Source organism: Arachis hypogaea, chromosome 17 (assembly GCF_003086295.3).
Source record: "Arachis hypogaea cultivar Tifrunner chromosome 17, arahy.Tifrunner.gnm2.J5K5, whole genome shotgun sequence".
NCBI lineage: Eukaryota > Viridiplantae > Streptophyta > Magnoliopsida > Fabales > Fabaceae > Arachis > Arachis hypogaea.
The window spans coordinates 35,785,438-35,857,526 of NC_092052.1; the positions used below are offsets into that span (position 1 = coordinate 35,785,438).

Genomic DNA, 72,089 nt, shown 5'->3' on the forward strand with positions numbered 1-72,089 from the left:
TATTATTATGTTATTAAAAAAAAAATAATAAGCGCTCTTAGTTCAGTTCGATAGAACGTGGTGACCACTTTACAAGAAAGGAGAGCAATGGAATACACATAACTTCCCTCTAGACCTAGCTGCAGTCGAGGCTTCATCTCTAAATGGATAATATTTTTGTCTTAAGGGATATGAGTTTTTGAAAGTAAAGGAGCAATTAAGCCATTTTTGGGGAATATGAGTCGAAGCAATAACAAGAATATTTCTAGTGGAACATCTTTCACAATCTCTGGAGAGATAGTTCACTAATAGACCGATGGATAAGTAATTCGACTCATTTTATGGATTGAATGCGAAAATTGTTATGGATTAAATTATAGGAAATTTTTTAAATCAAAAATGAATATTTGTGAACACTATGGATATCATTTGAACCCTATGGATGAAGACATGGTCTCTATGGATCCCATTGAATTTCATACCCAGACGAAAACTAAGTTCCCACTCACGACCCATGTAACAAGCTACACCAAGTAAGAAGTGTAGAACAATTAGTTCATAAGGACCGCCATTGTATAACCATTCATTTATGAAGAGAATGAATCTTTTTATCGAAGGCTCATAAAAAAATGGGTCCGGACCTCTTGCGGGAATGATTTAGAAGATCCAAAACCAAAAATAGTGGTATTTGCTAGCAACAACAATTCCTTTGTTTGTGGGATTCTTTTTTCTCACGCGATAAAGAATTCAATTTTCGAATGGACCCAACGGTTCATAATGAACTTCGATAGGAGCTTCTCTTGAGGAAATAACGCGCTGATCTAGCTGCTAGCGGAACCACAAAGGACTATCAAAATTTATTTTTTTTTATATATATATAGTTATACTTAGTGATACTTAAAAAATGTTTTTAAAATTAAAATAATAATTTTTTTATATTTAATATACTTTTTAATTTAAAAATTAAAAAAATACTAAAAATACTTTTTAGTATTAAAATAGTATAACTATTGTAACCAACACACATTATTCTTTTATCTAAGAATATTAAAGACCTCCTAAATTAAAGATATATTTGGTTAAAGATTTTTTTTTTTTCACGGTATCTTTTAATCCGACAGGTTAAAGATTAATCCATCGTGAATCTAAGTTTTATTTAAAAGTTTGTCACTAGCTAATGAGTTGCTGCAAGTACAAAGCATGATTCGAACTCCCAACACTTCTTTAAGCATATATACGAGTAAACTGACCATCATTCGACCAACCCAAATTGATTAAAGATGTTTATTTTTAATTGAATATACTGTGTTTTTGGGACATGTTTTTGGCCAGGCTGTTTTTTGGTAAATATCTGGGCTTTGAAACTAATTAACAAGTTTTGATGAAAAATGATAACAAAAAGTGTAGTTTCCTATCCAACACAACAAGTATGGGACTAAGATCTGAAGACCAAGAAAAAAAATGGATGAGATTTGTAATTAAGCTGCTAGTTTTCCTAAAACACAAAAGGGCGAGTTATTACTTTCAAAAAAAAAAAGGAGAGTCATTGAGTTAAACTATTTAATATTTCCCAAGACAAAAAAAAAACTATTTAATATTTATGGGTTTTATGTATATATATATATATATGTTTTAGTCTCTAAAATTTGAGATATGTATAAGTTTTGTTAGTAATATTTGAAATGCTTTGTTTTTGTCTTAAAAAGTTTTAAAAAAATTCAATTTAAAAGAAATATTGAATGTAAGACCCAGAATTTTTAGAAAATCTCATTACGAGTCAATTTTAAATTATTTATTCATTAAGGATTTTAACTTTAGAAATTATTTTATTAAAGCTAATTAAATCAAGTTTTGATAATCAAATTTGGATTTTTATTTAATTTCATAATCATTGGATAATTTTCATATTTAAATTATAAAGTTTAGTAATGATAAAATAATAAAGATTTTATGATTTACTTTAAATAATTGAGATTTTAGAATTTATAACTTTAATTCTTATGAATAAAGAAAATTAATTATATTATCTCTAATTATTGAATTAGAACATTTTCTTAAAATTAATTAGTAATTATGATTAAATAATAATTTTTTTAAAAGTATTTTTTGTTGAATTAAAATTTGTTTTCAATTACTCTATTACTCCCTAATTTTATTAAAAATTACCTAAACTAACCCTAACCCAACACCTACACACACTCACCAAACCCTAGCCACTCCCCAAATCCACGCAGCAGCAGCTGCCATAGGAAAAGAAAGAAAAGAAGAAATGAAGGGGGGAGTAGAGGGAAGCAGGGAGAACGGGAAATGGGGAAGGGAGATCCGGAGGGAGGAAGGGCGTCGCCACCACGCCCTGCCGTCGAACCCATCCCGCTGCTGCCACCAACACCGACGAAGAGAGATGGCTCGCGAGTGAGAGGGTCGTGGGCTTGAAGCCGCCGTCTTTGTCACCGAGAAAGAAGGACGCCATCGACACCGTTCAGGGAAGAAGGAAGAGCCGCATGGAAGTCAGTGGAGGAGGGAGCCTCTGCTGCGTCACCACAGCGCCGTTGCCGTGCCTGGGTGCTGCTGTTGAAGCCACTCCTGCCACTGCTGGAGGAGTTTCGTGCGTCACCGCCGAGGGTTTGCCGCTGGTGAAGAGGAGACGCCGTCACATCTCCCAATCATCCCTGCCGCCGCCGTGCCGTCAAGAAGGAGGCCATCGGGTTGCACAGAGTAAGAGAGAGAGAAAGCACGGGAGCAGAGGAGAGAGAGGGGAGACCTACGCCAGCCACCGCCGCTTCTGCCGCCCGAAACCCCGCTGTTGTCACCGAAAAAATCTGCCACTAAGGGTTTTTGAGTTTGGTTTTTATTCGTTTAAGATTTCAGAAACTTTATCGTCTCTGTATGTGGGTTTCAGTCACCATTGCCGGAGTCCGGTCGCCGCTGCCGCTTGAGGTGGCTGCCGGGGCCGCTGCTAAACTGGTTCAGAGCCCGCCGCTATTTTGTTTCGCTAGTTCAGTAAGTATTTCTGTTTTGAAAGTCCTGCGTTAGTGTTCTGTTCCGTGTAATAAAGTATTTGCGATGTTCATGGTTTTAGGAGTTAGAATCCGAGTTTGCTTGTGGCGTTTGAAGCTGTTTCTGCTTTTGAGAGAGCGAGCGGAGCCAAGGTTTTGGTTGCCGTCAATTTGGGTTGAGGCGAAAGGAACTCTGTGAGGCGTTTGGGCTACGGTTTTGCGTATTAAGGTATGGGCCTTTTTAGAAAACTACACTTTACGAATTAGAATTATTATATATGGATATTGATGTGAGAAAATGTATCTTTGAGTGATTGTATAAGTCTTATGTATTATTGGTTGTCTTGGATGAGTATGAATGCTTGTTTGGCTGGATTATCGTTCGGTTTTGTGAAACGAACTGTTCTTGAAATTTTTCTTTAAAGTTATTTTGTAAAAGTTTTGAAATCGAGTTTATCCTGTTGAAAATTGATTTGAGTTGAATTGGTGTTCTTGAAATCTGAAAATGATGTACCTTTGGAACCAACTTGATTTTTTTGAACTAATTTGGCTTTGAACCCGTGGAAGAGGGTTGCGGATTGGTTTGGTTGGGACTTGGAAAGGGTGGCAGAGTCCATGTTTTAGGGGAGGTGCTGCCAAAATTCCTAGAAAATCCGAGTCTTTATTTGAAATGTTATTTGAAAAATTATGAATTTAAGGCCTTTACTATCTTACTTGGAGAATTGTGCATTTGAGACTTTTATTATCTTTACCTGAATTAATTATGGAAGTGATGAAATTATGTTTTAAAAAGAATTATTGAAAAGAGAATTATGACTTAGCCTTGTTTTCTAAAGAAAAATATTATGTTTATTGGTGCAAGTCATTAGGAAGAGATTTATGCTTGAGGGCTGTTTTAAAGGTGAAAAGGGTTTATGTTCTTCTTTAATTTGATTAAAAGATTTTACTCAGAGGAGTTTCAATGACTTTGAAAGAACTTGAAAGTTTATTGATAAGTCTAATTTTACAATGTTATAGGAAAAGTTTAAAGCACTCTTTGAATTCTGAGTTTTTCAAGACTAAAACAATCTTGGAGCAGTTTGAAATGCTTTAGATTTAATCACGGAATTGAAGCTAGTTTTGTTTAAGTAAAAGAAATGGTTTTGAACGGAGTAATTAGTTACACGACTCGGTTTGGCTTAGATTCTATTTTTATTACTCAAATTAGGAAGTCAAGGTTTTAAAGATTTTAAGCGAATTTGAGAAAATGAGTTATGTTATTCTCCCCTAAAGACTTGAGGCTCTGCTGAGGAACTTTTGTTATTGAATCCTATTTTAGAATGAATGATTTTGAATCTCTCGGAAAGGGCTTTTAATTTGGCGTGGTTTCTGAAATGTTTGAAAAAATATTGTGGAGAGTGGCCTTAGTTATAGAAAGAGAAATTTTACGTTTGAGGAGAAGGGCAAGCCACCACGTGCTCAGTAACCATGTTTTAAAAAAAAAAAGGGAATTTACATTTGTGGAAAAGTGGCTTATAAGCCTGAAATGATTCGAGGAATGGGGATTTTAAAGCCAAGGCTGGAAAGAATTGATTTTTGACTTCAAAGTAAAGTGATTTAAGAAAAAGTGATTTATGACTTAAAATGATGATTTTATGAGTTTTATGATGTTGGATAGTGGAAGTGCTATTATGTTATGAGTCAGAATGGATGTATATGATAATGAATTATAGCTGATTGTGGAATATATTATGAGCCGGAATTGTTGTATATGATAATGAATTATGGCTGATTGTGGAATAGGTTATGAGCCGGATGGTTGGGTATGAATATGGATGATTATTGAGTTGATAAAGTGATTGTTGCACTTCTAATTATCTGAGATACGAGTTTTCCTGGGTAAAAGCAGTGGCTAGCCACCATGTGCTCCAGGTTGAGACTCGATACTCTGCTGACCCTATATCGTAAGTGTGGCCAGACACTATGAAAGTTCCAGATGAGCTCGCCCCGTGGATAAACACTAGTGTGAGTGTTGTGTGATTATGATTATGATTATAAATAACTCGAGTTGGAGATGCACGATAGAGGGACAGTCCAATGGTTAGCTACCAGGACTTGTCGGGTTGGCTTTATAACCGACAGATGAGACTCATCAGCCACTAGGACAGGCATTCATCATATGCATCTATATGACATTGTTTAGGTCTGCATATTGTACTTGGTTTGCCTTTGTGATTACTTGTGATTAACTGCTAATTGTTCTACTTGAAGTAACCATTTGTTTGTGTTTGAACTTTTCTACTTGTGTTTGCTACTGAAACTCTGTTGGATTGTGGTGATTAGTTGTTGTTTGGATTGTTTGGGCCTCGGGCCGTGGTTGATCATGAGGTAGGCCGAAGGCCATGCTCGGTTTGTGTTTCTGGTTTAGAAAAGTATGAAAAGCTAAACTGGTTCAACATAGACTTAATGGACCTATACTTGGAGCAGGTTGGCCATTCATGAGGTTAGGGAAAACTTTTTGAAAGGCTTTTGAATTTTTAAGAAACAAACAGTTTCCTCTTTCAAAAAAGATTTCAGATTTTAATAGTAAATCTTTGGTTTTTAAAAAAGATGCATAAGGTGGTTGTTAATCACTGTAACAGTTTTATTTTCACATATCCTATTATAGTAATTCTGCAACCCTATACTGAGAACCATTTCGAGGACGATGTTCTCACTCCCCTACAGGTGTTTTCTTTTCAGGATATGGACGAGGAAGTCACGAAGAGTTTATTCTGTTTTATGTTTACATGATGTATTGTATTGTTTTAAATATTATATTTTCCCTCGCCTTTATCTTTATACATTCTGTAAGAGGGATAGGAATTGTATTAGTTAATGCTTGTAAAATTATTAATATGTATATATATACGTATCCTTTGTAAGTATTGATATTAGTATGGATGTATGTTTTGAAAAATTCGCTTTAACTTTTAAACAGGCTCATATTTTAGTATTAAATATTTTTAAGAGTTGTCGTAATATCCAAGCTATCAGAATGGCGCAGCCAGAAGTGTGACATTTTGATAGTTAGAGTGTTACATTGAACATTCTTACTAATATGTACAATGACAATGCAATTAGTTAAATAATGTCAAACTATCTATTTTCAATTCACCTATATATTATTGTCACTTTATTGTTCTCATTATCAACATACTTATCCATCAAGTAAATTTTAATATTTTCTAATATAAATTAGAGATAAATACCAAATCGGTATCCGAAAGATTTTGACGCTGACAAAATAGTACCTGACTTTTGTTATTGACAAAATAGCCCTTAAAAGATTTTAAAATTTAACAAAATTGCCCAATTGTGAAAGGATGATGTCATAGTAAATGGAAAACGTTGATGTGGCCGTCGAAAGAGAACTCCAATGATGGCAAAGAGCTCCGACAACGTTTCTGATGGAAGGGAACGCAACGGCAAGGTACTGCCATGGCAGAGGGGATGCGGAAGGAACACAACAGCGTGTTGAAGAAGAAGATGAAGCAGCGAACACAAGAATGCGGCGAAGTATTACCATGGCTGAAGGGGTCACAACAGCGTGCCATGGCAGTCTAGCGGAAGGGGACGCAAAAGGGGACACAGTTACGTATTGAAGAAGAAGAAGCGGCGAACACAAAAAATGCGGCGAGGTGTGGCGGTGTGCCATGGCGGTCTTCTTCTTCAGTTACCATGGCAGAAGGGGACGCAGCGACATGTTAAAGAAGAAGAAGAAGCAACGAACACAAAGAAGAAGAAAAAGAAGAAGGTCGTTGAAAATATCGTCAGAGCTCTTTGTCATTATCAGAGCTTTCTTCCGACGGCCACATCAACATTTTTCATTCACTATGATATCATTTTTTACGATTGGGTGACTTTGTCAAATTTTAAAATCTTTCAAAAACTATTTTATCAACAAAAATGAAATATGTACCATTTTATCATCGCCAGAATCTTTCGGATACTAATTTAGTATTTACCTCTAAATATTATTAGCTTTTTCTTTACCTCTAAAATCACAACATTATTGAAATACTCGTACAATAAGAGAGAAAATTATTTGATTAATAACATTTTCACAGTACATGCACCAACAATGTTAAGTATTTTTCCATATTTAATGATAGACCAACATTATATCTATTTAAAATCTTTTCGGACAAAAGTAATAAATTTCAAATGTTGATTTAACCAAAATATGGACTAAAACAATGCTTTTTCGATATATTTTTATCTCTAATAGTAAATTGGTTTTGTTTAAAGTGTGCACAGAAAGAGTAAACTTCTATAATATTTTGTTCTTCAAAAAATTCAAATTTTGATAAAATATATTCCAAAAGAAAAAAAAAAAAAAAAACATCTTGATCCCTTAAAGATTATCTTCGTTGACAACAATGTACAAAATATATAGTGACACTCTAAACAGGAATATAGAGATTATATTTTGAGGTAATTTAATGTATGTCTATTTAAAAAAATAAGATTCTTTAGTACGCCAAATTTTATAACTTCACGCTAAGTGGATTTATATTGATGGTTTCTTTTATTCCAAAATGCATACGTAATTTTTCACTTGTGGAAAAAAAAAAGTGTAATTTTCAAATTGGAACAATTTTTAAAGGATCAAAAAAATATTTTTTTTGAGCTAAGGCCATTAAAGTTGGATCATTTAAGCGTTAATGATAGTTTACTCGAATTGAGAATTTTGGTTGGGATCAAAGGCATGGGTTGTGGTTGGAGGCTTGGTTTAAGTGGTATCTTATATGCTTCCCAAATAATTATATCCAGATTTAAATCTCACTAGCGGAAAAAAAAAAAAAAAGGCATGGGTTTGAGTTTGGGGATTCTTTTGATTTGAGATTTGGTGGTGGTGGTACAATGATCAATGATTATTGTGGCGGTTGTAAGAAAGGATAGGGCTGGAGGAGTGTGCCGAAGCGGAACTGCGGATAGCGGTGAAAGAAGGTATAAGCCTATAAGGAATAAATTGATAATTTAAATTAAAGGATAACTTAACATTATCTTGAAATATTTGTAAGCAACTGAAATCGAAAAAAGAGAAGTATAAATTTAAAACAAATTTCATACAATAGTGAGAAACAATAAATTTTATCCTGTATAAAATGGTTTTACACTATTATCCAAACTTAGTTATCCTGATATTATTAATAAGTTTGTGAATCTTATAACTATAAATAATATCTAATCATATATTTTATTCAAATAGATGAAATATTTTTTTTCTTTAAAATTTGTTAAAAATTTAAAAATATTTTTATATTTTATTTTATTTTAATTTTATTTTTAAAATTTTCGATTTGTATTAAATATATCCGTGATAATTGAATTTTCAGAAATGTTAAGACTACTCCAATAATAATGTATGACAACTATGTTTACTTTGTTCGTGTTAAAAGTTGTTTTTGTAAAATTGTTGCTGAATTGATCCTATTTTTTTTTTTAAATTAGTCGCCAAAAGTATATTTAATGTAAATAGAAAATTTTTAGAACAAAATAAAACCTAAAAATTTTTTAACAATTTTTAACAAATTTCAAAAATAAAAAAATATACTTTGCGCTATCCAAATATATTAATTTTTCAATGTATGAGTAAATACCCAATCTGTTTCTATTTATTTTTTCGAAAGATAATGTAAACCTTTAGTAAAAAGGACATTTTGGCCAAAATATATCATCTTATTTTCAAGAGAGTTAAAATTGGAGTAAATGATCAAATTCGTCCTTGAAAGATCATATGATATTTAAAATAGTCATCAAAAGTATTTTTTTAATTAAATTCATCCTTAAAAGATTTTAAATTAGTCACCTTATTAGTCTTTCTGTTATTTTTTCAACTGATGGTGTTAACGAAAGCTGACATGACATATTAAGTTATATTTCAACACATAAAAGGATATTGTTTTTTCCATGGGCTACGCAACAAATTAAAGACCTAAACCTAATCCACCCAGTCCCACCCGCCCCAAAAACCCCACCCATTAGCCATCTTCTCCCTTGCTGATTCTGTTCCTTAGCATTGAAATTCCACAGCTATCAACTCTTGCCTGAATAGTTATCGATGTTGTTCTTTCCTGAAACTCCATAGCCACTGTAGTGCCAACCCGAGGGCCTTCATCACTGCAGTGTAACACCCTTACTATCAGAATATCATGCTTCCGATTGCGCCACTCTGATAGCGAGAAATATTACGACGACTCTCATATATTTAATAATAAGATAGGAGCCTTTAACTCGAAAAACGTATTGCTGCTTTCTTTGAAAAACTGAAAGTTCTTTTTCATTTTCAAACATGCATATATAACCAAATTCAATCACAATCTTCATATACATATATAAATACATATAAACATACGAGACTTCTCATTCTAATAACTTACAAATAATAAAAACATACATATCATTATAATTCCTATCCCTCTTTATAGAAACATAATAATAACAAAAGCGAGTGAAAAACTATAACTAATATATCCAAACAAAAATAACACAGCTAAGAACTCAGCATAAACTTCATAAGCTTCCTCGTCCGTGCTAAAAAGAGAAGTCTGCAGGAGAGTGAGAACATCGTCCTCGTAGGTTCTCAGTAGAGGCTTTAAGAATTGTTATAAGAAGATACGTATAAAAAGAAGAATGAATTTCAAATAGCAATAATTATCATTTGTCTTATGAATCTTTTCGAAAATCGACGGTTAATTATCCAAAAATCCAAAATCATATTTTAAATTTATAAAAGCCAACCAAACATAATATTAAAAGGGTTTTACCACATACCAAAAGACCATACTAACCAAATCATCATCGATTCATCTAATCACGCCCTCCGGTCCAAACATAACCAAATCACGGCTTCCGACCCAACACAAAATCAAATCATGGCCTCCGGTCCAACACAAATTAACTCACGGCCTTCGGCCCAACATAAGATCAAAATCATGGCCTCCAACCCAAAGCATAATCAAATCACCACTCAAACCACCACGCTCCGAACTAACCAGTCACAATCACAAGTAATAGAGTTTAAACACAATCAAGAGCAATTATAGCAAGTATGGAAATTAGCAGTTAAATAGAAATATTCACATAGGCAAACCAAATACAAGATGCACACCCAAACAATGTCACATAGATGCAAATGATGCATACCTGCCCTATGACCAATGAACTCATCTGTCAATTATACAGCCAAACCCGATATGTCCGATAGAGAACTCTGGATAGTCTCTCAGTGCGCGCATCTCTCAAGAGAACCCAAACAATGTCGATTATAACGCTTAAATAATTTTTCTTGTAATAACTGCTTTGGTTAAAAAAAATTATGTTATAAATATTGTGACAAATAAATATTTTAATTGAGGAGAGATAATCAATAGTTAATTTTAATGAGTAACATGATAGATACTTGTTGTAAAATAAATAAATAAGGAAGATATAATAAATATAAAATAAAGAAGTATAATTAGATAACTCTAGTAGTAATATTCACCAAAATTACTATATCAATATAATAGAGATGATTAATATATTTATTAATATATTATGTATATTGTAACTCAAACCACGGAGAGATAGAGAAAGAGAAAGAGTTTGTGTAGTGTATAAATAGAGAAAGAGATGCTTGTTCTTGTTGTTTATTGCCTCGTATCATACTCCTATTTAGACATGTATAGGGTCTACATTTTCAACCTTTATTAAATGTAAATTCTCTTGGTAATATGAGTATTCTACTATGGAAATATTGAGCCACCCATGTTATTAATGAGCATCCAAATCATTCATACTTATCACAACACTCCTCCTTGGATGACCATTTAGGATTATGCCTCGTTAAAACATTACTAAAGAAAAATCTAATGGAAAAAAAACTTTAGTGAAGAAAAAAGAGTACAATATCCTTTGTTATGGGGACTGCCTCATTAAAAACCTTGTCAAGAAAATCCAATGGGAAAAAATCTGACCAAGGAAAAAAGAGTACAGTCTCCCTCTGTTGTCAAAATCATTTAATGTCTCAAAATCGGCGCATCCCAATCTGATGTATCAATCTTTCAAAAGAGAATATTGGGAGTGACTTTGTAAATAAATCTGCCAGATTATCGCTTGAGCAGATCTGTTAGACATCAATTATTCCTTGATTTTGAAGGTCATGAGCGAAGAAGAATTTGGGAGAAATATGCTTTGTTCTATCACCTTTGATGTATCTGCCCTTAAGTTGAGCAATGCATGCTGTATTATCTTTAAACAGGACAGTTGGAGCTATCTTATGATCAATCAGTCCACATGATGACAGAATATATTGGACCAAACTCTTGAGCCAAAAACACTCACGACTTGCTTCATGTATTGCCAGTATTTTAGAGGAGGTTGCTGCTATCGTCTATTTTGTGGACTTCCATGATATAGCTCTACCACCATATGTGAACAGATATCCTGTTTGAGATCTCCCTTTGTATGGATCAGACAAGTATCCTGCATCTGCATAGCCAACTAGTTGTGACTTTGATCCATAGGGATAAAACAATCCCATATCAACCGTTCCATGAAGATATCAAAAGATTTGCTTGATTCCATTCCAATGTATTCTGGTTGGAGAGGAACTATACCTTGCTAGTAAATTTACCGCAAATGATATGTCAGGTCATATGTTATTATCAAGATACATTAGGTAGTGTTTGGTTGATGTCCATGTCTCAATGAGACATGGACACGGTGACACATGTCTGCTGTTTGGTTTGGTGAGACATAGATTTTTTATGGATCCGGGAGGACATGAATGGACACGGAGACACTAAATTTGTGTACCTCCAATTTGATGAGACATTGAGACACAACTTATGAGACACTAATTTTTTACTCTTTTACTCTTATTCAATTTTTAAATTTTCAAAATTTATCCTCTTATCTCCTCAAATATTTCTTTTTTTTTTTACTTCCTCTTTTAAATTTTACAACTAAATTTGTTTTCCTGTTTTCTTCAAAAAAAAACTATACATTTAATTTTTTATTTATTTGAATTTTAATTAATCTTTTATTTATTTGAATTTTAATTAATCTTTTATTTATTTGAATTTTAATTAATCTTTGATAAATTTTGGGCTTTGATTTTCTATTTTTTTCTAAAAAAATTATATATCTAATATTTGAATGATAATTTGAGATGTTTGAGGTGATGGGTGTGCAGTGGTATTGGTAAAATTTATGGTTGAATGAAAGGTAATTCAGTCTTTTTCAAATATTTGTGTCTTGTTTATTATTTTTACCAAACATAATACATAGATACAAATATTTTATGTCTATGTCTTTAGTGTCTGTGTCTTTGTGTCTATATCCCATCCTATACATCAATCAAACGAAGCCTTAGCGCTCTAATGGCACTAAGATATGGTATTTCAGAACCAAGGATATCTTCATTTTCTTCTTTAGAACGGAATTGATCATTTTCCACATCCAAAAACCTTACGATCATTGGATTACTTAATGGATGTGACTTATTCATATAAAATCTCTTCAAAATATTTTCTGTATACGTTGTTTGATGAATAAAGATCAAATTTTTTGTATGCTCAATCTGCAGGCCGAGATAAAATTTAGTCTTTCCAAGATCTTTCATCTCAAACTCTTCTTTTAGAGTTTTTATAATTGTTGGAATCTTTTCAGGAGTTCTAATGATATTTAACTCATCAACATACATAGCAATTATAATAAGTCCAGATGCAGATTTCTTTATGAAAACACATAGACAGATATCATCATTCTTGAATTCGTTTTTGGTCAGATACTCAGTAAGACGATTATACCACATTCGTCCATATTGCTTTAGACCATATAAAGATCTTTGCAATAGGACTGAGTATAACCCATGTGAATATTCATTAGATGGTTTAGATATCTTTAGTCTTTTTTTTAGGGACTTTCATATAGGTATCACGATCGAACGATCGGTATAAGTATGTTGTTACCACATCTATTAAATGCATATGTAGTTTATGATATGCGGATAAACTAACCAAATAACGCAATGTTATTGCATCCACTACAGGGAATATGTTTCTTCACAATCTATATCGGGCCTTTGTGAAAAACTTTATTTGTACCACAAGTCGAGCTTTGTAGTGTACAACTTCATTTTTCTCATTTCGTTTTCTCACAAATACCCATCTGTATCCAGTAGGTTTTACATCTTCTGGTGTACAGACTACAGGTCTAAAAACTTCACGTTTTGCAAGTGAGTCTAACTCAGCTTTCATAGCTTCTTCCCATTTTGGCCAATCATTCCTTTGTCGATATTCTTCGACTGTTCTTAGCTCAAGATCCTTACTTTCATGCATGATATTTAATGCCACATTATATGCAAATATTTCATTGACAATTATCTTATTTCGGTCTCATTTTTCTCCTGTAAAGACATAATTTATCGAGATCTCGTCATTTTCACAATTTTTAGGTACCTGAACGTCTTCTGGCATTAAAACTATATCAGAATTTTGGACAACTGCAGGTGTCTTTACTATGTCTTTTTCAACAGAAATAGTATTTACCTCTTTTCTTTTTCAAGGATTTTTGTCTTTAGAACCGATAGGCCTACCATGCTTCTGACATGAATTTGCTTCGGTGGCAATTTATCTGACTGGGACATCAATTCGAATTAGAGCATTTTCAGCCGGTATATATGATTTAGTTATCCTTTTCGTATCAGAATATGTATCGGATAATTCATTTACTATTCTTTGCAAATGTATAATCTTTTGAACTTCTAGTTCACATTGCCCTGATCGAAGATCTAAATGCATTAAGGATGATGCATTGCAATTAAATTCCTTCTCAAGAAGCTTATTCTCTCTCCCTAATATTAAAAATTTTTATTCATCAAAATGACAATCCACAAATCGGGCTTTAAATACATCTCTAATTTGCATTTCAATATATCTCACTATAGAAAAAAAATCATATCCCACATATATCCTCAATTTTTTTAGGTCCCATTTTGGTGCGAGAAGGTGGTGCAATGGGAACATATATTGCACACCTGAATATTCTTAAATGGAAAATATTTGGCTGCTGGCCAAAAGCTAATTTTATAGGAGAGAACTGATGGTAACTTATTGGCCTCAAACGAATAAGTGCTGCGACATGCAAAATAGCATACCCCAAACCGAGGTTGGGATATTTGTTCTTATAAGTAAGGGTCTAGCAATTAATTGGAGGCGTTTAATAAGTGATTCTGCTAACCCATTTTGTGTGTGAACATGAGCTACTAGATGTTCAACGCTTATTCGATTAGCCATACAATAAGTATCAAAAGTTTGGGAAGTAAATTCACCAGCATTATCAAGACAAATTGCTTTGATTGGATTTTCTGGAAACTGTGCTTTTAATCGAATAATTTGAGCTAGTAATCTTGCAAACGTCAGGTTGCGAAAAGACAATAAACACACATGTAACCATCTCGAAGATGCATCTATGAGGACCATAAAATATCTAAAAGATCCACAAGGTGAATGAATAGGTTCACATATATTGTCTTGAATCATTTCTAAGAATTTAGGGGACTCAAATCCAATCTTTACTGGCAATGGCCTTAAAATTAATTTTTTCTAAGAATATGCAGCACAACAAAATTCATTAGATCTAAGAATCTTTTGGTTCTTTAGTGAATGTCCATGCGAGTTTTCAATAATTCTCCGCATCATGGTTGTTCCCGGATGACCCAATCGATCATGCCAAGTTATGAATTCATTTGGACTAGTAAACTTCTGGCTTACAATGACATGTGATTTAATTGCACTAATTTTAGTATAATATAACCCAGATGAAAATAAGGGTAACTTTTCTAATATAACCTTTTTATTTGAATCATGAGTTGTGATACATAAGTACTCATAATTTCCCTTATTCATTATTTCAATATGATATCCATTTCGGCAAATATCTTTGAAACTCAACAAGTTTCTTAGAGACTTGGTAGACAATAGTGCATTATTTATTATGAATTTTGTTCCTCCGGGAAACAAAATTATAACTCTTCTGAAGCCTTCTATCACATTACCTGAGCCAATAATAGTATTAACATATTCTTCTTTTGGCACAAGATGGGTAAAGTATATATTACTTTTGAGAATGTTATGCGAACTTACACTATCCGCAAGGCATACATCTTCGTTATATATCCTTGCTATTTTTTTCAAAGACAAATAATAATAATAAAATGAGTAGAAATATTTGCACAGTAAAATTATTTCTTTGATTAAAATTTTTTTTTCTAAGAAGTAAATTTATTATTATTTTAGAACTCGGCACATTTAGTAATTTTGAAATTCATAGATATTTTATTATACATCATACTTAAAATTCAGATACATAGAAAATAAAACTTAACAATAAGTTTCTTACATTATAATTTACATAAATACTTAACAATTCACATATTAAACTATTCCATCATTGATCAAAATGACCAATATTTCCTTCGAGATCCTCAAAGAAATCAGAAACATCATAATGAGTGGTGTAATTTTTAACATCATTTGAAACAAAATTTGTTTCCTTTCCTTTGTCGTCCCTTTTTAAAGATGCTTGATAAAGATCGACTAGGTGTCTTTGGATACGACAGATACGCGACCAATGACCATTTCCACCACAACAGAAACACTTATCCTCTATTGATTTATTTTGCCCATTATTTCCTCCTTTATCTCACTTCTAGGTGAGATCCTTTCTTATGAACATAATTTTTTTTCCTTCCATAATTTTTTTGTTGCCAAAAGTTTGTCATTTACCTCTTCTGGGGTTATAATTTGCCGCATTTGCTTCAGGAAATGGGACGGCGCCAGCGGGGCGTCCTTCATGATTTTTTAAAAATAATTTATTGTTGTGTTCAGCAACAAGAAGCCAAGAAATTAGCTCAGAATATTTTTTAAATCCTTTTTCTTGATACTGCTGCTGCAGGAGCACATTCGAGGCATAGAAAGTCGAGAAAGTTTTCTCTAACATGTCATTATCAGTTATCTTTTCTCCACATAACTTCATTCTTGAGGTGATTCGAAACATTGCTGAATTATATTCATTTATGGATTTAAAATCCTGTAGACATAAGTGCGCCCACTCATATCGAGTTTGAGGAAGTATCACCTTTTTTTATGATTGTACCTTTCTTCAAAGTCTTTCTACAGATCTGCAGGATCTTTTAATGTGAGATATTTATTTTTCAATCATTCGTCAAGATGACGACAAAGAAAGATCATGACTTTGTCTTTATCCTTCTGGAATGCATTATTTTTAGCTTTAATGGTATTTTCAAAATCCATTGAATCAAGATGACTTTTAGCATCTAGTATCCATGATAAATAGTTGTTTTCAGATATATCAAGAGCATTAAATTCAAGATGAGAGAGTTTCGACATAACAAAATTTATTACCTGAATCTTTCTAAAATTTGATCAGAGTCTCGTGCTGATAACATGTTGTAAAATAAATAAATAAGAAAGATATAATAAATATAAAATAAAGAAATATAATTAAATAACTCTAGTAGTAATATTCACCATAATTACTATATCAATATAATAGAGATGATTAATATATTTACTAATATATCATATATATATATTGTAACTCAAACCACGGAGAGATAGAAAAAGAGTTTATGTAGTGTATAAATAGAGAAAGAGATGCTTGTTTTTGTTATTGTTTATTGCCTCGTATCATATACCTATTTATATATGTATAAGGTCCACATTTTCTTTTATTAAATGTAAATTCTCTTAATAATATGAGTATTTTACTATAGAAATATTGAACCACCCATATTATTAATGAGCATTCACATCATTCATTCTTATCACAACAATACTTAATTTAATTTCAAAACATCAGTTAACACTTTTTCCATTTTTTCTATATTTTTTCTTACCCCAATCATTAAATCCAATTGAAAATGTTGTCTTTTTAACAAAATTTTCACAATTTCACTTGCAAATACATTGGTCTTTTTTATGATAAGTGTACACTATTTTACCACAATATAAATTTATTTTGATTTAAGTCATTTAACTAATATAGCTTCTGGATCACTTTAGACAAGTATGTACGTTCTACTCCTCCTTCTTCCAGACCAAATAACCAAAGCTAAATCCGTCAAACATTGTCCTTAACTGTCAAATTAGCCAGCTTCAGTATGATTACACAAATTGTCTAATGTCAAATAATTTTTTGAATAATGCTATATATCCAAATCTTTTTGTTAATTAAGTTTAATTAAGTTGGTCTAACATAATAAAATCAGTTATGACTAATATTATTTTAAATTAAGTTATTCTTCACATACAAGAATTTTCTCATACAAGTCATACAAGTTATTTATATTCACACGTTTTTATGTTTTTCTCCGTATTTCTTCCGTGCCTCTTCTTCTTTTTCTTTTTCTTCTTTTTCGTAATTTTTCTCTCTCGTTCTCGTCGTCATCAACATCACCTCTTCCTCCTCCTCTTCCTCCTTCTTTTTTCATTGAAATTTCTTATTCTCTTTTCTTTTTCTCTTTCTCCTTCATCATCAATTATCTCGTTGTTAAAAATAATAAATAATTCAGGTTTAGATTGTCAATTGAACCAGAATAAAATTGATTATTGTTTTGAATCCAATCAAGCGACTAAGGTGTGATTCAATTTAGAAGAAAAAATATAGCATTAGAGGAAACATTTTTCTGCAGCAAATTTGGGTGTAGCACGAAGATATTTGGGTGTAATACAAAGATATTTGAGTGTATTTTAAGAATTTTTTGGTGTATTTTTATTCTGATAAGTTCTGCATAATTCAAAACTCTTCCTCTTCCTCCTTCTCATCTTCTACTGTTTCTTCTTTTTTTAATCACCATGACCATCTTCTTCATCTTTTTTTCTTATTCATCTTTTTCTTTCTTCTTTGTTTTATTCTCTTAATAAGAATAAAAACAAAAAAATCAAACAAAGAAAAAGAAGAAACACATAATGCTGTAAAGAGGATGAACTTACATTCATTTAACTAAAAGAAAGAAAGAAATAAGAAAAAAAGACGAAAAAAAATACAACATTAGAAAAAATATTTTTCTGTATTTGCAGCAAATTTGGGTGTAATACGAAAATATTTGGATGTATTTTAAAAATTTTTGAGTATATTTTTATTTTGATAAGTTCTGCATAATTCAAAACTCTTTCTCTTCTTCCTTTTTGTCTTCTACTACTCCTTTTTCCTTATTTTCTTATTTCATTTTTTTATAATTTTTTTTAAGAAAAAAAATGTAAACTCCGAGATTTTTAGAAAATAAATAATAAATTATTTATAATTATATATATAATTTTCTTTTTAAAAAGGTTATGAAACTTCATGTTTTATATTAATTTAATTTTATATAAATTTTAATTATAATTAAATATTTTTAATTTACTAAAATTAATGATTTTTACTTAATTAAAATTCAAAGTTTTAATAATTAGAGATAAAAAAAATTTTATATATAATTTAAATTAAAATAATTTAAAATTTTAATTAATATTATGAATTAAAAAAAATTAATTTATTTATCTATAATTTTAAATTAAAATATTTAATTACAAATAATTTATAATTTAAAAAATAAAATAATATTCTTAAAATTAATTATATTTATTAAATTAAGTTTTAAATAAAAACTCTAGTCAAATCCTAAATTCCTAATTCTAAATCCTAATTCCTAATTCACTAACCCTAACTTCTTTCTACCCAATCCCCACACACACACATATACCCTCCCACCACCTGTTCACTCTGCAATAGGCCACGCTTAGCTTTCTTCACCTCCACACCACTTCCCCTTTCTTCCAAAATGCTAACACACAGCAACAAAAATCAAAATAAAGAAAGAAATCAGAAAGGAAAAGAAATGAAACAGAGGGGCCTTGAGGGGGAAACGGAGAACAGAGGGAGAGAGTGACGGAATAGAGGAAGAAGAGAGGAAGGAGAATCGCTGCGCTGTGCCGCTCCCTACGCCGGTTGCCGCCACTGCCGCCAGAGCCAGAGGAGAGAAACAAAGATCGAGAAAGAAGGCCGCGATCGAGGAGAAGAGGAATGGGCGTGGTCTCGCGCCGTCGCCGCCGCGCCTTGCCTCCGTCGTCGTTGGAGCTTCAACCACCGCTGTTCGCCATTCCAAACTGCTGTTGCTGCCGCTATCATGATCGTTACCATCACAGAGAAGATGAGAAGAGAGAGAGAGGGATAGAACACATGCAGAGAGAGAGAAGGCGTCGCGGGGTGGTTTCCGTCGCCGTTCTGCCGCCGCTGCTCTCGCCGCCATCGCCGTCGGTTGAGATCGCCGCCGCTGGCGGTGTACCGGCGTCGTACCCTTGCTGCCGAGTGTTACTGCTGCTGTCACTTGGGCACATGGCTACTGCTGTTGGGTTCACTGCAGAAAGGAGTCCGAGCAGAGAGAGGAAGAAGGTGGCCATGGAGTCCTCCGCTGCTGCCGCTACTATCAACGTTACTGGAGTTTACAATTGCTGCCGTCATTGGTGATGAACCGGATTGTGTCCTCCCTGTTGGATGACTGAATTGGAGACGTTGTTGCTATTACCTTTCGTTTTGGTAAGCTTATGAAGAATTGCTCTGGTTCTGCCCTGTATCACCTAACTCCGCAACTGTTTCTGATTCATTTAGTTTTTCAGAGTCATTGTTGTCATTGTTCGGCGTTGCTGCCCTTGTCTAGAGCTATTGAATGTTTCTGCTGCGAGAATATTACTAAAATCGCTGCTGCTGCCACGAATTGGGGATAAAGGGAATTCCTGCATTAAATCCTGCTATTGCGACATCGAGGTAGAGGGTTTTATTTTGAAATTAACTGTTATAAAATTATGAATGCCACGGAAGTCTAGTGAACATTTGCAAATAATTTATGATTGCTTGCAATGACTGAATGAAGAGTTTGAATTGAGGCTGTGCTTGATATTGGTTTTCTGGTTTTGATGGAGTTGTTGAAATTCTGATTTTGTGTGATTATGATGAATTGGTTGAGTTGTGGCTGTGAAAGGTGATTAAATTAGTATTACTTGTTAAATTGAAAGATGATGAGTTAGATATTGAAGAAATTGTTGCATTGATAATTGTTGAATGGAGTTGGATTTGAGTTTGGTTTGGGAAGTGAGGAATCTGAGGGAGCCCGCATGGGTGGTAAAGTCCAATGTTAAAAGGAGATGTTGTCCAAGTTTTTGTAAAAAGCATACGAAAAAGTGTTTTTGTTTTGAAAACCTGATTTAGTTATATATTTACATTAAGAAGGAACTTTATATTAAAAATCTGATTTACAGGCTTATTTTTAGACACGATTTTATATTGGAAAACATTTGGTTTACATATTTACTCATTAAGAAGAGGGCTTTGTATTGAAAATTTGTTTTATTGGTAATGGATTGAGAACTGGAAAAGATTTTTACATCGGAACTGGTTAGATTTAAGATTTATAAGTGTTTTGGATATTGGACTTGATTTGTTGATTTGTTGGAAGTGATTTTCTGAGAATTGAAAATGATTTGGTTGGGACCCTTGAAGAGTGGCAAAACCCGAATTTTAGAGGAAATGCTGCAGAAATTTTTATAAAACTTTGAGGCTTTGCTTAAAGCGTTAATCAAAAGAGGATTTGATTTAAAACTCATTTTATTTGGCTTTCAATTTATCAGGAAAAGAGTTATGCTTTAAGTTTATTCTATTGAGAAAAGTTTCTTGTTTAAGTAATAACTTGAGTCCAATTTATTAAGGAAAGGAATTTTTATTAAACGTTAAAGAAGTTTGGCTGCCTAGAAACTAATGCTTTGAGGTATGATAAGTGAAGGAATATGTGGTGATGCGGAGGTGTGAATAATAATAAGGTGATGCGGAGGTATGTATAATTAAGCGGTGATGTAGAGGTATGAGTATGTAATTGGTGATGTGGAGGAATAATGAAAAGTGGAATAAATAACTGAAGTAGATTATGATTTATGAAAATGAAATGTGAATGGGCCTTTGTGCCAAAGTGCTAATGCGGAAGCGCCCGCCTAACTAATAGCCTGAGATTGCTAATGCGGGAATGTCCGTCTAACTGATAGCATATTATATGTTGAATGGGCCTTTGTGCTAAATTGCTAATGCGAAAGGGTCCGCCTATCTGATAGCCTGAGATTGCTAATGCGTGAATGTTCGCCTAACTGATAGCACTGTTTTTTACTGTGATGCACATTATTATGATGAGGCCTAATTGACACGGGTAACCGTGATGTCAAGGTGTCTAATTGACACAGTAAAGAAATCATATTCGGAGTTCGCTTCGAGTAACGTCGGGTTGCAGGTAGACAACCGACGCATGAGCCCATGGCCTGCTTAGGACAGACATGCATCATATTGATTGCACATTTGCATTTGGTCTTGTTTTGCTTGTTATATTTTCTCTGTGATTGTGCTGCTTGACTTGTTTGTCTTATTGCAATTTGTTTGTGTGTTGATCTGTTTCTTGTGCTATTAGTTGGTGTATTGAAGTTACTGAGAATTGGAATTTGTTTTTAGTTCAAAAAGTTAAAGAAGGTAATTCAGTATATGAAGTAAGAACAAAAAGTATTTCCAAAGGTTTAAAAAGAAATAGTTTTATTAAGTAAAGTCAATTATTTACATGTTAATCATTACTTTTACAACATTCTCATTCCCTACTGAGAACTAGTGGTTTGTTGTCACCCCAAAATCTTTCACTCTTTCAGTGACACAGGTTCGGAGATTCAGTTTGAAGTTACGGGCGATTATGAGTTTTACTTAAGTTAAGTCTATGTGTTGAGTTGCTTTCATAGAATTCCTTCGCCCTTATTACTTTAAGTTTTTATTTTATACAGAGGGATAGGAGTTGTAACTGAGTCTTATTTGAAATCTTTTGTATAATATTTATCATTATTAATAATTATGTGATTATTATTACTTGTGTTCGTTGATGAATGATTTTGATTAATGAGAAACTATATTTTCCGGCATTTTCTTAAAAAATTGAAACACGGTATCGAACTAAAGGCTCAATATTAAATAGTAAATAAGGAAAACAAGTCAGTAACGCTTGCTTTTGGTACGATCATGACGTGCTGAAAGTTAGGGTGTTACAAAAAATCAAACAAAGAAAGAAAAAAAATATATAATGTTGCAAAATCAATAGAAAGAAGAGGAGAAAAAAAATGCAGCAACAACAATAGTAGTAGAAAAACAACGATAAAAATGAAACATGCGAAGAAAAAAGGAAGAGAAACGCAAAAAAAAAAGGCGAAGAAGAAAAAGGAAGAGGAGGAGAAAGGAGAACGTGAAGAAGGAGTGTCTTCCATAATGGTGAGTGAGAGCACGTTTTGAAAACGGTTGAGTGATGCGCGTGTTAGCACGCTACAGTGGATTTTATTGTCTTCCAAAAAGACTTGTATGGTAGTATAATTTTTTCAAGTTTTATTGAACTTGGTTAATAAAAAGATGGTAGTATAATTTTTTCAAGTTTTATTGAACTTGGTTAATAAAAAGATTTAAACGTGTAGCATTTGAGCAACTGTCTTACACCTTCTTGCTCTCGTACGTGGACCACACAATGACATGCTTCATCTAAATATCTCTCATCTTCATCGCCACCATTCAATTTCTTATACTGTTTCATATCAACGCTCAAAACACTTAGAACTTCACTCTTCCAGTAAAAATAGTCAAGTTTTATTGTTTAATTTGGTTGAATTTGGTTAATAAAAAGATTTAAACTTGTAGCATTTGAGCAACTGTCTTACACCTTTTTGCTATCGTACGTGAACCACATAATGACATGCTTCAGCTAAATATCTCTCATCTTCATTGCCACCATTTAATTTCTCATACTGTTTCATCTCAACGCTCAAAACACTTAGAATTTCACTCTTCCAGTAAAATAGTCTGGTATACGTGAGATTTTTCCTAACTTATATATGGATAGATTTTTTATATTACCATACATTACTATAAAGAAATTAAAAGGGTTTTTGTCAAATTCTAGAAAGTTGAATAACATTATTTAGTGTCGTCATTTTTGAATTATTAATTTTGCATAATTTTTAAAATAATAATTTTACTATTATAAAAAAATTTAGCTAACATATTTTTAAGATGCATGATAAAATTATTAATAATAAAATATTTTATTTTTTTAATAAATATAAAAAAATATATAAAAATTTAAATTTTGTATATTTTTAATAAAAGTTTTTAAATTTATAACTTTACCATGTGTTCTTAACACATAAGAATAAGATAATAAAATTTTTATAAAAATATTTGATTAGATATAAGGACAAAATTATTTTACAACCAACAACACATAGAAATTAACCCTATACAAAAAAGGGACAAGAAAGTTGTCCTTAAACTATGTAGAGAGAAGGGATTTAAAAGAAAAGAAATAAGAGAGAAAAAAAAGGCAGGAAGATTGATATTTCAAACCATTTTCTTCCCAATTTGAGAACAAAATTTTTTAAGATGGGGCTTCCAACTTACTTATTTTTGTCGCATGTTGAGTGAGCTTCGAGGATTAAATAATCTCACTCACATTCGGCAACAAATCTATCAAAAGAGCTTCTCTGCTATTCTATATTGACAAGAAAAGATCCTAAATCTCTCACTCTCTCTCTCCCTATATATATATATAAACTGGTAACTACCCTGAATTCTTAAAAGGGTTTACTTTGAATTTTGGGTCCCCCTCGTCAAGTACAGTGACTAATCCATTGCTGGTTTGTAGACATCTGGACGAGCATCTTATCCGGGAGTTTTAAAACTTGCTATGCTACGAGCAAGACTCGAATTCTCGACACTTAGTTGCTGCCGCAAAAGTCACTTTGTGCTTCATCATTTTGCACATGAATTGTGATCTTTTCTTCTCTTGGAGGCTGACATGGGCATGCCATGGCTATGAATTTTGGGATCTCATCCCCTGGCATTAGCACTGGCAAACTCTCTGCATACTTCTGCTTCACCATCTACTTACAATAATAAGGGGAAAAAAACCATTAATCAATATTGAATTTTACCACTATAATTAACCAAACAAAAATGCCAAAATCACTTTAATTTAGCGAAATTTGGAATCTGTTTAGGACAAATTTATTCATGCCATCCCATGATGTCACATTATTTTCAATTTTTTCATGGTTTATTTTTTTGAACAAATATCTTTAGAACACAATTTATGTCAAAAAAATCAACAAATTTTTCAAATTTTAACCAAGTCCTTTTAGCAAAACTATTTGATAAATGAAAAGTTTGCATTGTGTAAAAAAAAAAAAAAAACTCAACCTCATCACCTTAAAGAAATTCTCACAATAATTCTGGGTAATTATTCAACATTACAATTACTTCAGAAATTAATATTAATATATAATTAAGTAAATAAGATAACTTACCGGAACAGGAAAATCAAGTTTGTATTGATAGTAAGCTGAATCTGCTTGTTGTTGTGTGTGTGCCTGATGATGAGAATTGATACCCCCAGAAGAAGATTGAAACAAAGATTGAAACTTCTTCCAATGTAAGCAGCAACAAAAGAATCCACAAACAAAAATTAAACAAGCAAATAGAAATCCCAAACCAAGAGGAAAACCAATTGATACCCTATTCAATGCACTGTCCTGAAGCTCCATTCAATTCAATTATTGTTTGTGAGTGAGGGAATGAATGAATGAAGGAATTGGTGGTTGTGAATTGTGATCATAGGAACTGAACAACATTTATTTATAAATACAAATATGAGGTACCTTTTTTATGGCATGATTATTAGGTAGCCATGATATGATGGTGGGGTTTTGTACTTTGTTAAGTGTGACTGGACTTTGATTGTGACATGTTTATTTATTGAGCTTCAAGTTATTGTTGGAGTGGGTGAATGCTTCTTTCTTTATTTCTCTTCATCACTATCATTATGACACTTAAAAGTAAAAACAGTTCTATATATACTTTGGAGCAAAGTGCAATGGACTCCACAAAGGACCTTAATTGAATTTGTCTCTTCACTCACTTCAAAAAAAAATTTAGATATCATAATCTTACAATAAAATTTTTTGGACAGTTGTTAATTACAGTTTTTTTAAGAAAAATAAATTTAAATTTCGGTTTCTTGGGACAACAATAATTTTGTTGTCTTTTGTTTTGGCAGATGTAGAATTTTCTTTTGAACCATATATAACATATATTATTGTTCTTGAAGTCATTTTCTTAAAGGAAATATTAAATGATTAATAAACAAAGGCAAATGTTAACAACAATGCTACATGGCCAATAAATATTATTATTTTTTGTTAGTATTTCACTAATAATAATTTATATTTATATTTATAGAAATTTTGCAAAAAAACATATAATTTACACTTTATATTTACTAGGATTTTTACACATGAATTAATACAATTTGTATACATATTTTTCAGAATTTGTACATATAAATTAATAAAATTTATTTGTAAAGAATAATTTAATGTTTGTGCTAGTTAAATAATAACAAAAAATATTAAAAATTATTGATCTCCAAAAATTTCTCAAATCTTAAAACATTTACCGTATAAATTGATAACGCTAAGTTCAAATTTAAGTTTTTTTTTTTTTAACGGTATCTTTTCACCAAACTAAGAGTTAATAGGCTGCAAATTTAAGTTCTATAAAGAAAATGCTTTAACTTCCACGTTAAACAAATAAGTAAATTCAATGTAGTACTTAAGCCATATAGCTAACATAAACTGTGTTTTGCATGTACACAGCTTTTGAAGCTTGAAAAAGATAATGCTGGTTTATAAAGAGAGATCTAGTATCTTAACAAATTTCCAACCTAGAAACCATTCTTTGTTGATTTATTATTATGAGAAATTTTTTGGTACTTATAATTTTTTGTCTAAATTATCTAAACATATAGATAAAAAATAGTAGAATCTATCTTTTTATTTTTGAATTTTATGCCTAAAATTTAGGCACAACAGAAAATATTTTATTATTACCGTGCGAGTTCAATTAAAAGATCAACTATTTTCAGTTAATAATATCAGTCAATACTTTCTAATTCTAAATTCTAAATTTTAATCTTAAATCTTAAATTCTCTAAAAATAAACATAAAAAATATTTTATGATAAAAGAAAAACTAGTTAATATTTATTATTAAAAGTTGTTCCTTATATTTTTTATTATATATATTGCCATAAGCACAGTTATCAATTCAAGAGATAATTGCAACTGTAAGTCTTAAAATACTCTTTTCTATCAAAATAACTCATTAGACAAGAAAATCACGTACAACGTAACATCAATTAAGGGAAAAAAAATCGAAAATAAAGTATATATAAAATTAAAGCACTAAAAATGAAAATAAAGAAGCATACTAGAGAAGAAAATGACCAACCAGCATATATAGTAAGCTTTATTATATTTTCCACCCTTTTTTCCCCTTCACTTTTATGTGAGGCCAACAGTTTCATAATGTGAGTATAGTTGATTTAGTGTTGGTCAAGTATCTTAATGTAATGGACAAACATACCTTAATGTTGAAGGCACTACATACAATACATGCTGGGACCTACGAGAGAGTATCAAATTAAAGATGGATAAATCGTTTTCAGGAGACTTAGGTTTGTCTCTTAAATGGGCTACTCATAGTCAAAGATAAATGGAAATCCCACTCACTAAAGAAATTAAAAACCAAAAAAGTTTAAACGAATTGTAGTAGTAATGTATCTGTTATTTTATTTGTTTAATATCAAACATATTGCATTGTCCTTATGACTTTTTTTATTTATTTTTGTTTTATATTTAAATCGATACTTGCCATGTCGTAAAAGAGTTTATTGAAACTTAATGGTAAGAATAAGGTGACATAGTAATATGATATTTTACTCTTATTAGGTACATTAGTTAATAATTAATCATGCCATTTTATTATTATTTCATCCAACTATATATAATTATCGTCAAAATTTAGATAAGAAAACGATCTTTTAGATATATAAGCACCAAATTTCATCATAATATATAAAATGATCACTTGAATTTTGGTTTATAACTTACCATATATTGTTTCGTTATTGAAAGTTCTTTGAGCTAGTTTCTTTTATCAAAAGATTTTGAAGATGATGAGTTGTCGGAGTGTAGTTATTTGTTGAAATTGCAGCCCATAACTAACTTTTATGACACTTGAATGAGCCACCAATCAAAATTTAAAGGGTTTTGTTAAGTAGACAATGACTTTTGTAAACAATATGAATAATGAATTCTAAAATTGATCTAATAAAATAAAAAAATACTCTACCTCTAAATTACTTCCTAAACCCTAACATTAGGATAAACATCCGCACACCTAGTAAATTGAACATCTAGTCATTATTAACTGTGCATGAGTAAATCGAATCCAAAGAAATAATCATCCAATTAAAAATAATCAACACAATCATCTATATATCTATTGAATTGAACATCTGACATATCCATTGTTTATATTATTTAGTATTCTCATTGTGTACTAATACTTTTTCAAATTTAAATTAATAAGACTAGTTTGTCAATAAAAATATACAGAAATGCTCAATAATGTTTAAGAAGAATAGCTATGCTGTACGAATTACTCCAATTTTTGAAATAGGAAAGCTTTTGATTTTTTATTCAGCAGAAATTGTGAACTAAAATAATAACAATAATAATAAGAAAACCAACAAAGAAAAGTTGTGGACTGAATAATATATGGTAATCAGAAAAGCATACATTGGTGGTTTGTCATTTATGTTACTTTTCCTTTTTTCCATTAAATTAAAAGAGCGAATGAACTCGAGGTGCTGCTGTATAAGATGCATTATTTGGCCTCTTTAAATTAAATATTTGTCAAATGAAAAGACCATTGTGTTTTGAACGGTATAGGTATGTTCTCAGCTATAGGTTCATATTACTTTGAACTAATTAATTGGTCGCAAGGAAAGAAACAAATTCAATTTTTTTTTTTTTTCTGTTTGGCTTAATTTGGTAGGGTATTCTTACACGGTTTATATTATAAGAGTAGATAAATTTATAATTTTAATTATTTTGCTCTAAAATATCATTCTTATTTATCTATTATTCAATTATATAGAATTATTACATATCATATATATTATTTGTATAAAATTGTGACCACAATAGACAACATCAAAAGTTTGACTGTTAGTTCATTTCTACATATATTTAAGAATTATATATATGTTATGTTTTCTAAATATTTTATTAAAAAAACCAAATGATGTTGGATTTAAAAGTTCAGAATCTATCCATAAATAATGAAATTACATATAGTATAAAAATATAGATATAGAAGTATAAATTTTGTCATGTGTTACAGCATTTATGGGTGAATCTAATTTCCCATATTGGAAGGAGCAAATTTTCATATAGCACAATTAATAATGTTTGAAAAGAAGAATTTGTTTGCCTATAAAAGCATGAACGAGGCAATAGAATTTGACATATACAATTACAAATATTTTCTTTTTCTCTCTCTTTACAGTAATAAAAACAAATGCAATTCTCTCTCTCTTTACTTTTAATATTTCTTTCTATCTTTATATATATATATATATACACATTACAACATATAATATTCTTTCTCTTTCGTACTATTCTCTTATATACTTTAATATTATTAAATATATTAATTATATCTATTGTATTGATATAGTAATTCCAGTGAATATTACTACTTGAGTTATCTAATTATATTTTCATATTTTATATTTGTTACTTTTTCCTTATTTATTTAGTTATTTTACAACACGTTATCAGCACGAGACTCTGATCAAAATTTTAGGAAGACTCAGGTAACAAATTTTCATTATGTCGAAGCTTTTTCATCTTGAATTCAATGCTCTTGATATATCTGGAAACAATTATTTATCATGGATATTAGATGCTGAAATCCATCTTGATTCAATGGATCTTGGAGATACCATTAAGGCTGAAAATAATGCATCCCAGAAGGATAAAGCCAAGGCCATGATTTTCCTTCATCGTCATCTTGACGTATGATTGAAAAATGAATATTCCACATTAAAAGATCCTGCAGATCTGTTGAAAGATTTTGAAAAAAGGTACAATCATGTGATACTTCCTCAAGCCCGATATGTTAGAGAAAACTTTCTCAACCTTTCATGCCTCGAATGTGCTCCTGCAGCAGCAGTATCAAGAAAAAGGATTTAAAAAATATTCTGAGTTAATTTCTTGTCTTCTTGTTGCTGAACGCAACAATAAGTTGCTCTTGAAAAATCATGAAGCGCGCCCAGCTGGCACCGCCCCATTTCCTGAAGTAAATGCGACAAATCATTACCCCAGAAGAAGTAAATGGCAAGGTTTCAATAACAAGAAAAATTATGGAAGAAAAAAGAATTATATTCAAAAGAGAGGATCTCACCAGAAGTGGGATAAAGAAAGAAATATCGGGCAGAATAAATCAACAGAGGATAAGTGTTTCCGTTGTGGTGGAAAGGGCCATTGGTCACGTACCTGTCGTACCCCAAGGCACCTTGTCGATCTTTACCAGACATCTTTGAAAAAGGACGACAAGGGAAAAGAATCGAATTTCGTTTCAAATGATGCTGAAAATCCCACCACTCATTATGATGTATCTAATTTCTTTGAGGATTTTGAAGGAAATATTGGCCATTTGATCAATGACGGAATAGTTTAATATGTGTGTTTGTTAAGTATTCATGTGAATAATTTTTACTGTGCATGTACTTTTACTCATTTTATTATTATCATTATTTGTTTTTTTGAAGAAAAATGGCAAGGACATATTCTGAAGATATTTGCCTTGCGGATAGTGCAAGTTCGCACACTATTCTTAAAAGTACTATATATTTTACCCATCTTGTGCCAAAAGAAGAATATGTTAATACTATTATTGGCTCGGTCAATGTGATAGAAGGCTCCGGAAGAGCTATAATTTTGTTTCCTGGAGGAACAAAATTTATAATAAATAATGCACTATTGTCTACCAAGTCTCGAAGAAACTTGTTGAGCTTTAAAGATATTCGCCGAAATGGATATCATATTGAAACAATGAATGAGGGAAATCATGATTATTTATGTATCACAGCTCATGATTTAAATAAAAGGTTATATTAGAAAAGTTACCCTCACTTTCATCTGGGTTGTATTATACCAAGATTAGTGCAATTGAATCACATGCCATTGTAAACCAGAAGTTTACTAGCCCAAATGAATTCATAACTTGGCATGATAGATTGGGTCATCCGGGAACAACCATGATGAGGAGAATTATTGAAAACTCCCATGGACATTCACTAAAGAACCAGAAGATTCTTAAAACTAGTGAATTTTGTTGTGCTGCATGTTCTCAGGGAAAGTTGATTTTAAGGCCATCACCAGTAAAGATTAGATTTGAGTCTCCTGAATTCCTAGAAAGGATTCAAGGTGATATATGTGGACCTATTCATCCACCATGTAGATCTTTTAAATATTTTATGGTCCTGATAGACGCATCTTTGAGATGGTCACATGTGTGCTTATTATCTTCTCGCAACCTGGCGTTTGCGAGATTACTGGCTCAAATTATTCGATTAAAAGCACAATTTCCAGAAAATCCAATCAAAGCAATTCGTCTTGATAATGCTGGTGAATTTACTTTCCAAGCTTTTGATGCTTATTGTATGGCTAATGGAATAAGTGTTGAACATCCAGTAGCTTATGTTCACACACAAAATGGGTTAGCAGAATCACTTATTAAGCACCTCCAATTAATTGCTAGACCCTTAATTATGAGAACAAATCTCCCAACATCGGTTTGGGGGCATGCTATTTTACATGCCGCAGCACTTATTCGTTTGAGGCCAACAAGTTACCATCAGTTCTCTCCTATGCAATTAGCTTTTGGCCAGCAGGCAAATGTCTCTCATTTAAGAATATTTGGGTGTGCGATATATGTTCCCATTGCACCACCTAATCGCACCAAAATGGGACCCAAAGAAAATTGAGGATATATGTTGGATATGATTCTCCCTCTATAGTGAGGTATCTTGAGATACAAACTGGTGATGTATTTAAAGCCCGATTTGCGGATTGTCATTTTGATGAATCAAAATTTCCAACATTAGGGGGAGAGAATAAGCTTCCTGAAAAGGAACTTAATTGGAATGCATCATCGTTGATGCATTTAGATCCTCGATCAGGGCAATGTGAACTAGAAGTTCAAAAGATTATACATTTGCAAAGAATAGCAAATGAATTGCCTGATGCATTTTCCGATACAAAGAGGATAACCAAGTCGTATATACCAGTGGAAAATGTCCCAATTCGAATTGATGTCCCAGTTGGACAAATTGCCACCGAAGCAAATACACGCCAGAAGCGTGGCAGGCCTGTCGATTCCAAAGACAAAAATCCTCGAAAGAGAAAAGAGATAAATACGATTCCTGTTGAAAAAGACATAGTAAAGACACCTGCAGTTGTCCAAAATTCTGATATAGTGTTAACGCCAGAAGATGTTCAGGTACCTGAAAATTGTGAAAATGATGAGATCTCAATAAATTATATCTTTACAGGAGAGAAATGGGACCGAAATAAAAAAATTGTCAATGAAATATTTGCATATAATATGGCATTAAATATCATGCATGAAAGTAAGGATCTTGAGCCAAGATCAGTCGAAGAATGTCGACAAAGGAATGATTGGCCAAAATGGAAAGAAGCCATGAAGGCTGAATTAGAGTCACTTGCAAAACGTGAAGTCTTTGAACCTGTAGTCTGATGAGCGGATATTTTATACGCTTTTTGGGGATAATTTCATATAGTTTTGAGTATGTTTTAGTTAGTTTTTAGTCTATTTCTAGTAGTTTTTAGGAAAAATTCATATTTCTGGACTTTACTATGAGTTGTGTGTTTTTCTGTAATTTCAGGTATTTTTCTGGCTGAAATTGAAGGAGCTGAGCAAAAATCTGATTCAGGCTGAAAAAGGACTGCTGATGCTGTTGGATTCTGACCTCCCTGCACTCAAAGTGAATTTTCTGGAGCTACAGAACTCAGAATGGCGTGCTTCTAATTGCGTTGGAAAGTAGACATCCAGGGCTTTCCAGCAATATATAATAGTCCATACTTTGCACAATAATAGACGACGTAAACTGGCGTTCAACGCCAGTCCTTTGCCCAATTCTGGCGTCCAGCGCCAGAAAAGGATCAAAAACTGGAGTTGAACGCCCAAACTGGCACAAAAACTGGCGTTCAACTCCACAAATGGCCTCTGCACGTGGATTGCTCAAAGTCTCAGCCCAGCACACACCAAGTGGGCCCCTGCACACCAAGTGGGCCCCAGAAGTAGATCTCTGCATCATCCATCATAGTCCACTCATATTTTGTAACCCTAGGCTACTAGTTTAGTATTTAAACAACTTTTAGAGACCTATTTTGGATCTCATGACATTCTCAAATCTAAACTTTGTATTCTCTGACGGCATGAGTCTCTAAACCCCATTGTTGGGGGTAAGGAGCTCTGCTGTGTCTCAATGAATTAATGCAAGTATTTCTGTTTTCCATTCAAACACGCTTGTTCCTATCTAAGATGTTCATTCGCGCTTAACTGTGATGAAGGTGATGATCCGTGACATTCATCACCTTCCTCAAACCATGAACGTGTGCCTGACAACCACCTCCGTTCTATATCCGATTGAATGAGTATCTCTTAGATTCCTTAATCAGAATCTCCGTGGTATAAGCTAGAACTGATGGCGGCATTCATGAGAATCCGGAAAGTCTAAACCTTGTCTGTGGTATTCCGAGTAGGATTCAGTGATTGAATGACTGTGACGAGCTTCAAACTCCTGAAGGCTGGGCGTTAGTGACAGACGCAAAAGGATAGTAAATCCTATTCCAACCGGATCGAGAACCAACCGGTGATTAGCCGTGCTGTGACAGAGCGCGTGAGCGTAGTTTTCACTGGAAGGATGGAAGGTAGCCATTGACAACGGTGATCCACCAACACACAGCTTGCCATAGGAGGACGTGCGTGCGTGAATCAGAAGACAGAGGAAAGCAGAGATTCAGAGGACAAAGCATCTCCAAAACTCCAACATATTCTCCATTACTGCACAACAAGTAACTTTTAATTTATGCTCTTCTGGTTATTCACAATTCAACTGATAAATATAATTGAATTCCTGACTAAGATTTACAAGATAACCATAGATTGCTTCAAACCAACAATCTCTGTGGGATTCGACCCTTACTCACGTAAGGTATTACTTGGACGACCCAGTGCACTTGCTGGTTAGTGGTACGCGTTGTGAAAAGTGTGATTCACAATTCGTGCACCATAGTCCGTACACCAGAAGATGTAAAACCTGTTGGATACCGATGTGTATTTGTGAGAAAACGAAATGAGAAAAATGAAGTTGTGCGCTACAAAGCCCAACTTGTGGCACAAGGTTTTTCACAAAGGCCCGGTATAGATTATGAAGAAACGTATTCTCCTGTAGTGGATGCGATAACATTGCGTTATTTGGTCAGTTTATCTGCATATCATAAACTGCATATGCATTTAATGGATGTGGTAACAGCCTATTTATACGGCTCATTAGATCGAGATATCTATATGAAAGTCCCTGAAGGACTAAAAATATCTAAACCATCCAATGAATATTCGCAAGGTTATACTCAGTCAAATTACAAAGATCTTTATATGGTCTAAAGCAATCTGGACGAATGTGGTATAATCGTCTTACTGAGTATCTGGCCAAAAATGGTTTCATGAATGATGATATATGCCCGTGTGTTTTCATAAAAAAAAAACTGCATCTGGATTCATTGTAATTGCTGTGTACGTTGATGATTTAAATATCATTGGGACTCCTGAAGAGATTTCAACAATTATAAAAACTCTAAAAGAAGAGTTTGAGATGAAAGATCTTGGAAAGACTAAATTTTGTCTCGGCCTGCAGATCGAGCATATAAAAGACGGGATCTTCATTCATCAAACAACATACACAGAAAAGATCTTGAAAAGATTTTATATGGATAAGTCACATCCATTAAGTACCCCAATAATCGTAAGATCTTTGGATGTGAAAAAGGATCAATTCCGCCCTAAAGAAGAAAATGAAGATATCCTTGGTCCTGAAGTATCATATCTCAGTGCCATTGGAGCGCTAATGTATCTTGCTAATAATACACGACCTGACATATCATTCGCAGTGAATTTACTAGCAAGGCATAGTTCCTCTCCAACCAGAAGACATTGGAGTGGAATCAAGCAAATTTTTCGATATCTTCATGGAACAGTTGATATGGGATTATTTTATCCCTATAGATCCAAGTCACAACTAGTTGGCTATGCGGATGCTGGATACTTGTCTGATCCACACAAAGGGAGATCTCAAACAGGATATCTGTTCACATATGGTGGTACATCTATATCATGGAGGTCCACGAAATAGACGATAGCAGCAACCTCCTCGAATCATGCTGAAATACTGGCGATTCATGAAACTAGTCGCAAGTGTTTTTGGTTGAGGAGTCTGATTTAATATATTCTGTCATCATGTGGACTGATTGATCATAAGATAGCTCCAACTGTCCTGTTTGAAGATAATGCAGCATGCATTGCTCAACTTAAAGGCGGATACATCAAAGGCGATAGAACAAAGCATGTTTCTCCCAAATTCTTTTTCACTCATGATCTTCAAAATCAGGGGACAATTGATGTCCAACAGATTCGATCAAGTGACAATCTGGCAGATTTATTCACAAAGTCACTCCCAAAATTCTCCTTTGAAAGATTGGTACATGAGATTGGGATGTGCCGATTTCGAGACATTAAATAATGTTGGCAAGAGGGGGAGACTGTACTCTTTTTCCCTTGGTCAGGTTTTTTTTCCTATTGGATTTTTCTTGACAAGATTTTTAATGAGGCAGTCCCTATCACAAAGGATATTGTACTCTTTTTCCTTCACTAAAGTTTTTTTCCATTGGGTTTTTCTTTAGTAAGGTTTTAATGAGGCATATTCCTAAATGAGCATCCAAGGGGGAGTGTTATAGCATGGAAGGATAAGGATGAATGCTCATTTATGGGTGAATCTAATTTCCCATGCTGGAAGGAGCAAATTCTCATATAGCACAATTAATAATGTTTGAAAAGAAGAATTTGTTTGCCTATAAAAGCATGAACGAGGCAATAGAATTTGACACACACAATTACAAATATTTCTCTTTTCTCTCTCGTTACAGTAATAAAAACAAATGCAATTCTCTCTCTCTTTACTTTTAATACTTCTTTCTATCTTTATATATATACACACATTACAACATATAATATTCTTTCTCTTTCATACTATTCTCTAATATACTTTAATATTATTAAATATATTAATTATATCTACTATATTGATATAATAATTCCAATAAATATTACTACTTGAGTTATCTAATTATATTTTCATATTTTATATTTGTTATTTCTTCCTTATTTATTTAGTTATTTTACAACATCATGTGCATTTACTTATAATTGTAATTGGCTTTTAGTTAGGTTCATAATAGATATGTTTTTGAACACATTTGATAAATAAAAGAGTAATACTGATAAAGATAAAGTTTAAACTTAATCGTATCATTAAACAATTAAGTCAAATCTAAAGTTTAAATTTAAATAATAACAAAATTTTATTGATTTTTTATTATTATCTTTAAACTGGATGTTATCTTCTGAATAGAGAATATAGGTACTAAAGCTGTGATTTAGGCTATAATTATACATGTATTTAGTGTAAGGCAATGTAATTGATTATAATTAAATCAATTTTCATTTACACACTCAATTACTTTTCATTCTCTCTGTTTCGTAATCAATTTTAGAGGTTTTAAATACAATAATAAAGAAATAAAAGTGTTTATTACTAACAAATTTATTTTTTATGACAATTATTTTTATACATCTATGTTCTCTAAGAAATGTTCTACTAATATGTCTCAATTTGATTCCAATTTGATAACTCTATTGTCTATTTCTAAACTAATTTTTCATAATACTTTAAATACTGATCTTATTGATAATTCGTTTTTGCATTCATCAAATAATTCTGATTTATCTACTACTATCTCAGATTTATCATAATCTACTTTTGTCATATCTAATTTTGATTTACCTATTACAAATTATGATACATATGTCTCCATTAATACTATTCGAATTTCAGGCATTAAAATTCAATTTTATGTCATTCCATCTTTTTCAACTTCATCCTCTTTTGTCTCTATTAATATTCACTCTATACAAACCAGATCAAAATTTGGCATTGCTAAACCAAAAGCCTACTCTAGATTTGGTTATAACATATCTTGAAATGTGCCTTAAGCAGTGCAAAGTGTTTATTGGTTTAAGCAATGTAGAAAGAGTATAATATCCTTATTAATAACAAAACATGGCACTTAATCACCCATACCCCTAGTGCAATAATTATTGGATGCAAATAGGTTTTCTCTATTTAGAGATGGTTTGGAAACTCTATATATATATATATATATATATATATATATTAAGAAATATAAGACAAAGCTTATGACCAAGGACTGTCATCAAGTTGGAGCGATTGACTACTCCTAAATATAAAACTCTATTATAAGGCCAACTATAATTAGGATTGTTCTATCTGTAACATTGTCAAAAGGATGATCTTTGTGCTAATTTGATTTTAACAATGCATTTTTGAATGAAAACTCAAATGAAAATGTCTATATGATGTAGCTAGCCTCAATAAATTAAAGCTTCTCTACTTCTGGTTCTAATAACACTTGTGTAAATTAACTAAACATGGCTGTTTGTGGCTTGAAGCAGGCCCCAAGGGCCTATTCACTACTCTTCATCATAATCTCTTTAATTTTGGTCTTGTTAACACTACTTCTTATCCTTCTCATTTTTTTTAGATTTACACCTACTTCAACGTGCTATTTTCATAGGTGATAACATTGGAAAACTTAAGCACTTAATTTCATAACTTAATACAAAATTTTTATTAAAAGACCTTGGTCAGCTTCATTATTTCCTTGGCCTTGAGTTTAATTTTCTCAATTCGGGTGATCTTAATGTTTCATAAAGCAAATACATCCATGATTTATTAAAAAGAGTTTCCATGGACAATTCTAATTGCATGCACAATTCACTTCTTCAACACTAGAAGGCACTCAAATGTATTCTTAGATATCTGACAAGTACGGCAATTCAAGGTATTTAGTTCACTATAAATACTAATTATCGTCTCCTTGCATTTGCAGATGCAGATTAGGCAAATAATCCAGATGAGCAAAGGTCTACTAGTGGCCTGGCATGTGCGTGTATCTTGTCAATAATCCAATTTTTTGGTGCAGTAGGAGATAATCTATAAGCAGATCTTCCACTGAGGAGAAATGTAGGTATCTTGTTGATGTTATAACCAAACTACTTTGGATCCAAAAACTTCTCAAAAAACTCAGAATTCCATCTCCTTTGGCTCCAACAATTTATGGTGACAATTTATGGAGAGTACGCGTTGAGTTATGTAAATAACTAATTTTAAATTAATAATGATAAATATTATTTTATTGGATTAAACACCTAATTAGTTTTTAATTGTGTTTGATTAGTATTACAAGCTAAAGAAATAAAATAGAGTAGTCCAAATCAATTGAAACAAAGAAACAGAAGTTGCTGAAAGTAAACCCAAAAGAAAATAACAAAGAAATCATGAGTTAAGAGGTAAGTGAAGCAAATCCAGCCCAAGTTGCATCATTCAAGTGGAAGCTTTCCAGAGCTATCATTCACGAGTTCACTTCGGTCAGAAACATGAAGAAAGAGAAGAAAGCTTCTTTCTGGCTCACTAGAGAAGAAAGAAAGAGAAAGGAAGATTACAAAAGCAAATGTCTAATCACCAAAATCAAAACGAGCTAAGCTTAGTCAGAAGTTAAAGGTGATTTATTTCCATTTGCATGCATTTTATTTTCTTACTCCTTTTCCAACTTTCTGCAACACCATTTTGGGAATAATGGAGAAGGAAATCTCTGATCTATACTGCTGTAAATCAATGGTTTACAAAGTTACTTGGAGCCAATCAAAGCACATTTTTAATGGTATGGATTTGAGACTTATCACTAAACAATAATCCTTGTTGCTCAGTTGACCTCGGCAAAAAAGAATATCAGAATTGAAATCCCTAATTTGGGGTTTAATAGAAGAAAGTGAAATGACAATTTTGGGAAGCACAAAGCTCAAGGAGTTGACTAAGGAAAGATCCAAGACAGCAACTTGTGAAGAGGTACAAAAAAGAAAATTTTGTTTTCTGAATGAAAAGGAGAGAGAACCAGATTTTGAGTTTGTTCTGAAGAGTTTTTCTGTGAAGAGTTCATCAACTTTGGACAATGTTTTCTAGTAAAAGAAGCATTCCGCCAAGATGAAGAACTTAATCAGAGTCATCTGAATTCGATTCAACTTATAGCAACAGATGTTGTTAATGCATCAATCTCCTTCATGTTCTACAATTTGTATTTTATTTTCCACGTATATCTTTCTGTAATTTCTTGAGTGAAAAAAGACAGAAAGAGAGGAATTAAGAAAAAGCCTATGAGTGATAAAAGGCTGAGTGAAACACTTGAGAGAAAAGCCTAGAGTGATTTCATATTTCTTTAGGTTATTTCTATTGTCTTGTATTTTATACCTGTGAGGTACCCCTTTCTAAGTTGGGTTAGCACTTAGAGTGAAGAGTTAGGTATTAGCATAACCAAGTCAAGTTAGCTGAGAACTTAAGAGAAAAGGATTGTGTGAATCCTATGTAATTGGTATATGTAATACTTTAACTATAGTGAAAATTTCACCACAGTTGTGGTGGAGACTGGATGTAGGTTGCATTGCACAAGGCAACTGGACCAGGATACATGCATGTGTCATTCTTCTTCCCTTTCTTTAAGTTATGTTTTTTGATATTTGTGAGACAAAACGGAATTGTCTCATAAAGTTTTCGCTACACAATTCAAACAGATTCTAAGTAAAGGCTTATTTCATTAAAGTAAAAGAAGGCCATAGATTCACCCCCCTTCTCTAAGCCTTCTACAACCTTCAATTGGTATCTAGAGCCAAGGTCTCAAGAATCAAGCTTCACCGCTTGGAGCAAAGGTCCAATGGTGAACAACTTGGGTACAACCATAGTTGCCTACACTCTAACAAAAGGCCAGTAAACAACAGGCCTCCATTATTCAATGGAAAGAACTATCCCTACTGGAAAGAGAGGATGTGGATCTTCATCCAATCCATTGATTATAACATATGGAAGATTGTTGTGAGTGTCCCCAAGATTCCAACAAAGATTAGTGCTGATGGAGTGGTGACTCCAAAAGAAGAAATTGAATGGAACGATTATGACAAAAAGAAAGTGGAGCTGAACGCGAAAGCCATCAACCTTCTACACTGTGTTATCAGCTTTGAGGAGTATTGAAAGGTGTCAAGATGCAAGACGGCCAAAGAAATCTGGGAAAAACTCCAAGTTACACACGAAGGCACCAAGCAAGTCAAAGAAACGAGGATTGATATGCTGCAAAAAGAGTATAAGATGTTCAACATGAAGGATGGAGAAAGTATTGATGAGATGTTTGAGAGATTCTCAATCATAATAAACAGACTTGATGCTATGGATTTAACTCACACAGAACAAACCCTAGTGAGAAAAGTCCTTAGAAGCCTCACAAAGGAATAGGAAACAAAAGCCACTGTCCTAGCCGAGAGTAATAACCTGAGTCCCATAACATATGATGAGCTGAGAGAAAAATTTCTTGCCTATGAAACCACACACACTAGCCAAGACTCAAAGAAAAAGGGAATAACCCTTAAGTCAAAAGTTGAATAAAAAGAAAGTAAGTCTAGTGACAGTTTTTCAGATGATGAACTTGTGTTTTTTGCTAGGAGACTTAGAAGGCTAATGAGGAACAAAGGCAAGTACAAGGGATCAAGCTCAAAGGAGTACAAGAAGGACATGAGTAAAGTGGTTTGTCACAACGGCAAGGAGGCGGGGCATCTCAAGTACAACTGTCCGAAACTCAAAAAGGAGGATAAAGGAAAGAAAGAAAAGAAGAGAATGCTCGTCGCATCTTGGAAGGATCTTGAGAACGATTCGGATGAGGAAGAAGCCTCCAAATGCGAAGCTCAAATCTGTTTTATGGCTGGTGAGGATCAACTTGATGAGGTAAATTACTATGACCTGCCCATAAATGATTTACATGTTATCATAGATGATCTCATTTTGAATTCTGAAAAACTGCTAAACAAACACAATAAATGCAAATTTAAAAAAGAAATGCTGAAAGCTGAAAATGATTTTTTGAGAGAAAAGGTGAAGAAAACTGAATGTGCTTTGGATATTATTGAAGAAAATAGATTTCTGAAATCTGAACTTGAGAAACTAAAAGGAAAGCACATTATGGATCATTCTAAAGAACTTATTGCTGAAAATGAAAGATTAAATGAAATGATTAAAAGATTGAATAGTGATTTAGCAAAATTTGCTTAAAGTTCTAGCAACTTGGACAAATTACTTGCAAATCAAAGACCATTGTTCGAAAAATCTGGTATAGGATATATAACAAAAGATAATGCAGTTTTTGATAATTCTTCAACAAAATTTATAGCCTCTTCTTCAAAAACAAAATCCATCAAAAATAAATCTGGCCTAGGACATGTTCCCACCTATGAAGAGAAATTTAAAAAATAATGTTTTCATGAAACTGCATCATCTTCAAGAACCGAACCTACATCAAACAAGTCAGATTTGGGCTATGTATCAAAAAATGAGGTTACTTTCAAAACTCCACAGTTTCACAAAAGAACCTCTTTTTCAAAAAGTCCATATGCTTTCAAAAATTCTTATTTGAATGATCTTGCAAAAAGAAACAAAGTCAACAAAAATATATTTGTCAAGAGAAACGACCATTTTTCAAAAATTAGAAAACCTCAACCTCTCAATCATTTTCAGCATAAAAATTTAAATCAATTTCAGCAACATGCATCATAAAATCATTGCCTTAATTGTAAGAAAATAGGCCATTCTTACTTACAATGCTTCGTTGAAAAAAGAAAAGTAGGAAACCAAACTTACAATGTTGTTTGATCAAAAAGTTTTGAAATTGAGTCTGAATCAGTACATGAAATTTTAATAAATTTGAAAGAAATAGTATTGAGAAGTAATTTGTATGGGACTCGAGACGCATCTATTTGTATCAAGGGTCCATACGCGTTTCGGTTGGTCTTACTGTAACTGGTTTGTCTGGAAATATCCGTACCCATATCTCTTATATTAAAACTTTCCAAGATCCGCCTCATGGCATCCAAGTTGAAAGAGATAAATTAAACAAGTATGGTCGCCCCCTATTAGGATGTACTATTAAACCAAAATTGGGGTTATCCGCAAATTGTACCTTTTCATAAGTTATATAATTAAGGTTATTTTAGGAAAAAATTTATTTTGGAATAGTAAAAATATTTGGGATAAATCATAGACTAATTTAATATATAGACAATTGTTTTATACTAAATGTTAAAATTTTTCAATAAATATTTGAAATTTGTTTGAAAACTGATGCACTTTCAAACGGAATTTACAAATGATGTTATTTTCGTCCCAAATTTGTGGAAAAAAATTTTAGCTACTTCGAAAGGTTAGCTATAGTAAAAGCATTTAAGACTAATTATAGACAAATTTGGGATAAAATTAACATTTTTTCAAAATACGTCCCAAATCCGTCTGAAGTTATTGCGCATATTCAGATGGAATACAGACGAATTATAGTTTTTATCCAAAATGTATTGCTAATCTGTATGAAAATTTTGGCGCCAACCAAAAAAATTTGGCGCCAAAATTTGGGACAAAATTTAGACAAATTTAGGACAAAATATATTATTCCAATACCTCCACTAAAAGTTGTTCAACATTTGTCTTAAATTTGTCCGAAATTAAAAAGTCATTCAGACGGAATGAATTTCATCTGAAATTTTCGTCCAAAAAAACCCTATTTCTAGTAGTGGGCAGTGGGGCTGACGGAGCGGCGGGGAGAGGAGAGGGTTAGAGAGAGAGTGGGAGAACAGAGATTAGAGACAGAGAGAGAAGATTTCAAAACGAAAGGGGAGACGGTTCATGCTTTGAATTTTAGGGCTTGTTACCGTAGATTTACCGACAGATAAATCTGACAGTAACACATTGTGGTCACCAAAATGGAGCGTTCCACTAAATGGGTTTTCTGCTCGTAAATCCCATGCTACATTTTGCGCCAATTTTTCTCGTTTTTCCTCTAGTTATTACCGGCAAATTTACAATCGGAAATGAAAATCCGCCAATTTAACATGACGAATTCCACACCAAAACTGTCAATAAATCCGTCAATAAAGTCGACGTTAATGTGCGATGCTAAATCCGACGGTAACTCTGACGGTAATAAGTACATTTCTTGTAGTTCTTAGTAATAATTTTTTAGGAGTTTTACGTTTAAATCAAATATTATTTAAATTAGTTATTATATCTTTTAGGATATTTAGTTTAAATCAAATATGATTTAAATTAATAAAGTTAATTTTAGAGTCATATCTATAAAGATTTGGCTCATTTTTAGGTTAATCTATTAGGGGATCTATTTAAACATTTTTTTGTGGGATGATTAACACAGTATTTGATGAATAAATCTTCGTGGTTACTTTATACATATTTTTCTATGTGTGATCAAGTAAGATGAGTGATTTGATTTGTTTGTTGTCTGAAAAAATTTGAAAAATCCAACCTAAGAGTAATTCTTAGTATTAGTTCTTTCAATTTTCAGTCATTTAATCTAAGTTGTCAAAGACAGATTTTTTAAAGGTCAAGTAGAGAAAAATTATTCGGTGATCTAAATTGTTAAGAATAGATTTTTTAAAAATTTAGTAAAAAAATCTCCTTTTTGTATCAGTTCTATTTTTTCATTTTTTGTGTTTTTGCTGTGTCTTTTTTAGTCTTTCATTCTTTGTTTATATTTTTTTTATCATTGTTTTATTAGCTTATCATTCTTTGTTTATATTTTTTTTTATCATTGTTTTATTAGCTTATCATGATATAGAGCCATTTTTTGTGAATTCAATCCTTTTTACCACTTTTTTGATAATGTGATTGTCTTTATTTTTTTTTTTTGTATTTTTTTATTCATCTAAAACTTTTTTTTTTGACAATCTCATACCTTATTATGATGGCTCTCAAAATTTTTGAAATTCTGCAACTATGAAATTTCTTTCTTTTCTATTGTTGAGAAATTAGAAGATAATAAATTTTCAATGTAAAAGTATGAGGCACTTCTCATTATCTAGAGTTCGAGTATGAAACCAATTTTAAAAGCGATTACGTACTCATGGAATTATGTACTCTTTTCATATTGAAGTTATAACTATTAAAAATGTCTAAAAAACAAATCTTTTAACAACAACAAATAGACTTCGACAGAGAATGCATGGTTGGTGTCATACCAAGTAGTTATATTTAGTTATTAAAAAAAAACTTCTATTAAAATATAATTACAAAACTTTCTAGTTCTAGAATGATCTATCAATAGGAGTCTTAGAATTAAAAAAGTGTTGAAATTGTTTGAAAAAATATTGTAAACATTCTAACACACAGATATAAAGAAAAAAAAAAATCAAGTATTCATTTCACTGTCTCTTTCATTTATGTCTTTAATATTTTCAGTTTATCTATAATATTTTATTTTGAGTTATGTTAAGTTAATAATATATTTATTATCTATATTTCAATACTGGTTCTTCTTTTTTTTTTCTTCTTAAATTTCTATTAATATACTCTGATCGGACAACCCACAATATTTGAAAACTCGATCATTGACGTGAACAAATTGCAATAATAATAATAATAATAATAATAATAATAATAGAACACAAAGTAAAAAGTTAGTTGAACACAACTTTTTTGCAAGTGCGATGACCACAAAAAAGAATGCAACTAACTTGAACACTATTTGAAATACTATAGTCTCCTTTAATATATAAATGGAAAAATATAGGTAGACAATGAAAATACTAAACAATGTGAATAATGGATATATCGGATGTTTAATTCACTAGGTATGCAGATAATTATCCTAATATTAAAATTTAGGTATGCAATTTAGGAATGTAGTGTATTTTTATTTTATTGGATCAATTTTAGAGCCTATTATTTATATTGTTCACACAAACTATATAAAGTCCTATATAAATAGATTCATAAGTCCACTTCTTGGTCTCTTCCCCCATTATATTTTGAACTTCCTCCATTCTAAGTTACATCAACCTATGTAAATGATAAACTACGTTGCTAACTCCATATGCTGTAAAGACAAGTGAAATTCCTCTACCCATTGCTCCAACCAACATGGAACGAAATTCTACTTCCATTGTCAATACCGATCCTTCTTTCGCACTGCCACTTCCTCTTCTCTTTAACCCCAATCTTTTCCACTTTTGCTTTCTCATTCTTCTAATCAACACCTTGCTGATATATACACTCGAAATTGAATGAATATTCAAATTTTCCTAAATTCTCTAGTTGCCTCATAATCTACAGCTACAATAATTGAGTGAAGTTACATGTGTTTTTTATATATTTAATGTATTTCAAAATAAATTATAACTATATTATATAACTCTTAAATGTTATAAATGAATATTAATATATAACAGAAATAAAAAAAGTACAAGTAACACTTTGGTATTGTATAAATATAAATGTAGAGACACTATGATCACAAAAGCCATTAATATATATGACTCATAAAGGTAACTTTTTTGTAGTGTATGTGTTGTCCACTATATGAGTTTTCATTCATTATTAGAACATAACAATAACAATGTTCCTAGACAACCCTACCACGACCATGATTATTATTGTGGGTAGCGTGGCGTGTTGATGTTAAATAATTGTTAAGCACGGTTGCTTATAAAGCTTTCTTTTTAGTTTTTTCTCCTCCACCATACCTACCTATGCCAATACTAACCAGTAGAAATAACAGAAACTTTTGTATGGTTATAGAGTTTCTAATAAATTAATGTAGAATAATTAACAAAGAAAATAGGTCAACTTTGGTCAAATTAGTTTGGTTGAGAACCTGAAAACCGTGTGCAGGTCCTCAGAAATAGTTCTAAAAAAAATAATTCTAGATAACCATTTTTTTTGGGGGGATAATAATAGAAATTAGAGATAATACTAAAGTTATTTTATTTAATATAATATCTTTGTTTTGTTATTTATAATATTTCTTAATCTGTAGGATTAATCCATTGTGGATCAGAACTCTATTTAAGGGTTTGCTGCTAATCAATAGGTTACTGCATACATAAAATGCAATTCGAACTTCTGACATTTATTTAACCAAACTAGTGAGTTAACTACTAGACTAACTCAAGTTAATTTTATTTAACATAACATCTAATCATTTATAATTTCATGCATATAACATCTATAATTACATATTTATTACATCTAAAATTACATAACTATTCTAACAATAATTAATATTAAATAAGGCAACTTTATATTGTTTGAGTTGATTTTTTATTGCCTCTCAAATATTATTGCTTTTTTTAGTTAAAATCGGTCAAGTTTTTTAAAATTATTGTGTTTATCTTAAATTTCAAATTCGAAATTATAAATTTTTAATTTCAAATCCTAAATTATAAATTCTAAACGGCCCTAAATCCTCAAAAAATGTGAAAATTTAAAGCTAAAAAAATTAATTAATATTAACTAACTAAAATATAATTCTCTGTACTTTTTTTAAGAATTATATTTCTAAAATTATTGTTGTTTATTTGTTGAAAATTCATAACTAATTATGTAAGCTTACTCTACGAGTAACATGCATAACTATATAATCAACCACGAAAATATCATACATGTGGACAATACAATGCAGACTTTTTAATAGTGGAATTTATGAAAAAAGTTCATTTCTACAGGAATTATTATTATCCAGTTTAATTTAAAAAATATTAGGAGCATCAAAATTTATTATTTTTTTATCATTACTTAATTAGTAATCCAACAACATATTTTATTCTATATATTAAATATTAATAACTAACTAATAACAAAAAATAATAAATTTTAATAACCTTCTATCATTCCTCGTTCAGTTTTATTTGATGTTACATTGTGCTCATGAACTTAATAATAGTAACATAATATATACTTTTCTGAACGCATATATAGTAACATAATGTATAATATCAAATGCGTGGATTCTCTAATTCAATTTAGTGCAATACCATTGTTTGACATTAAACTCAAGCTTAATTATATATTGAGTAGGGAGTAGTATATTAGTCATCAACTCATCACAAGATTTAAAAGATTAATTTATTAAATTGATAATTGGGTTGCTGTATGTATATAGATCGATTTAATTAGCAAACATTATTAATATAAAGTGAAATCAATTTTTGTGTGTCGTCTATCAAAAGGAGGTAAAAACATTAGGTTAAGGTCAACATCAAAACTGGAACACCTATGTGGAAAGCATAACAATTTTGGGACCTAATTATAAAATCAATTGTCACATGCAAAAAAGAGTTTGATTAGAAAGCTTTTTGGAGGTTTGTAGTGGTATTCCATAATCAGAAAGTAGAAGGCTGGGCACACCACTCAATGAAATAGGATCCTCTCTTCGTTAAGGAAAGCTCTATAATAGATTCTTCAAGATGCTACATAATGTGCTTGACAAGATGTTTCATTCAAATTCAACATAAAAATGTCTTCTTAATTTTATTATTTCTTTTTATAAAAAGGAATTCATAAACCATTAAACGCTTTTTAATTTACATATTGGTGCATGGATGGTGTAGAACGCTTGTATGGGGGTTGGAAGTGCTTCACAAAATTGTGGTGTCAGGGGTGAACAACTCGGACCCTCCGAGTTCCAAGCACAACACGCACGGTTTGAGAAGCGTTGATTTCGTTCACTGAAACTTGCAACTTGGACCCTCCGAGATCGATGAAACACACGGACCGTCCGATTTCCTCTCCACCCATCGCACGGTCCGAGTTCGTCACCAAGTTGACACACGTCGCGCGCATAGTTAACCCCGAACGGTGCCCCTGAAATCCAACAAAGACCCCTCGACACCCTCTCTCACCATTCGATTACCATTCACTCACTCACATTTCACTCTCAACTTCAGTCACCTTCTTCATCCTTTCTCTGGCTTCTTTGCATGGAGGAGCTTTAATCATGCCAAAAAAATATAAAGTTAAAGATATTGATCGATCTGAGCTTTACATTATTCATTATCTCAATGTTCCTGATTATGTAAGTTTTTTTAAATTTTTTTTAAATTTTATAAATTTAGTATGTTTATATTTATTAATAATAAAAATTTAATTATTATGGCTGTTGTGAAAAATGCAGTTAAAGAAAATAAATAGAATGATTACTAATTTTTCAATATTTGTTAGATTTTTTAAAAATTTTTTTATAGATTTTTAATGATAAATATTATTATAAGGAAATTAATATTAAAAATTTAATTATTATGACTGTTGTGAAAAATGTAATTAAAGAAAATAAATAGAATGATTGTTACTAATTTTTTAATATTTGTTAGATTTTTCAAAAAATTTTTTACAGATTTTTAATGATAAATATTATTATAAGGAAATTAATATTAAAAATTTAATTATTATGACTGTTGTGAAAAATCCAATTAAAGAAAATAAATAGAATGATTGTTACAAATTTTGCAATATTTGTTAGATTTTTCAAAAAAATTTTGACAGATTTTTAATTATAAATATTATTATAAGGAAATTAATATTAAAAATTTAATTATTATGGCTATTGTGAAAAATGCAATTAAAGAAAATAAATAGAATGATTGTTACTAATTTTTCAATATTTGTTAGATTTTTCAAAAAATTTTTTACAGATTTTTAATTATAAATGTTATTATAAGAAATTCTTTATTATTATTGTTAGTTAGTTTTTCTTCCGCCTGTAATAGAAAAAGAAAAGAGAAGTAAATAGAGTGGTATAAGTAGAGAATGTAATTTTTGTTTAAATTTTTAATTAATTTTTAGTATAATTATGTGTGAAGAACGTTAATCATTTTTAAATGTTTTTTTTAAAAATTAACTATAACTATTAATGATGAAGTTGATGTTAATGTTATTGTTATTGTGAGATAGTGTTATTGTTGAATGATTAGTAGGATTATTGTAGTTAAGGCATGTTAGCTTTTTTGTTATGAGAATATTTCAATAGAATTATTTAAGGAAGAAGCCGTTAATAATTTGCTTAAATCTAATAAATGGTTACCAATGTTGACGACCAATTTTTGGAGGTACGGGGCCTTGAACTTTCTCAGAAAATTTGACTCTATATGTCTGATACAAAACATATGAAAAATTCTAGGCGGTGACCAAGCTCCGTTACTGCGCTCCACAGCTGCATTGATGGACTCGTACCTGTCGGATATTAGACCGACACCATCCCGAGTAACAACATGTTGACGCAGGTTACTAAGAAAAAAATGCCATGCATCAGAAGTCTCTCCCTCCACAATAGCAAACGCAATTGGGACGATATTGTTATTGCCATCCTGTGAAACTGCCACAAGCAGACAACCCTTATACTTTCCGTACAAGTGAGTCCCATCCACCTGGACAATTGGCTTACAATGTCTGAATGCCCTAATATAAGGGTAATAACTCCAAAATACACGATGCAGTACCCGAATATCACCCACCAAGTCATCGCCTTGATATGCAGGCATAGTTTCAAAATGGACAACAGCAGATGGCTCCTTGTGACACATGGCCTCAAACCATATAGGCAACGCCTCATAAGAGGCTTCCCAACCTCCAAATATTTTTTCTACTGCCCTTTGCTTAGCCAACCATGCTTTTCGGTAGCTCACGGTGTAGTTGAACTTCGATTGCACTTCTGCTATAACCGATTTTACCTTTAAGGAGGGGTCAGCCTCAACCAGTGGTTTTATTGCTTCTTCAATTGTGATAGAATCCAGTTTCGAATGATCCTGTGAAATGGTGGCTCTGGTACAGGTGTGGCTACCATTATACCTCCTTATAACCCAACAGTACTTCCTGCTGATCAAGCTAACCCTGATAACCCAATCACACCCTGACCCATATTGTGTACACTTGGTATAAAATGTCAACGGCTCAGACTCATACACCCGGTAGTCTACGCTTCGTCGTATCGTATACTCTTTTACCGCCTTAATAACAGCTTCTCTGGAACTGAACTCCATACCAATGGCAAATTCACCATCTGCGACAATAGAAACTTCTGCTGCGACAGCCACCATTGGAAAAAAATTCATTAATACACAGGTATTTCATAAGCGATTCTAAAGGTAAATCAAATTTCACTGCATCCAGTATGCTATAACTCCAGACTTTGCAACATGTTATTATGTCACTCTAAACAAAATAAGAACATAAGCAGCAAAGGTAAAAACTACTACATTCAACGCATGACTAATTAATGGTAAATAAAAAGTGAATTATTCATAACTCAATCAATGTCTAACTAAAAAAAATCCTAATATCACGATTACTTTACCTGCAGTCATATATTCCGGATATTCCGGAACATGCATGGCTTCCAAGTCCAACACTCGCATGAATGATGGCTCCTCAAACGGCATTTCGTTTGCGAGTGCATTTGCCACTTCTGTCACATCTGGGGCCATGGTTCCGTCACCTTGATCTTCATCTCCATCTGGACCAACAAATTCGTAGTTGCTTTCGAACTTTTCTTCACTGTCACTATTATAATCTTCCCGTAGAATATTCCGGTCAGCCTCAGATTGTTCAAACTCAACATACAACTCGATGAACGAGATCTGAGACCGATTTTCAATATACATTGAAAACATCTCCTGCATGCTCGCTTCGTCCGTCACATATTTGGTTTGATACTGGATGAATCCACCAAACACCGGTACGGGATATCTGTATAGGATACATGATATCTTTCTTGCCCGCTCAGAATTAATCTTTTCACAGATTACACCTTTGAGTTCTTCAAATGAGATAATAAAAGGAATAACAAGATCTAATGGGTTTTCACAAATAAATTTTACTCCTTCACTCGTTTGTAACAAAATCTGACCAAAATAGTATATTTTTAGCAATACTTTGTCACTCATTTTTTTCACTCAACAAAAAATAAGCATAAGCTTAGCCTTAGCAACTACACTTTCAAAATCAAAACTAAAAAATCCAGATAGAAGAAGAGAGGAAGCAGCCGCTCAACAAGGAAGAAGACGGAACTAAGCTCCCACCACTAACACTTCACTCTTTTATATCAGCATGGTTAAGGAACTCGCACCCTTCGACTAGGTTAAACTGAACCAAAAAAAAAAAAAAGGTAAACGAACTCGGACTATCCGAGTTCCTCTTAGCCCTTCCACAAAACGGAGGGTCCGAGTTCAATGTGCTTCAACTCAAACTATCAATCACGAACTCGGACCGTGCGATATGCGACGACATTTCCTACTAAAGAAATCGTAGGGTACGATTTCAATACCCAAAATTTTTTCCCTCCAATATTGGACCATGCGATTTGTTATTCAAAAATTTAATCCAAAGAACTCGCACGGTCCAAGTTCCTCTATATCACACTGACAACCAAACTGTCCCACATATTTGTGAAGTCCCCCATAACCCTATATCGACGCATAGCACACACATGGCCTCCATTTCCATAAAATTGAGCCACCATTAAACAACCTTTCCTATATCGACAAATATAACTAACAATAGTCTTTCAAAGGAAAAATGGACCAGTGATGTATTTTCCCTTTTAGAAGAAAAAGAATATAAATTATTTCAAGAATTATAAAAGTTGGGTATGTTTTTTTTTATAAAATTATTTATAAGGTTAGATAAAAATACTCAAATTATTTTTTTAGATAATTTTATCCAACTAATCGAATTTTTTATGAGTATATAAAATTAATTTATATCTTTTATAATTAACAATTAGCACTTAAATATTTTATAATTAAAAATAATATATTACTCTTTTTTTATAATTAAGGCACAATATATAATCAGAGGCGGATTTAGAAGGGGCAGTTGGCCATGTCCCCTCTCGCAAAAATTTTAAAACTTTTATTTATTATATAATGTGAATTCAATTTTAAAATTAACATGTTAGTCTAGTGCAGGAGCGGAGTTAGATAAAATATTAGAGGGGGTAATAAATATTTACACAATAAAATAAAATTAAAATAAAATTTTAAGGGGGTTAAACTAAAATTTACATATAATTTACATGTAAAAAATTAAAATTAGAGGGTCATTGTCCCCCTTTTTATGTATGTAGCTTCGCCCCTGATCTAGTGACTAATTAGTATATTTTCTGTCACAAAATCTGAATTCAAATTTTAATTGTTGTATTTTAAACATTAATAGTGTATTATAATTTTTTTAGGTCAATTATTTTGATTAATAAATATTTTTAATTGTTTTTTTATTTTTTAATTTTTATTAACTATTTTAATAATAAATCTTTTCTTATTGTTCCTTGTATGTTTTAATTTTTTTCTTAATTCCTAAATCTATTATCATATAAAAAATACTTTAATTTTTATAATAAATTCTAATTGAATAGTATAAAAGTATATACATATATAAAAATTAAAATGTTTCACCATTTATTTATTTTTTCATGATATTAAAATAATAGCATATTAAATAAATTATTTATTAGTATAAATATTTTAATTTATTAGTATAAATATTTTATATATTTTATTTACTAATTTATTTTAAATTAAATTCATATATCAAAAGTATCAGAGTAACTGGTTTATATTATTTGTGTTATATTTTTTTATAATAGTAAAGGATAAAAATTTGAATTGTATGAGAAAAAAAACTTTGATATATGAGCTTTTTAAAAGTATTTATTTTTGGTTATTATGAATGATATTAAATATTAAATTATTATCTTTAATTAGTAGAGCTTTTTGTTTTAATATAACACTTGTTAATAAATGTTTTTATTAAAAATAATAATATAAAATAATATCACTAATTATATAATACAATATTTAATTACATCAATATTTAATTTTTGATTTCCTCTACAAAAAATTTCTAAATTCGCTCCTGATAATAAGAAGGATAATAATATGTGTTTGAATATAAAAAGTATATTAAAGGAGTAATTTTTTAATACTTTAATTCATCTCACATAATGGGGAATGGTAATAGAGTTTCTCGAGGTGGATTCCTATCTTTAGCTACCATTCAAAATTTCAAATCACCGTTTAACGTAAGAACGGAATGTTATAAACTAATTTTTTTTGTTTAAATTAAATTGAGAAGGGTTTAAACCGTCTGATTTAATTCAAATTGTCCTAATTTTTTTAGAGCAATTAAAGGATTCATTGAGAAATATTGAGTCCAAAAATTTATTTGAAAAGTAAAAGTATAATTATATTAAGTTAAATAAATTATGTGTCACAAATAATTAGAGGTGTTTTTGTCAATTTAATATCACTAAATGGTTGAGAGGGGAATAGGTTGGAAAAATATTTAGTAAATGGACCAAAACAAATATCTTTGAAGTTGAATTTGGGTCCTCAGTGTGGTTCGAGTCAAAAAGACAAAAATGTCCTAAATAAAGATAGGCCCAAAATCTCTTCATTTTGTTCTAATGCCTTCCTTGAATAGGGGTGTGACAAAGTCAGGTGGCCCATTAAGGGATTTGAACTTGCATTGAGCCTAATTAGGTTTCACCTTTAAAATATAATTAGTGGATTTGGACGAATATAAAAGCCTACTTATATATATAAGCCAGGCTTGAACCATCAAAAAAGCATTCCAATCCTAGTAGGTTGGCTCAATTATTTCTTTCATAAAATTATACTACAAAATTATATTTTTTATTGACTCAAAATTCATTTTTTTTTGTTTTTATGTTAGATGAATTTATAGGACCGATTGATTATAATTTAACTCGTGGATTTTTGTTTTTCGAGACCTACATAATTTTAAAGTTATAGGTTTAAGATACTTTACGATACATCAAGTATTGAGATTTTTTTTTTTTTTTGGAGGAAACCCTTTCAAAAAATAAGCATAAGGTCAGACCAAGCCTTTAAAATAAGGTTTAATTATTCTGTATAGTTTCGCAAAATTTTTAATTAGGTCCCTATATTTTTTTTTCTTTTTAATTGAGTCATTGCACTAATTTTTTTTTTAATTGGGTCTTTACACTTTTTTTTCCTTTTATTTAGGTCCCTATACCAATTCTTTTTTTTTAGTTGGGTCCCTATAAAATTAAGCCAATTACTACTAAGAAGAACTTAATTGAAAAAAAAATTAGTGTAAGGACTCAATTAAAAAGAAAAAAAGTATAGGGACCTAATTAAAAATTTCATGAAATTATAGGGACTAATAGAGTAATTAAACCTTAAAATAACTCATGCTAGGAAAAAACTCTTCTAATATATATTGAGCCAAAATTAGGTTTATCAATTTTTATGCAGATCAAACCTATTAAATTGTAGCATTGTCTAACCTTGTCTTATTCCATTCCTATCCTTAACAGGAAAAAAGACAGTCACAAAGAGAAAAGAGAGAAAAAACATGGAGAAAAATCTATCCACCATCATTCACTCTCTTACATCTCACCCAACTAGAGTTTTGATTGAGATTTTATTTTCATTTAAAATGTCCTTCATTTACTCTTTTTCACATATCAATTTTTTCGATAAGAACTTGAGAAGTCTTCCATCTATTTTTTTTTTAATTTTCAAATTTCTCACCACATATAAAATATGCAAATTAATTAATTCTACTTGAAATTAGTTATGGGTTGAGTTTTGAAACAACTAGGCATTGTTGAGTTTTGGACTCCCTTCTTATTTGAAAAAAAGGCCTAAGTATTGGTATCTAAGTCCATGATTACTTTTTGTTGACGATGAAATAGTTGAGGTGAGTTAGTGTTTAGTGAGAGAGGTCTCATTTTAAAAGAATAATAAACACTTGAGAAAAGAGAAAAGAGAAAGTTATTTTCGCACATATACAAAACTATCTCTATAAATTGATTGATGCAGATTCGTTAACCATTGGATCGAACTCAAATTTGGATAGTGTGTTCTAGACTCCAGATTCTTCATCAGATCTTTAATACAAGATCTATGGTTGGGGATATTGATGACGCAGTGGCATCTCTATTTTGTGGTAGTTTTCATCTTCGTGGTTCTTCTTTGGAAGCTTTGATATTTGAGTTGTTTGGCTTGTTGTATGGATATTTTGTGCAGTAATTTGTGACTCTTTTGTACTCTATTTTAATTATAGTGAAGCTATTTTTCTAGTTTTGGTGACTTGTAATTTTTACTTCTTATATTGAGGAAGTTTTTTACGTTAAATTGGTGTGTTCTTTGTGTATTTTTTTGCTGTCATTGGTGTGTTTATTTAGTATTGCCATGAGTATATAAGTGTGTGTTGTTGCTCCTTTAATTCTTTTAAGTAGGGAGTTAAGTGTTTCATTCCTATCATTTAGTATCATAGTTTGATTTTGGGCATTTAGTTATAACTTGATTAAAAGATGGAGGCAAATTATCATCTAGAAAAAGGTAATATGAAAGATTTGTTATTTGTCAAAAATATATATTTACCCGTATTTGCTACACAGAAACCAGAGTCTAAAATAGATGAAAAATGTGAGTTTGAACATCAACAAATTTGTAATTTTATTCGACAATGGATGGATGATAAAGTTTACAATCACATTGCTAATGAAACTCATGCTAGTACGTTGTGGAATCAAATTAAATCTTTGTATACTTCTAGGTCTAGCAATAATAAATTATACTTGTGAATATGTTAGTAAATTTGAGATACAAGGAAGAGTCACTAGTATTTGATCACTTGAATGAATTTCAATGGGTTCTTGATCATTTATCAAGCATGGGAATCAAGTTTCAAGATGAGGTTTAATGATTGTGGTTGTTAAATACTCTACCTGATTTTTGGGAGACATTTCATTTATCTTTTACTAATTCTTCTTCAAATGATAAAGTGATTATGCAACTTGTCAAAGGTGGTATTTTAAATGAAGAGGTGAGAAGAAAAATACAGAGTTCATCTACAGTTTGAAATGTTAGTCACTGAGAACAGATAGAGAAATTAGAGCAGAAGTTAAAAGAGTAGAGGTAAAAATAAGAGTAGATCCAAATCAAGATGCAAAAATATTGAGTGTCATTACTGTCATAAAAGCAGGAGTAGATCCAAATCAAAACAAAAATACTTTCTTTGAAAACAAGAAAAAAAGATAAACAAGAAAAGAAAAAAGATGGTAATGATTGTGTATCTATTATTTCAGATTATCTTCTCATTGTTGACATTGTTGGTTATGAATACAAGGTCAATTTTGTTTCTGATGATGAGTTCAGGTGGGTAATTGATAGTGGCACCTCAATACACGTCATACCAAAGATGGAGTTCTTCACTTCTTATACTCTAGGTAATTTTGGAGTGCTTAAGATGGGTAATGTTGGCTTGGACAAGGTAATTGGTGTACGAGATATTTGTCTTAAGACTGATATAGGAATTAAGTTGTTACTCAAAGATGTTAGACATGCTCTAGATATTCACTTGAATTTGGTTTCAGTTAAAAAGTTTGATAATAAAGACTTTGTTAACACTTTTAGCTTGGGACGATGAAAGCTCACTAAAGAAAACTTAGTGGTGGTTTGAGAAAAAGGTACTTCAAGTTTGTATGTAATGCATGCTATAATTGTAAAAGATAATGTGAATACGGTTGAAAGTTAAAAAAAAATTGTAGCTTGTGGTACAAAAGACTTGATCATATTAGTGAAAAAAGACTTAGCTATTTGGCTCAAAAGGATGTACTTTCTAGTTTGAAGAATGCAGAGTTGGAGAAATATTCTCATTGCATGGCAGGCAAACAAAAAAGATTATTCTTCAAGAAGCATCAACCTTCAAGAAAATCAGACTTCTTGAAATTAGTGCACTCTAATATTTATGGTCCTTTGAAGGTACGATCCTTTATTAATTTTATTAATGATCACTCAAGAAAACTTTCGACTTATACTTTGAAGACAAACAACTAAGATTTGGAAAAGTTCAAACAATTCCAAGCATTGATTGAGAGGAAGACAAGTAAAGAGCTTATATGTATTCGCACTGATAATGATGGTGAGTATCGTGGACCATTTGATGAGTATTGCAAGCAGCAAGACATTAGGCATGAAATGACACCTCCTAGAACACCTCAATTAAATGATTTGGCAGAAAGGATGAATAGAACACTGATTGAAAGAGTTAGGTGTATACTTACTGAAGCTAAACTACCTAAAACTTTTTGGGGTGAAGCATTACTTACAGTTGGCTCATGTGATTAATCTAAGTCTTACAATTGCTTTCATGTTTGGTCAGATAAACATGTCTCGTATGATCACTAGCGAGTCTTTGAATGTAAAGTATTTGTTCACATTCCAAGGTATGAAAGATCCAAGTTGGATGTGAAGACAAGACAATGTATTTTTATTGGGTATGACTAGGACGAGTTTGATTACAAGCTTTATGAACTAGTTGAAAAGAAATTTGTAAGAAGTCGTGATGCAGAATTTATTAAAGACCAGACCATTGAAGACATTGATAAGGTATAGAAGAGTCAATCACAAAAAAGTAGTGACATGACTGATGTAGATCTAGTTCAGCCACCACCTTCACTAGATCTAGTAGAGAATTAAGCTCAAGATCATATGCAGCAAAATGAGCATTTGGTTCCAGATGACCAAAAGATGAGAGATCCAATTGATACTCCAATTAATGATGATGGTGATAATCAACTTGAGTTATTGAAGATTCACTAGGTCTTCATCGTAGGAGGTCTATTAGAGAGCGACAACCTTCAACCAGGTATCTTCCTAATGAGTATGTAACATTTACTGATGGATATGTGACCTTGACTGATGGGGGAGAAACTGAATGTTATGAGAAAGCTATGGAAGGTGACAACAATAAGAAATAGTTTAATAAAATAAAAGATAAAATGTAATCCTTGAATCACAATCAAATATTTGAACTTGTGAAGTTGTCTAAAGAAAAAAAAAGCTCTATGAACAGGTGGGTTTATAGGTTGAAGCATGAAAAAAAAATTTCAGTCTCCAAAATACAAGGCTAGATTGGTGGTTAAATGCTACAAGAAGAAAAACGGAGTTGGCTATAATGAAACTTTTTTACTGGTTGTGAGAAGGCCTTCTATTAGAACTATTTTGAGTTTGGCTTTAAGTCTTAATTTAGAGATAAAGTAGATGGATGTGAAAATCACTTTTCTTCATGGTGATCTAAAGGATGAAATTTGCAAACTGAAGACTTTATATGGTTGAAAAAGGCTACAAGACAACTACTTCTAATCATTGTATATTTATCAAACAATTTGATGGTGATGACTTTATAATCCTTTTGATATATGTTGATGACATACTTATTATTGGTTAGAGTGTTTCTAGGATTGATAGGTTAAAAAAGTAACTTGGAATGTCATTTGCAATGAAGAATCTTGGACCAGAAAAGGAGATTCTTGGTATAAGAATTGAGCAAAATAGAAAGGAGACAAAACATTGGTCGTCACAGGAGAAATACATAGAGACAAATGTAGAAAGCAAAGGTCATTAGTACTCCTCTTACTACACACTTCAAATAGAATTGCAAGCAAAGACCTCAAGTGAAGAAGAGAAGAAAGACATGGAAAAACTTCATGGTAATGGGTATGTTAGCCGTTTTATTTCAAACCCAAGAAGAGAACATTGGAATACTATAAAATAGATGATAAGATATCTTCATAGTACTTCTAGCATGAAGTTGTGCTATGGAAGTGAAAGGCTTACTCTAGTTGGTTATACTGACTCAGATATGGTAGGAGATGTTGATTTGAAAAGGTTCCTTTCAGGCTTCTTGATTAATTTTGTAAGTGGAGCTATCTTGGGAATCTAGAATATAAAAATGTGTTGCTTTGTCTACTACAGAGATTAAGTTTATTGCCATTACCGAAGTGTACAAGGAGATGATTTAGATAAAGAAATTCTTGAAGAAACTCAAATTTGCTCAAGAGAGGTATATGTTATTTTGTGATAGTCAAAGTGCTATACATCTTGGTAAAAACTCAATTTTTTATTCTCGGTTCAAACATATTGATGTGAAATATCATTGGATACGTGATATTTTGGATGTTGAGTTGTTGGAATTTAAAAAAGTTTATACTGGTGAAAATGGTTTTGACATTATGGCCAAGGAATTAGCAAGGTGAAAATTTGCCGGATTGGCGGTTGCCTTCACATAGTCGTGAGGGAGAGATTTATTGATTTTTGGGTTTCCTTCCTATGTGAAGAAAAGACCCAAATATTGGTATCCAAACACATGGTTACTCTTGTTGAGTGTAAAATGACTGAGGTGTATCAGGATTGAGTGAGAGATGTCTCATTTTGAAAGAACAACAAATACTTGAGAGAAGAGAAGAGAAGAGAGAGTCATTTTCGTACAAATACAATCTGTCTTTGTAAATTGGCCATTGCAGTTTCGTCAACCGTTGGATTGAGATCAAATTTGAATAGCGTATTCAAGACACTTGGTTCTTCAATTTTATCATTCTAGTCTTTAACTCCATCTTGTATCTCCAACTCTTTACAATGTGCCCACTTGGTTCTTTCGTTTACCTGTTTGTAACTTTTCACGAGCAATTATATCTGTGATCTTAGTTGCTTTACATATTTGCAATTGGTCATGATATTTACAAGAAGCACAAATATTGTTAATAATATTAGTCAACTGTGTAAAAAACTCATGAACCTGAAGTACTTCTCTTATAGCTACTAGTAATGCTAATTGTAGTCTATGTGCAAAACAATGAACTTAATATGCTTGTGGACAATCTTTGAGAAACAAAACTTGTAAACCATTCTATTCAACTCACATGTTGCTAGTACATCAAATCCTTGACCTCAAATATTTTCAATTTGAAAATTGTAAGAAGAAAGGACTCACATCAAATTTTTCTTCAAAGTTATTGAGTTAGTATCACTAACATGTACATGATAAAAAACTATTCTCAAACAAAATAATCATAGGAAATAAATCTTAAAATAATAGACAATTGTTCCTTTTTAAATTCATTATGTGATTCATCAACAACTATAAAAACTTTGAATTTCCTATATCTTCTCTTATTGAATTCCTCACCTTGATAGCAAGAATATGAATAATTTTCTTACCTTGATAGCAAGAATATGAATAATTTTCTTTTGAATATTTTTTGAAGTATACTTTGTAGCATTTAGAGCATTTTTCAAAACAAACTTTTTAACTTCGTTATTGTACAATCCCAATAACTTCAATATTTCAATAAAGTTTTCTCGATTATTTGAACTTGAGCTTTCATCATGTCCTCTATAAGCACAGACTTGAAATGTCAATAATCTAACACAATCTATAGATGCAACAAGTCTAAGCCGATTATTCTCAATCTCTTTAAATGGTTGCTGTAACGCCCTAAATTTTTATGTCGACACGCTATTTTTCAAAAATTTATTTTTCGGTAATTAGTTTTATTTTGACGATCTGGTTTCGGATTTTGAAAATAAAATAAATAATCATGTAAGATTATTATTATGTTATTATTTTATTTTACATGCTATCATTAAAATAAAATTTTGATAATAATATTATTATCGGGGTTGATATCTGTCGATATAAGTAAATATCGGTATTTTTTGATGAACTTAGAGTTGCAAATGCTTTATCATATTTTATTTCTTATAATTATTATGTCACTAATGTCATTTATATTAGTAACTTATATATATATATATCTCCATATATATTATCACTTGTGTTTTAATACATTTACCTTCGTAATTATCTGTTTAAGATATTTATAACTTGAATCGCTGACTCAGTAGCCCTAATGGACAACACCTCACCCCACCCTTGACACAATTAACTATATCATCATCATCATAAGCCCCCTAATCTCCTTCTTCATCACCGAACCAAGAAAAAGAAAAGAGAGAGAACCGTGAGAACTCCATGAAACTGTGAACTTCCAACTTCGATATCTTAAGTTTCGTAACTCTGATAAAAAATCTAATCCAATTAAAGTGTTCGTATCTTCCTTCTCTTCACGTTGATGTCACTTTTTTTTTAGAGAAATCGACGGTAAAGTTTCTTCCTTCCCTTGGTGGTTTTGCCGAATAGTGCATTGGAAGGAGTAGCCGATTTTCGATATTTTTTTCTTCAATTTCTCGTTCAGAAGCCTTCTCTGGAGCTTTGGTTTTTGTAATTCTTGTTCGGAAGTAGGATTTGATTATTTTGTAATAATTAAATATGTTCTTGATGTGTGATTATTGGTTTGATCATTATTGCTTGAAATTGAATGGATTTATGCTTGATTTTTGTTGAAATGTTGGTGATTTTGTGAGCTTTATGGTTCGGCCTTGAGGAGGCAGTCATGAACCAAATTGTTTTAGATGTGTTCGGGATTGAGTTCAAGTTATAATATTGAGAAGATTTGGTGGTTGGAAGGTTAAGGTGAACTCTGTGAAAAATCGGTAACCGAAAAGTTTGAAAATTGATTGAAAATCAAACCAAAAATTTGAAGAAAAATTAAAAGAAGGTTCAGTTTTGTGGTAGAGGTGTGATCATTAACACAAAGTTAATTTTTGAAAATAAGAGTGTATTTTGATAAAAGATCGTAGTTAAAAATAATAATTTTGTAAGTTATGCGTATTTTGGGTAATAAGTAAAAGTTCAGGAGTAAAACGGATATTTTATAAAAGTATAAGAATATTTTTGATAATTATAATGTATGTAAATTATTTTAGTAAGTTCATAAAGTACGTTGGTTCAAGATGTAAATCTTTCTAAAAGTTCGAAATTAAAATGTAATTCCTAGAAGTTTAACGAGAAGACTTTTAATAAATAGGTTTTCATTATCAAAATAATAATGATATTACCCTTTTATTATTAATATTAATATACTCATAATAATATTATTATTATCTTTTTACTCAAGATATTATTTAATTTGAATAATTGTTAATGAAAAAGTGAAACAACAATATTCCCTAAAAGTTTTAAAAAGTCAAATCTAAGCTAAGAATCTTATGATTTTCTTGTCATAACACACTTAGAAAAAGGCGAGGAAAGAGTGCAAAGATAATTTATATTGTTGAAATGTAAGAAAGTAAAAGAGAATAATAAGAAAGAAAAGAAGAAGAAAGAAAAGAAAAGAAAGAAAAAGATTAAAGGGATCCCTACCATAATAGAGTAGAGAGCAAAAAATTAAAGAAATCTAAAGAACCTATGTCACAGGAGAGCAGGGAACAAAAAAGAAAAGAATATATTAACTAAAGGGATATCTGCCACATGAGAGCAGATCTCTGCCGCAAGAGAGCAGAGGGTAAAGATAAAAAGACTCTAAAAGACCGTCTGCCATATGAGAGCAGATGAAACATGATTGTTGTTTGGGCCTTAGTGTCAAATGTATAGTGGGGACACCCACACATTGTGAACTATTTTCCAGATATAAGCATATTACAACACATTTAAAAGTCACATTATATGCGGCCTAGCCGTAAGACTTATATGCATAATGTATGCATCTCGAAAGTCATATCTAGAACTTGTGCCCAGGTAATGTCTGGAGCGGGTAGGCAATCGACACATGAGCTCATGGCTTGCGTAGGGCTAGACATGCATCATACTTGTTTGTGCATATTTCTCTGTGATGTGTTTTATGTGTATATGTGTGGCTGCTTTGTATGTACTTTATGATTGTTTGACTTCTCTGTTCCTCATTTGTTAAGTTGAATGTATTCTATTACTTGTTTCTGTTGACTAATAATAGTAAAATGAACTTAACTTCTAACCCCAATCCTGCTAAGGACTCTCCAGTTCTTACCCCTATTCCTCTCACCCTACAGACAGAAACGGGAGTGCCCTTCCGTGAGATACTAGAAGATTCTACTTACAAGAACTTCACTTAGGTAGCTATTTGAGTTGGGGTGGACCTCGTTCCCATCTACTTGTATACACTCCATGGAGAAGAGTGCACGCGAGGGAGGAGAAGAAGCCACCGCCATCGCGTCTTACCACTGCCACCACCACCGAGCTTGCCGTCGTTGCCATTGTCGCCAAGAGAGACAGAAGAAGAAGACGCACGAGGGAGCTCAGCCGAGGAGAGGGAGACGCCGCGTCTGGTTGTCACCACCAGATTCTGTTCTGTCGCCGTCTTCGTGGAGGTCCATGTCTCCGTCGTCATCCTCATCCAAACCGTCTCCGTCGCTACCAGCTTGCACCACCGTCGAGGCTAGTCACGAATGAGAGAGGAAGAAGCTGGCTCTGTCGCAGAAAAATGGCGCTGCCGTTGCTGAGATCCACTGCTAGTAAGATTCTTGCTTTGAGTTTTCATTCTTTTGAATTCCTGAAACCTTGTTGTCACTGCATGGCTGTTGTAGTTACCGTCGCTTGAGGCTGCAGCTACCAAATCGGTTCAGAGGTCGTTGCTGCTTTATTCTTTTATTGCAGTAAGTTTTCTTGCTTGAGAACCCTCGCTGTTAGTATTATGTTATATGTTATTAAGGATTTCATGACATTGATAATTTAGGATTGAGTAATCGAGGTTGCATTTTGCGATTAAAACTGTTGTTGTTGTTGCGGACGTAAGTAGAGCTATGGATGCAGCCGCCGCTATTGCGGACCGAGGGAAAAGGGATTTATCGCGCTAAAATCGCTGCGAGATTGATTCCTCGAGGTAGGGGATTATTTTAATAAGATATATTTTAGGTTTTGAATACCTGACAAGTTTAGTAATTTAACGTAAATGGATGAGTGTCTGTGATGTAAAAAATTCTCTGTTGAGATTGACATGTTGTGTTTGTTGTTGAATTGGTTGATTTCTGAATTTATGGTGAAATGGATTGAATATGTTGATTTTAGTTTTGTTTATTTAAATCGATAATGGTTGTTCTTGAATGAAGGATTTGGAAATGTTGATTTGAAATGCTGGTTTTGTTGAGTTGAGGTTGAATTGAAGGAATCCGAGAAAGGTGGTAAACTCTGGTTTTTAGGGGAGGTGCTGTTGGAATTTTTTTAAGAATTTGAATAGTTTTTGGTTATGATTTCAAAAATGATTTTGGTTTGAGTAACTTTAACAAAAGAGATATGTCTTGAATACTTTTAAAGATTATTAAAGAAAATCAGATTCTTATGATTTTGTTAATTCGTGGTTTTAAACTTATTTGATTTTTAATAATGAAAAGAGATTTGATTAACTAGCTAAAGTCTTTAAAATAGTAAATTAAGTATAAATTCAAGGGTTTGGAAATAGGAGAGTGAGTTTGAGGTTTTAATGGAATTAAACATTGGAGTTGAGAGAAAGAGAGTTATTTTAAGGAATATGATGAAAACGGTGTGGTGTTTGATTTGGAGGTAAGTTCGGTAAGTTGTTTGAAGGATTATGCTTGAAATTGAGATGTGATTAGTGACAATTTGATTTAATTAAGGTTTGATGATGTTTTTGAGACTGAGAGCGAGGATATTGATTAAGTATGATTGAGGTATAGTGATGACTAACGATGATTATGAATAAGAATGGAGTGAAATGTGTGAATTGAGTAGGCTTGATTTTGGTTGATCGTGAATGAGTGGATTGAAGTGGGTTGGGGTTGTTTTATTGAGTTAAAAACTGTTTTGGATTATGAACCTTTGGAAAGTTGATAAATTCTATTTTTGGTTAAAAACTTATTTTTGGTCAAATTCGGCGGGCCGTAACTTGGTCCTCAGAGTTGGAAAATTTTACCAAATTGAATTTTTATGAAAATCTATTTATTGATATTTCCAAAAGTTTAAGAATGGTTAAAAAATGAATTTTGTGGAAAAAGATATGAAGTTTTAAAATTTGGGCTGAAAAACTGGTTTCTGCAGCATATCAGCATTTTTCAAGTTCTGAAATGCGATGCGTACGCAGAACCCATCGTGCGTACGCAGGAGTTGGCCACTGCCAATACTCATGTGTCAACGGATGTGTCACTACTTCTTGAAATCCAATTTAAAATTTGGATTCTCTTTGAAGAAATTTTAAGTCAATCTTCTTTTGCTTGATTGTATCCATAGCCATTCTTTAAATTTGACAAAGATGTTTTGAATTTAGCATGTCCTTATTCATATGAGTTTTTTAAATGTTTTTTGAGACTTTACCTCAAATTCTCCTTCTTGAAACAAAATTTGAATTCTTTTTAACTTTACCATAATTTCACTACATACGTCTAATTGACTAAATACCTAGGTACTTTTTGAGATTTTTGAGAAATTATTTTTGGTCCTTAGCCCAATTAAATTCCACCCTTCAAACCTTACATATTCTATCTTTACCTTAGAATTAATTTTGACATAAAACAACTTGATTTTTCCTTTCGACCCTATTACAATTTTTCATATTTTTGTTTGGTTATATACCTAAGCATATTATGAGATTTTTGAAGGAAGATTTTGTTCCTATTTTAAATAACCTTTATTTTACAAATCTTATGTAACTGTTTTCAACCTGAATATGTTTCGAGGTAATGCAAACACCTATCCTTTTTTTAAGTCCTTTAAATGTTTATTTCATATCTTCTCTTTTTACAAGGTAAGATGATTGATGAGCGGATAATTTATACGCTTTTTGGCATTGTTTTTAGTATATTTTTAGTAGAATCTAGTTACTTTTAGGGATATTTTCATTAGTTTTTATGTTAAATTCACATTTCTAGACTTTACTATGAGTTTGTGTGTTTTTCTATGATTTCAGGTATTTTCTAGCTGAAATTGAGGGACTTGAGCAAAAATCAGATTCAGAGGTTGAAGAAGGACTGCTGATGCTGTTGGATTTTGACCTCCCTGCACTCAAAGTGGATTTTCTAGAGCTACAAAACTAAAAATGGCGCGCTTCTAATTGCGTTGGAAAGTAGACATCCAGGGCTTTCCAGCAATATATAATAGTCCATACTTTGGCCGAGTTTAGATGACGTAAAAGGGCATTGAACGCCAGTTCTACGCTGCTGTCTGGAGTTAAACGCCAGAAACACGTCACAAGCCAGAGTTAAACGCCAGAAATACGTTACAAACTGGCGTTCAACTCCAAGATTGACCTCTACACGTGTAACATTCAAGCTCAGCCCAAGCACACACCAAGTGGTCCCCGGAAGTAGATTTATGCATCAATTACTTACTTCTGTAAACCCTAGTAACTAGTTTAGTATAAATAGGACTTTTTACTATTGTATTAGACGATCTTTGATCAGTTTTATGCTATCTTAGACTTTCATGGGGGCTGGCCATTCGGCCATGCCTGAACCATTATCACTTATGTATTTTCATACGGTAGAGTTTCTGCACTCCATAGATTAAGGTGTGGAGCTCTGCTGTTCCTCAAAGATTAAGGCAAAGTACTATTGTTTTTCTATTGAATTCAACTTATTCCGCTTCTAAGATAGTCATTCTCACTTCAACCTGAATGTGATGAACGTGACAATCATCATCATTCCCTATGAACGCGTGCCTGACAACCACTTCCGTTCTACCTTAGATTGAATGAGTATCTCTTGGATCTCTTAATCAGAATCTTCGTGGTATAAGCTAGATTGATGGCGGCATTCATGAGAGTCCGGAAAGTCTAAACCTTGTCTGTGGTATTCCGAGTAGGACTCTGGGATTGAATGACTGTGACGAACTTCAAACTCGCGAGTGCTGGGCGTAGTGACAGACGCAAAAGGAGGGTGAATCCTATTCCAGTATGATCGAGAACCTCAGATGATTAGCCGTGCTGTGACAGAGCATTTGGACCATTTTCACAAGAGGATAGGATGCATCCATTGACAAGGGTGATGCCTCCAGACGATCACCAATCACCTCAATCTCTCTTCCCTATCACCACTTCACCACTCACATCCATCCACTCTTCCCCATAAACCTACCTCATAAACTCCACCTACCTTCAAAATTCCAAATCAATTTCCCACCCAAAACCCACCCTTATGGCCGAACCTTACCCCCTCCCTTCCCTATATAAAGCCCTCCATTCTTCTTCATTTTCACACAACAGAACCCTCTCTTCCCCTTCTTGGCCGAATACACCCCTCCCCCCTCTCCTCCATATTTTCTTCTTCTTCTTCATCTATTCTTTCTTCTCTTGCTCGAGGGCAAGCAATATTCTAAGTTTGGTGTGGTAAAAACATAAGCTTTTTGTTTTCCCATTACCATTGATGGCACCCAAGACCGGAGAATCCTCTAGAGAAGGGAAAGGGAAGACAAAAGCTTCCACCTCTGAGTCATGGGAGATGGAAAGATTCATCTCCAAAGCTCATCAAGACCACTTCTATGATGTTGTGGTCAAGAAGAAGGTGATCCCCGAGGTCCCTTTCAAGCTCAAGAAGAATGAGTATCCGGAGATCCGACATGAAATCCAAAGAAGAGGTTGGGAAGTTCTAACAAACCCCATCCAACAAGTCGGCATCCTAATGGTTCAAGAGTTCTATGCCAATGCATGGATCACTAGGAACCATGATCAAAGTAAGAACCCAAACCCAAAGAATTATATTACAATGGTTCGGGGGAAATACTTAGATTTTAGTCCGGAAAATGTGAGATTGGCGTTTAACTTGCCTATGATGCAAGGAGATGCACGCCCCTACACTAGAAGGGTCAACTTTAATCAAAGGTTGGACCAAGTCCTCATGGACATATGTGTGGAAGGAGCTCAATGGAAGATTGACTCCAAAGGCAAGCCGGTTCAATTAAGAAGACTGGACCTCAAGCCTGTGGCTAGAGGATGGTTGGAGTTCATCCAACGCTCCATCATCCCCACTAGCAACCGATCTGAAGTTACTGTGGATCGGGCCATCATGATTCATAGCATCATGAATGGAGAGGAAGTAGAAGTTCATGAAGTCATCTCCCTTGAATTCTACAAAATAGCCGAAAAGCCTTCTCCTGGGGCAAGGCTAGCTTTTCCTCATCTTATTTGCCATCTATGTTACTCAGCTGGAGCTTTCATAGAAGGAGACATTTCCATTGAGGAAGAGAAGCCCATCACTAATAAAAGGATGGAGCAAGCAAGAGAGCCCATTGATGAGCGGATAATTTATACGCTTTTTGGCATTGTTTTTAGTACGTTTTTAGTAGAATCTAGTTACTTTTAGGGATGTTTTCATTAGTTTTTATGTTAAATTCACATTTCTAGACTTTACTATGAGTTTGTGTGTTTTTCTGTGATTTCAGGTATTTTCTGGCTGAAATTGAGGGACTTGAGCAAAAATCAGATTCAGAGGTTGAAGAAGGACTACTGATGCTGTTGGATTCTGACCTCCCTGCACTCAAAATAGATTTTCTGGAGCTACAGAACTCGAAATTGCACGCTTCTAATTGCGTTGGAAAGTAGACATCCAGGGTTTTCCAGTTAAGTATAATAGTCCATACTTTGCCTAAGTTTAGATGACGCAAACTGGCGTTCAACGCCAGCTCTTTGCCCAATTCTGGCGTCCAGCGCCAGAAACAAGTTGCAAAGTGGAGTTCAACGCCCAAAATGGCACAAAAGCTGGCGTTCAACTCCAAGAATGATCTCTCCACGTGTAGAACTCAAGCTCAACCTAAGCACACACCAAGTGGGCCCCGGAAGTGGATTTATGCATCAATTACTTACTTCTGTAAACCCTAGTAGCTAGTTTATTATAAATAGGACCTTTTACTATTGTATTAGACATCTTTGGATGCCTGGTTCTTAGATCAGAGGGGCTGGCCATTCGGTCATGCCTGGACCTTTCACTTATGTATTTTCAATGGTAGAGTTTCTACACTCCATAGATTAAGGTGTGGAGCTCTGCTGTTCCTCAAAGATTAATGCAAAGTACTACTGTTTTCTATTCAATTCATCTTATTTCGCTTCTAAGATATTCATTCGCACTTCAACCTGAATGTGATGAACGTGACAATCATCATCATTCCCTATGAACGCGTGCCTGAAAACCACTTCCGTTCTACATTAGATTGAATGAGTATATCTTAGATCTCTTAATCAGAATCTTCGTGGTGTAAGCTAGAATGATGGCGGCATTCAAGAGAATCCGGAAAGTCTAAACCTTGTCTCTGGTATTCTGAGTAGGATTCAATGATTGAATGACTGTGACGAGCTTCAAACTCACGAGTGCTGGGCGTTAGTGACAGACGCAAAAGGAGGGTGAATCCTATTCCAGCATGATCGAGAACCGACAGATGAATAGCCGTGCCGTGACAGGGTGCGTTGACCATTTTCACTGAGAGGAGGGGATGTAGCCACTGACAACAGTGATGCCCTTGCATAAAGCCAGCCATGGAAAGGAGTAAGACTGATTGGATGAAGACAGCAGGAAAGCAGAGGTTCAGAGGAACGAAAGCATCTCTATGCGCTTATCTGAAATTCTCACCAATGATTTACATAAGTATTTCTATGCCTATTTCATTAATTATTTTCGAAAACCCCATTACTATTTTATATCCGCCTGACTGAGATTTACAAGGTGACCATAGCTTGCTTCATACCAACAATCTCCGTGGGATTTGACCTTTACTCACGTAAGGTATTACTTGGACGACCCAGTGCACTTGCTGGTTAGTTGTGCGAAGTTGTGAACCATGGTATTGACGTCATGTTTTTGGCGCCATTGCCAGGGAAAGAAAGAGCAATGAATTTTACATAATCAAAGTGTAATCACAATTTCTGCGCACCAAGTTTTTGGCGCCGTTGCCGGGGATTGTTCGAGTTTGGACAACTGACGGTTCATCTTGTTGCTCAGATTGGGTAACTTTCTTTTCGTTTTCTTTTCAAAAAGTTTTCAAAAATCTTTTAAGAATGAATTCTAGTGTTTCATGAAGCATGCTAAAGCCTGGTTGGCTGTAAAGCCATGTCTAAATTCATTTGGACTGAGGCTTCCAATTTGTTATCAAGAGAAAGCTTATTGGTGCTAATCCACCTATTACTATTCATGATCTACCTGTTACATGCTAAAGCTTGGCTGGTTATTAAGCCATGCCTGATCCTTTGATTGGAGCTGTAGACTAAAGAGCATAAGATTCCTGGAATTCATATTAAAAATTTTGGAATCCTTATTTTTCTTTTTCAAAATGATTTTTGAAAAATTAAAAGAAAATACAAAAAATCATAAAATCATAAAAATCAAAAATATTTTTTGTGTTCTTGTTTGAGTCTTGAGTCATGTTATAAGTTTGGTGTCAATTGCATGTGCATCTTGCATTTTTCGAAAATTCATGCATTCATAGTGTTCTTTATGATCTTCAAATTGTTCTTGTAAGTCTTCTTGTTTGATCTTTGCATTTGCATGTTTTGTGTCTTTTCTTGTTTTTCATATGCATTCTTGAATTCTTAGTGCCTAAGCATTAAAGAATTCTAAGTTTGGTGTCTTGCATGTTTTCTTTGCATTAAAAATTTTTCAAAAACATGTTCTTGATGTTCATCATGATCTTCATAGTGTTCTTGGTGTTCATCTTGACATTCATAGCATTCTTGCATGCATTCATTGTTTTGATCCATAACTTTCATGCATTGCATCATTTTTCTTGTTTTTCTCTCTCTTCAAAAAAAAAAAATTTCAAAAATAAAAAAATATCTTTCCCTTTTTCTCTCATCAAATTCGAAAATTTGGATTGACCTTTTCAAAAATTTTTAAAATGAAGTTGTTTCTTATGAGTCAAATCAAATCTTCAATTTGAAAATCTTATCTTTTTTCAAAATCTTTTTCAAAAATCAAATCTTTTTTAAATTTCTTAGTTATTTTCGAAAATAACAATGACAATTAATGTTTTGATTCAAAAATTTTAAGTTTGTTACTTGCTTGTTAAGAAAGATTCAAACTTTAAGTTCTAGAATCATATCTTGTGATTTCTTGTGAATCAAGTCATTAATTGTGATTTTAAAAATCAAATCTTTAAAAAAAAAACTAATTTCTATCCTATCTTTTCAAAAATATCTTCTCATCATATCTTTTTCAAAAATTTGATTTCAAAATATCTTTTCTAACTTCCTAACTTCTTATCTTTTCAAAATTTGTTTTAACTAACTAACTAACTTTTTGTTTGTTTCTATCTTTTTCAAAACTGCTTAACTAACTCTCTCTCTCTCTAATTTTCGAAAATATCTCCCCCTTTTTCAAAATTTCTTTTTAATTAAACTAATAATTTTATTTTTTATTTGAATTTTCGAAAAACTATTAACCCTTTTCAAAATTAATTTTCGAAAATTACTAACTCTTTTTCAAAAAAATTATTTTCGAAAATTCCCCTTCTCTCTCATCTCCTTCTATTTATTTATTCATCTACTAACACTTCATCTCACCCAAATTCGAACCCCCTCTTCCATCTGTGTTCGAATTTCTTCTTCTTCTTTTCTTCTACTCACACTGGGACCTCTATACTGTGGTAAAAAGGACCCCTATTATTATTATTTTTCTGTTCTCTCTTTTTCATATGAGCAGGAGCAAGGACAAGAACATTCTTGTTGAAGCAGATCCAGAACCTGAAAGGACTCTGAAGAGGAAACTAAGAGAAGCTAAATTACAACAATCCAGAGAGAACCTTTCAAAAATTTTCGAACAGGAAGAGGAGATGGCAGCCGAAAATAATAATAATGCAAGGAGAATGCTTGGTGACTTTACTGCACCTAATTCCAATTTACATGGAAGAATCATCTCCATTCCTGCCATTGGAGCAAACAACTTTGAGCTGAAACCTCAATTAGTTTCTCTGATGCAGCAGAACTGCAAGTTTCATGGACTTCCATCTGAAGATCCTTTTCAATTCTTAACTGAGTTCTTGCAGATATGTGATGCTGTTAAGACTAATGGAGTAGATCCTGAAGTCTACAGGCTCATGCTTTTCCCTTTTGCTGTAAGAGATAGAGCTAGAGTGTGGTTGGACTTTCAACCCAAAGACAGCCTGAACTCTTGGGATAAGCTGGTCACGGCTTTCTTAGCCAAGTTCTTTCCTCCTCAAAAGCTGAGCAAGCTTAGAGTGGATGTTCAAACCTTCAGACAGAAAGAAGGTGAATCCCTCTATAAAGCTTGGGAGAGATACAAACAGTTGACCAAAAAGTGTCCTTCTGACATGCTTTCAGAATGGACCATCCTGGATATATTCTATGATGGTTTATCTAAGCTATCAAAGATGTCATTGGATACTTCTGCAGGTAGATCCATTCACCTAAAGAAAATGCCTGTAGAAGCTCAAGAACTCATTGACATGGTTGCTAATAACCAGTTTATGTACACTTCTGAGAGGAATCCTGTGAGTAATGGGACGCCTATGAAGAAGGGAGTTCTTGAAGTTGATACTCTGAATGCCATATTGGCTCAGAACAAAATATTGACTCAGTAAGTCAATATGATTTCTCAGAGTCTGAATGGAATGCAAGCTGCATCCAACAGTACTCAAGAGGCTTCTTATGAAGAAGAAGCTTATGATCCTGAGAACCCTGCAATAGCAAAGGTGAATTACTTAGGTGAACCTTATGGAAACACCTATAACTCATCATGGAGAAATCATCCAAATTTCTCATGGAAGGATCAAAAGCCTCAACAAGGCTTTAATAATGGAAGAAACAGGTTTAGCAATAGCAAGCCTTTTTCATCATCCACTCAGCAACAGACAGAGAATTCTGAGCAGAATCCATCTAGCTTAGCAAATTTAGTCTCTGATCTATCTAAGGCCACTGTGAGTTTCATGAATGAAATAAGGTCTTCCATTAGAAATTTGGAAGCACAAGTGGGCCAGCTGAGTAAAAAGATCACTGAAATCCCTCCTAGTACTCTCCCAAGCAATACAGAAGAGAATCCAAAAGGAGAGTGCAAGGCCATTGACATAAGCACCATGGCCGAACCTGTAAGGGAAGGAGAGGACGTGAATCCCAAGGGGGAAGACCTCCTGGGACGTCCAGTGATCAATAAGGAGTTTCCCTCTGAGGAA

General features: G+C 32.4%; 2 protein-coding genes and 1 non-coding gene across 3 annotated transcripts; 1 reads left to right on the forward strand and 2 right to left on the reverse strand.

Annotated features, from left to right (window-relative positions):
- Window positions 1-18,715: 18,715 nt before the first annotated feature.
- LOC140180938 (uncharacterized) lies at window positions 18,716-21,935 on the forward strand. The gene is made up of 3 exons (XM_072222737.1): window positions 18,716-19,586; window positions 19,667-19,814; window positions 21,725-21,935. Exon 1 carries the CDS (start codon window positions 19,074-19,076, stop codon window positions 19,515-19,517), a length of 444 nt encoding a protein of 147 aa, XP_072078838.1. The 5' UTR covers window positions 18,716-19,073; the 3' UTR covers window positions 19,518-19,586; window positions 19,667-19,814; window positions 21,725-21,935.
- Window positions 21,936-48,274: 26,339 nt separating this feature from the next.
- On the reverse strand, window positions 48,275-49,360 carry LOC112763153 (uncharacterized). Its single transcript, XM_025808896.1, has 2 exons — window positions 48,950-49,360; window positions 48,275-48,835 (listed from the first exon to the last, which is right to left on the reverse strand). Exons 1-2 carry the CDS (start codon window positions 49,358-49,360, stop codon window positions 48,275-48,277), a joined length of 972 nt encoding a protein of 323 aa, XP_025664681.1.
- Window positions 49,361-71,129: 21,769 nt separating this feature from the next.
- On the reverse strand, window positions 71,130-71,237 carry LOC112768204 (small nucleolar RNA R71). The gene has a single exon (XR_003185642.1). It is a non-coding gene; the product is annotated as a small nucleolar RNA R71 (small nucleolar RNA).
- Window positions 71,238-72,089: the final 852 nt, after the last annotated feature.

Excerpts from the sequence above, each read along its gene's own strand:
- LOC112763153 (XM_025808896.1), bottom strand. The coding sequence starts at position 49,360 with ATGGTGGCTGTCGCAGCAGAAGTTTCTATTGTCGCAGATGGTGAATTT. Across the intron at positions 48,836-48,949 it reads AATCGAAGTTCAACTACACC|GAGCCATCTGCTGTTGTCCA; the intron begins GTGAGCTACCGA and ends ATGTGTCACAAG.
- LOC140180938 (XM_072222737.1), top strand. The coding sequence starts at position 19,074 with ATGGGCGTGGTCTCGCGCCGTCGCCGCCGCGCCTTGCCTCCGTCGTCG.